The sequence below is a fragment of the Bactrocera dorsalis genome, chromosome 4, assembly GCF_023373825.1.
Source record: "Bactrocera dorsalis isolate Fly_Bdor chromosome 4, ASM2337382v1, whole genome shotgun sequence".
Lineage (NCBI taxonomy): Eukaryota > Metazoa > Arthropoda > Insecta > Diptera > Tephritidae > Bactrocera > Bactrocera dorsalis.
Genome location: NC_064306.1, coordinates 17,498,154 through 17,555,613, shown reverse-complemented (window position 1 = coordinate 17,555,613; position 57,460 = coordinate 17,498,154). Strand labels below are relative to the sequence as shown.

The 57,460-nt window shown below is 33.9% G+C and overlaps 1 protein-coding gene across 2 annotated transcripts; it reads left to right on the top strand.

The window, feature by feature from the left end:
* Positions 1-12,125: 12,125 nt before the first annotated feature.
* Positions 12,126-53,816, top strand: LOC105233114 (autophagy-related protein 9A). Of its 2 annotated transcripts, none has more exons than XM_011215076.4 (14): positions 12,126-12,290; positions 16,558-16,707; positions 38,748-38,925; positions 41,346-41,559; positions 42,524-42,648; positions 44,126-44,253; positions 44,940-45,124; positions 45,556-45,734; positions 45,795-45,926; positions 47,464-47,617; positions 47,693-48,145; positions 48,231-48,532; positions 48,619-48,718; positions 53,496-53,816. In XM_011215076.4, the coding sequence occupies exons 1-14, from the start codon at positions 12,287-12,289 to the stop codon at positions 53,619-53,621; spliced, it is 2,430 nt and encodes an 809-aa protein (XP_011213378.2). In that variant the 5' UTR covers positions 12,126-12,286; the 3' UTR covers positions 53,622-53,816. The 2 variants fall into 2 exon arrangements, with proteins under 2 accessions (XP_011213378.2, XP_029409199.2); XM_029553339.2 differs by lacking the exon at positions 12,126-12,290 and adding an exon at positions 12,493-12,512.
* Positions 53,817-57,460: the final 3,644 nt, after the last annotated feature.

Genomic DNA, 57,460 nt, shown 5'->3' with positions numbered 1-57,460 from the left:
CTCCTACGGCAGGTTGGAGGATGCGGTCATGTGTAGAAGTTCACGCAAATGAGGAAAGTTCTCTAATTGCCATTTACTTGGGAGTGGCCAGAAACGATTCATTTACATATGACTCAAGCAGCTCACGACTTCCGGTCTTTGACCAAGTATCCTCCGGGTAGCCTAAGAACATGCGTTTGAAAGCGAGCTAAAGTGAGAAGGCGAAACATCCCCTGCATAGGGTTGTGCGCTGGGTTTGGGACCCGCCACGTAAAAAAGCACCCCCAATGAAAACCAATAATCAGCCTTGGATGTCAGACCCCCCTTTTGATGACGACCATGGCAAACGAAATAAGGACTACGAATTGAGGGCATGCACCTGGAATGTCAGGTCCCTTAATTGGGAAGGCCCCCTGAAAATAAAGGTTGACATCACCGCCGTCCAAGAAATGCGATGGACGGGACAAGGACAGAAACGAGTAGGTGCTTGTGACATTTACTACAGTGGCCAAATAAAGGAGCGCAAGTTTGGTGTGGGAATCGTGGTGGGAGAGAGACTCCGTCACCGAGTACTATCATTCACTGCGGTGAATAAACGTCTAGCCACCATCCGCAGCAAAGCGAGGTTCTTCAACATATCGCTGATTTGTGCCCACGCCCCGACGAAAGAGAAGGACGATGTGACCACAAACGAACATCCCCAAATGGGTTGAGGCTGATCGACTTCGCCGGGGCCCGGAATATGGTTATCTGTTGTACTAGATTCCAGCATAAAAAGATTCATCAAGCTACCTGGCTGTCTCCGGATCGAAAAACTACCAACCAGAAGACACGTCTTCAGTGTTTTAGATGTGCGTGCGCTCCGAGGTCCTAACATCGACTCGGACCACTATCTTGTTGCAGCTAAGATTCGCACCCGCCTCTGTGCAGCAAAAACGCACGTCAACAAACACAAAGAAGGTTCGACGTCGAGAAGCTGCAATCACAGCAGACAGCCGAACGATTCTTTACTCGGCTTGCATTCCTGCTCTCTGAGTGCTCTCAACAACTCGGTATAAGGAAACTGTGGGACGGCATTTCAAACTCCTTACGTACAGCGGCAACCGAAACCATTGGTTTTCGAAAAATGCAAAAGAACAGCTGCTACGAAGAGGAGTGCCGTGTTGCAGCGGAGAGAAAACAGGCTGCCTACCTCGAAACGTTACGACCGACCACAACACGTGCGGGATGGGGTAGATATCGAGAGTTGAAGAGGGAAGCGAGACACATTTGTAGACAGAAAAAGAAAGAGGCCGAAATGCGTGAGTACGAACAGCTTGATAAGCTGGCAGACAGGGGTAATGCTCGAAAATTCTACGAAAAAATGCGGCGGCTTACAGAAGGCTTCAAGACCGGAGCATACTCTTGTAGAGCCACCAAAGGTGATCTAGCCACCGATGCCCAGAGCATACTTAGATTATGGAGGGAACACTTCTCCAGCCTGCTGAATGGCAGTGAACGCATGACACCAGGAGAAGGCGAACCCGATTCCCCAATCGATGGAGATGGAGCAGACGTTCCATTACCCGACCATGAAGAAGTTCGAATAGCAATTGCCCGCCTGAAGAACAACAAAGCGGCAGGTGCCGACGGATTGCCAGCCGAGCTATTCAAACACGGCGGCGAAGAACTGATAAGGAGCATGCATCAGCTGCTTTGTAAAATATGGTCGGACGATTGGAATCTAAGTGTGCTCTCCGTAAACCATAAAAAAAGGATACCCCATAATCTGCGTCAACTACCGTGGGATTAGCTTCCTCAACATCGCATATAAGGTTCTATCGAGCGTATTGTGTGAAAGATTAAAGCCCACCGTCAACAAACTGATTGGACCATATCAGTGTGGCTTTTGATCTACCAAATCAGCAACCGACCAGATATTCACCATGCGCCAAATCTTGGAAAAGACCCGTGAAAGAAGAATCGACACACACCACCTCTTCGTCGATTTCAAATCTGCTTTCGACAGCACCGAAAGGAGCTGCCTTTATGCCGCGATGTCTGAATTTTGTATCCCCGAAAAACTAATACGGCTGTGCAATTTGACGTTGAGCAACACCAAAAGCACCTCCAGCACGAAAAGCACACTTGCTGAATCCGGAATGCCCCACATAGACGAAAAACTGTAGACTAACACATTGAAGTAAATACCAAAGTTATATCTAGGTTCCAACCCTATTTTTATCAACGCCGTACGGTTGGCCACACAATGCAAAGCAATAGAAAAACAGTGTACGCTTCCGCATGTAGCATCCTGAAGATCAAAATTTTCACACGACTTCGCTTAGGACACTGTATCTTAACTCACCAACATATTCTGGAACGAAACATAACTTCTGGCTGCCGGCTATGCAACAGTTCAACAAATTTCGTAGAACACATATTGAACCTCTCCTTAGCTTTGTAACATACGACATAAATATTTAAAATCTCATTTTTAAGATTTAAAATATTTACAAAGGACCAATAAAGTTTACATACACCTACATAGTTCTATTACATTACGGCACGTTTATTTGTTATAAAATAAATAAATTTTGTGGTTCTTTTCTATCCATTTCAAAAGATGTATGTATATTTGACATTAAATTTAGCATATTAAAATAATTTTTTTTTAATCTAATAAGAGAAATTAATGCTAAAGCTTAAAATGGGCATAATTTATATCAAAAAGTTTTCGTACACTATAGTAAAAAAATGGATAAGCATATCTATCTGAACATTTTAAGAAAAGAAATTTAATTTTATGTGCGCTTAAATAGCGGCCACTTCTATTTATAACAGGATAACGACCCAAAACACCCGTCTCATCTTGTACATGAAGGGTTGTTATGGAATTAAAAATTACTCCATAGGTCCCGCAATTACCATACATTAATCCTATTTAAAATATCTGGAACTATTTTAAAATCGTATTCGAAAACATCAAATATTCTCAAAATAAGGCGAAAAAGCTGGATCATGGACTTAGTGGGTCAAAATATGCGGAAATACTCGTACATATTTTGACGTTAAATTATAGAGGAAAGTTGGTACGCAACTCTCAAGTAATTACTCAAGAAAAAAAAATACATTTCTCAAGTAATTTTGACAGCTGGTTACGCATTGTGAATGATCCATATTAGAAGAGCAAGAGAGAATAAACAAAGTAAACAAACTTTGTGCGTATTAAGTATGTATATATGTATGTGTATTTTTTTGTAAGTCTAGTTAGGCCATAAACCATCAATAGCCTAAATATTGCAGGAACACTCAAAAACGTAGAATCGTGGCCCGTGTCAACTGATACGACCTATCTTATGGGCGCGCAATGTAAGTGAATAGCGAAAAACGCTACTCCCTTCTCTCTTTGCCGTAGGAATCCACGGCATTTGGATTTTGCCGTAGAAACGTGTCAGCTGATTGCTCCCTCACAACACAGGGTTGCCAATCTCGATATACTGTAGTAATTATAAAAGTTGTCTTCAATATGTTTGAAATTTTCTCAAAATAACTCAAAATAAGAAGCGAATGCTATTATTTGTAAGTATATAAACTATTTTTAATAGTTAGTTTTCAGTTTATAAATATTTTATATTATAAAATATTGTAATTGAAAACATAGATATGTACGAAACTATATATGCGTACTGAGCAACATTGTTCAAATGAAAACAAACAAAGATGATTTCTGCGTTGTTACCACGGGCTCAACTTTTAACAAATTTTGCTCGCTAAAGGTTGGTACGCAGCTCTCAAGTAATTGCTCAAGAACAAAAATACATTATTTCTGAGGTAATTTTGACAGCTGGTTACGCATTGTGAATGATCCACATTAGAAGAGCAAGAGAGAATAAACAAAGTAAACAAATTTTGTGCGTATGTATGTATGTATGCATGTGTATGGTAACACAAATATTTTCATTGAGATTTAAGGAATGTTGTTGATGATTGGTTGGTTTTATACAACACTTCAAAATGGAACATACTTTATAATAATGATTTCAACTAATTTAGGATGAATTTGACGATTACTTCGAATTTCCTGCAAGAAACAATTGTTGATTTGATGTTTCTTCGCAAAACCAGGTTTGCCATATTCACATTTTATTGAAAAAAAGTATTAAAAATTAGTACTAGCTTTCTTAAGAGCTGCGTACTAGCACAAGTAACTTTGTCGCAGGAACGTTTCTGGACCGTTTCTTAAGCGTTTTTTTATATGAAGTTTTTACGTTTCTTGAGAGCTGCGTACTAAGCTTAAGGCAGGAAAATGAAGGAAGGGAGTAGCGCTTTTCGCCGTGCCTGCCATGGATAATATGATACGAGACTTTAGCATTGGCTCTCTTTTTCTGTCAAACGCGTTCCCTGATTATTTGACAGCGATAGAGATCAGGGAATTTTTGACAGTTGATTTCAGAAAAGGCGGGATGCCAGAAATAAACCGCTATTCTATTTCATAGAAGTGGTTGCATATTTGGAAAAGAAAATTTGTATGTGTTATGTGTATTAATGATTTTGCATTTTAATATTTATATATGCATTTTCAAAGTTAATAATTAAGTATTTTCGTATAATTTAGTGAAAATGCCAAAAGTGAGGAAGTGTGTGGTTGGATGCGAGGGCGGAGAGCATATTTTCAACTTTCCTTCTAAGGAAAAGGATAAAAACAGGTTAGTCCAAAAGTTAAAAACCACGAGTATTTGTATATAGTATTTTTTAAATTTAAACTTTGTGCATGATATTTTATAGAGTTAATATAGTAGTTCTTAAAAATATGTAATTTACTAATCTAAGTACATATTGTAATAATATATTTGTAATTAAATTCTACTACGTATGTTAAATAAAAATAAATATTTTATTGTATCACAATATTGATTGTAGTACTTGGTGTAGAAATAATTTAAAAAATTACAGTATTTTGGTAGGAAAATTATAATTAGAATAATATATGTACATATATATTACGTGTAGTATTTAAAAATAAATAATAGTTTAATAAGTAGAAAAGTATAATAGTTTAATATTTGCTTCAATTAAAATAACTATAAATAAGATTTTGGTTGTAAGGTTGTAAGATATTTAATTTGGCTCAATCGGTTGGGTGTAGGAGACACCAAAATTAAACATCTGTTTGCCTCTGATCGGCACTTTTCCTTAACTATGAAGTTGAGGAAAAAGCTAAGGCTTAATGCTGTTCCGGACACGCATTTTCCAAATGCACCGGAACCTAGTTTTAATTATAAAAATGTTTTCAGTTCCAATTCGATAAATGAAATGGGAACGGAAGATTTTTCTTTTCTAAATAATGATACCGAATCAGGATTGCTTGATAACGGTAATAATTTGATGCTATTAGCATCCGTGGCAAAAGAAGCCCAGGAGGAAGTAGGGTTTTGAGGGATAGCTAATTCCAGGGCAATAGGCAGTCAAACAAATTTAAGTTTAGTATCAGGAGCTCTTAGGGAACAAAAATTGGTGGAGGAGAATTTATGTTTGAAAAATAAATTAGAAAAAAAGGAAAGGGAAATTAATTACTTAAAATATCAGTTAGAAGATTTAGCAAAGAAATATAGAAGAGTAAAGAAGGAATTAAAGGAGAAAGAGGAAGGTTTTGATTTAATAGGCCACTTTAATAGTAATTTTCCTCCACAGATAAGCGCAATAGTATAAAAAATTTCAACCGAAATCCCAATGGTCGTAGATACAACAGCTATTTTAAAACACTGGCGTATACTTTTTGTCACCTTTAGCTTACAGACACCTTAAGCCAATCCTTGGGTTTCCGGATGAGAGAACTCTGGACGAGTTTGTTTCGGAATGGCCCCGCGATCCAGGATGTAATAGCAGTAGTATTAGATGTTTAGAGTTGAGAAGTCGGGGATTTAGTCGGGAACAAAAATTCGTGTCTATTTTGTGTGACGAAATGGCACTTAAGAGTCATATGCAACATTTACCTAAATTTGATAAAATTGTAGGAGTTGAGGATCACGGCGATGAAAATCGCACTTGTAGAATAGGTAATAGTGCGATGACTCTGATGGTCCAAGGTATTGGTGGAACACCTTGGTCTCACCCCCTATCGTATTTCATTGTCCATGGTTCCTGTAAAGGTGATGTAGCCAAAAAATACATTTTTGAGGCCATTACCCAGCTACAAAACATAGGTCTTAATCCATGCCATTTTGTTTGTGATCAGGGTTCTAACTTTCTCAATTTAGCTAGGGTCTTAGGGGTTTGCGAAGAGCGCCCATAGTTCAATGTAAATGGCAAAGGGGTGTTCTTTTTTAATGATTGTCCCCACCTTTTAAAAAAATACCAGAAATTGTCTCGAAAACTGTAAAAATAAAGTATCTTTTAAATCGCGTCCGATAAGTTGAACCGATATAGTGCACTTTTATAATAAAGATTCGCAAAATCACATTCGCTGTACATCGAAACTGTCTGATGCTCATATTGCGCCAAATAATTTTCAAAAAATGAGTGTCAAACTTGCTAGTCAAGTGTTCAGTGACACAGTCGCTTCCGGAATGTTATCGATTTATAGTTCCGGTCATTTGACTTGTCCCTCAAATAGTCATTGCAATACGGCAGAATATATTTTATTTATTAATAAATTATTTGATGTATTTAATAGTAGTAATTTTGAAGCTATTTTGCCCAACAAAAAAGTTTTTTCGGCAACATCCGAGCAGTTGCAATTTTTAGACGAGGCTCTTAAACCTTTAAAGACGATTAGGGTTAACGATGGCACCGGGGCTGACATCACTTCATCTTTCAACTACCTTAAGGGTAATATAAATAGTTTAAAACGATTGTGGCGATTTTTGTCATGCTCAGGTTTTCAACATGTACAGACGAGACGATTATGTCAGGACAACCTAGAAAATTATTTTGGACAAATCAGAAGGGGCGGTGGCAGATGTGTAAGGATAACACCTTATATGTTCTGCAATTTGTTTAAAAAATCATGGGGGTTGCGTTACGCCAACTTGGTAACCAACGGAAACTGCGAACCGACAGCTCCCAACGAAAGCTTTTCTCCTAACATTTCGAATGAAATAATAGAAAGTGTGTGTAATGACCGTTTAATGCAGGACTTATCGTGGCAAGAGTTCCAGCGACTTCCACGACCTGAACATTCGTTCAATAGGCTAGGATTAGACAGCAACTTCGAGGTAGATGATGTTGAGGTAGATTTTTTTAGAGACAATGCATTTGCATATGTTAGTGGCTATTTTTATTTAAAAATATTTAGGGCACACACTTGCTCTCTACCCTTAAATTATTTAGGAGATGAGTTTTCAGTCGAATATCTCTTTACGCAAGAAAGGCAAATTGACATATGCAATTTAATTAAGCCGCCTCAGGGATTTTTAGATTACTTAAAACAAATAGAAATAATTTTTATTAGGGAATTTGATTGCATTTGTCACAGGATATGCGTAGGGCAGTTATTATTCGATAAAATGAAGCATGTCAGCCCTTATAAATATTGTACTAAAAGCGACAGTAATGCTAATCTAGCATTATATATTAGGATTCGTATATTTTTCGCCCTTAAGTTTTTCAATAGGAACCTTAGTAGACCTAACTATAAAACAAAAATATTATGTGTTTCACATATGTAAGATTTTTAGAAAAAAATAGCTTCAAAATTGGCACATAAATATAATATTTTCGAGATAATTTTATATTCTAATTTTTCTTCGGCTTCTTGTTTCATCTTTTTAATTATATTTTGTTATTTAAAACTGGGTTCTGGGAAATTTTGGCATTGTGTATATGTATATTTATGTAAATATTATTTTAAGTTATATCAATTAAGTATATATATGTATTGAATACATATATCTTCAATTTGTGATATTTTTAAATGAATTGTTTTGTTTTTGTTTTTTATTACATTAATTTGTTACATTATAAATTGTTTTGTTTTTGTGTTCATTTATTATTTTAAATTGTTACATTAGTTATAAGAAATGTATTTATTTATCTACGTACATATTCGTACTATGTAGCATACATATTGTGATATTTTTTATGAATTGTTTTGGTTTCTGATGTTTATATATATTCTTTTAATTTCTTAACTATGTATTTATTTTTAATATGTACATATATATACATATATGTATATATTTTATGTTGTATATGGGTGATATAGGCCTACTGGGGAATTTTCCACTTGGACCAACGGCAGAACAACAAACACACGCAGAAAATTATTTGCAATGGCTGCAAAATATGTCAGACTAAAGCCCATGTTCATCTTCGTGCAATGACACACATAAAAATAATTGCAACAAAACTTTCATTTTACAAAAAGACATATTTTGCCATTAAATTGTGGAAAAAGGTAAGGATTCTGCAATGGGTGCTCTCTTGGCCTTGCATATTTCGGTATATGATTTTTGCATTCTGTGTCATCGTGCTATTCTGCAAGAGCAAGAGAATCCCCCTAATGTTCTACATGTATGTATGGTATATATGTAAGTAACACATTTACATGCTGGCAACTTGCCGTCTCATTTCTTTGTCTTCCTTCACTGGCGTAGAAATCACTTGCACGGTTATAGCCGAGATAATAAAAGCGTTCCAGTTGTTTTGTCTTTCCGGAATTTGGCTCCAATTCGAGATTCCAAGTGCAGTCAGGTCATTCTCTACCTGAACTTTCCAATGGAGAGGAAGACCTCTTCGTCTGCTTCCACCGGCATGTACTGAATCGAAACATTTAAAGCTGGAGTATCAAATGAAATTATCTACGATTTCAAAGTTATAACTCTCAACAGTGATGTGAAAGCCAAGACGAAAATCCGATGTATATTTGCTTGATGACAGGGGATATGCCATCTTTCCCTCCTTCTGGAGAAAACGGAACCAACGGCGGGGTTGTTCAAGTCAAAGATGTTATGTCATCGGCGTTCACCAACAGCTGTACATTCTTTTAGAAGATTCTACCTTCTCTATTTACTTCTGCAGCTCGTATTATTTTCTTCAGCAATTGGTTGAAGAAGTTACACGATAGAGAGTCTTCTTGTCTGAATCCTTGCTTGGTATCACACGGTTGGGAGAGATCCTTCCCGATCCAGTGGAGATTTTATGTTGCTCAGCATCGAAGGTGGCTTTAAAATCGACAGAGAGGTGAAGTGTGTCGAAATCTGGTCGATACTAAATTTTTCAGGTCTAGGGGTACACTACTAAGATCCAACAAGAGCATGGTCTTGAAACCTTCTGTTGATCGCCGCATCTTTTCGTAGAATTTTTGAGCATTACTCCTTTCTGTTTTTTTTCTAGATATGCATCTAGTTTTCCTCTTCAACTCTCGGTATCTATCTCATCTCCTTCTTGTAGTGGACGACCGCAACATTGCGAGACAGGCTGCCCGTTTTCTTTTTAAAGCGAATCTACAGTCCAAATCGCGGGCGCGTACTTTAGGTATTTTCTTGTTTGGTGTTACGAAATCTACATCATGCAGATTGTTCGTCAGGTTGCAGCGTGGTTCAAGTCAAAAGTGGCAAACTGCAGAACCGTTAGAAGATATAGCCCAGAATAATTTACAAAGAAATACGGTGCAGGTGATATTGGTGCTGTTGAACACACAAAGCAATTAACGGGCCAAAGATAGGTAGAATTTACAGTATTGTTCTTCAAATGAAAATTTTAAAAGTTTTTCGATATTTATTGTGGGAAAGCCGGATCTTATCATTATTGGAGAGTCATTAAAAGATCAAGATTTTAAAGAAAAGCGGAAAACAATCTGAAAAATTTATGTGCAATTACAAATTTAGTAACAAGTTGACTAAAAACGAACAATAATTTGTGAATTAAATATAGACAATACATAATGAAAAAATTTTTCTTTTATATCCAATTACTAAATGTTTCGGTAAGTGTCTTGAGTGTATGTCCCGTTTTGATTGTTTGGTTGTAAAACGTCAAGCAACTTTCGCCGAATTTTTTTTTCCATTTCTTGCATATACGGCACTGTGCAACGAGCAGTCCTATTCTTTCTTTAACTTGGCTAACTTATTCGACGTACTATTACTTCTTTTATCTCATTTTTACAAAACGTGCAGCCATATTAACTATATCATAACATCATAAGCTGAAGACAACCGTACCGTAATTCTTTGCTAATCATATATTCCAAAGCATTTTCATATGCGTTTTTCTCGAATGCAGGAACTCGTCCTTCGTCTTGTTATAGCATTTTAGCTATAAGAGGGATGGGTCTTTGTCCAAACTTTTCTTTTGCTGTTCATTAATATATATATCGTCACCTAAAATGCAAAATAACGTAACATCACTTTTCGTAAGTTTACAGGAGAAGCAAAAAACCGTATAAAAAGAAAACCACTTGAGATATTAAAACAAAATTTTCAAATATGAATTAACATGAAACTATAAGTATATTTTAGAAAAAAAAATAAAGAAAAAATTAAGCAATTTTTGTAGTAGGTGTTTTACGTTATTTTGAATTTTCATTTCTGAAACAAAATAACGTATAATCAATCAATGTTTAATTATTATTTATTAAATAACTAATTATTCAAAAGGTATAATATCATAAAAGTAATAACAGTCTGCTGGAATTAAAGCTTCTAGGTCCTGCAGACGTTGCCATTTCTTGTTGGTTATTGTTAAACTTTGTAAAAGCATAGACTGCTGAATTCCTAAAAAAGCACGGGTCTGATCACTTGGATCATGGAGTCGCTAAACCGAACTCTGGCGGCTCCTTCTCTACCCATATACCGAGGGAGTTGTGGGTGGGAAGAAGCCGTTGGAGAAAAGGGACAGTGAGCTTCTTCACGGATGGGTCAAAGGTGGAGGGGTCTGCTGTCAGGAGCTCTCTATCAACTCCAGTAGATTTACTACTCCGGAGTGCAGGCTCCTTCAGAGAAGTGACCATGGACTCAGATAGCAGGGCGGTGATTCCAGCCTTGAACTCATTAACAATGAAAGAATTCAGAGCTGATCGAAGACCTAACCTCGCTATCAATAGCATCGAGTGTCTTTGTGATAAGAATGATATGAGCGCCAGACCACAGCGGAATCGCAGGAAATATGAGCTAGCAAGAAGAGGCACCCTAGAACCGCTATCGGTAGAATGGGAGCGGATCTGTGCTTCCGTATCTTATTCTATTATTGAATAGCTGGGCGTCGCGAAAGCTTGGTCAGCGCTGGGCCACAATTTTTGCACACGCTGTCGTCATTGCCCTATTGGCTTCTACGCAGTAAAGCTGGGAATCCTACCAGACATCATCTGCAGAAGCTGTATGGAAGAAGATTAGGTGGAAACAACTCAACACTTCCTTCTTGGCTGTTTTGCGTTAGGGAGGTCAAGACTTAATCACTTGGGGGCGCATACCTTCAGATATCCCACCAAACTGGCGGGAAGCGTTTTGTTAATTTATAAGTTCGAACATAGGGGTTCTTCTTTTCTATGGCGTCACAAAGGGCTACATATGTATATGTATATAGTAGTCTACGTCCGATCAACCATGTAGCCTAAACTAACCAAAGCACATTGAACTTAATCACTAAAAATAACCATAAACAATAAATGAAGGCTAACTTCGATATAAAAACACAAACACTCTGATATATTTACATACATAAGTGATGATACGTTATTTTGTTTAACGAAATCAAGCACTTGATGATATGTTTTTTTTTTAATTTTTAATATAGCTTGGGTATTTTTGATCTCAGAAGCTTAAAATTAGTGACACATATGTAATATGATATGGTGAATCGTAATCAGTAAAAAACTCAATTTTGAATTTTTTGATGATACGTTATTTTGCATTTCAGGTGACGATATATATCATTTATTCTTTTGTTTAGTACGTAACTCCTTCTTTCCGTAAAGAACATTACTGACAGATGGTTCCTAACCAAATATTACCATTTTTCAACATGTTGCGCATAAGTGGTTAGGTGCTAACCATATATTTAGAGATAGGCCCGAAATGACTTTCTTTTTACTTTATGGAAAGCAGCCTTTCTAAAATTTTATGACATAATAGCAAAATCAGTTATTTTTGACCACTATGCGTGTGCTATGGTTGTTATATTAAAATTCGAGCGTTACGGTAACATTTTTTTAAATTTCGATATGGCAATTTCGGCAAATCAGCTGCGTTTAGTTTAACTTGTATAAACATAGTGAGTCTCTGTAAATATTAAGATAAAAATATTATAACTAAAGTCGCAAATGTTTGGACATATAAATATATTGTGAATTTGGTTTAAGAGTATTTATCTTTTTAAAATAAACAAAGCTATGGGTGAGTAAAGTAATTCCGCGACAGTAGTGCAATATAAAGCATTACTCTGCCAGAAAGAAAACTATTTTGGCAACAACGTAATAAAACATATTTACCTATCTGAACCTTTCAAAAGTTTGCGAAGAATTATGTTATAAGGTGTATATTAATAAGTATTAATAATAAACTTTGTAGAGCAATTGTCCACACAGTTTCTCGTGCGTTATTCAATATTTTCGTAAGGTAATATAGTCAAATCCATATGTAGTTATTGAATGTGTATACACATATGTATGTATGTATGTATGTATTATATGTATGTAGACATATTTTGTAAATACGTAAATATATTATTATATTTGAAACGAGTGTCACCTATTTAAAATGTGGCTTCCTTGATTTGCTGTTACAATATAAGGTCGATGATACTATACCGCTCTACATATATACATATGTATGTATATAAGCACATCGTATTTGGTTATATGTATATACATACATATGTACACATGTATATAGATACTAGTGTTTATACATATGTATACATACATATATAAGATAATGGAATACTGCGGTATGATGAGTTCCTTTTATACACATATATATGTACATATATATTTTTTGTCTCTAAATGATGTTAATTTTTAGTCTTCAAATATAAATAGTCTACTTAATTAAAGACACCTTACCACATTTAACTATTAACCCCTCGAAGGGGCCATCGTAATTATAGCATATCACTCGGATGTCAGGGGACATTCAAATATATTAGTAATTACGGCGAATTGAAATATTTTCGCGCAACTTTTTGAGACATGCATATTTCCCTAATGTTTTCTATTAAAATAGCTCAAGAAATCACATCAAAATGTTGTATAATTACTAAGAGATTTATACAAATAATGTTGGCGGGTTTTGTGTCAATCAAAAAAAAAATTATGTAAAAAATTACATATTCCAGATGTGGATCGAAGAAAACGAGACTTATAGTATGTTGTGCCAGGAAAACATCGGGTGGCAGGCGGCAAACAAATTATTATTGTCAAACATGCACCAACCAGCCCATAGTGTATATGTGGAGTACTTTAAAATGTATCATAGTGCGCAAAATTATAAATAAAAAATATTGATTTTCTTACAAATAAACATTACTCGATCTCAACCAATTAATATCAGTCCAATATCATTATAATACGTTACTTAGTTCTAAAATAAACAGAAGTTATACAAGGGTGGTTTGTAAATGTTTGTTCCTGCTGTAAAGTGGTGTGCCGACCAGCTGATAGCCAACGTCAGTGATGCGAAAGCAACCCAGCAGAAGCTACTTGCAGAGGAGATCATTATGCTCCTTAACTGGGAGTCCTTCGATAGGAGGCATCCTGTCGTGGTCCGGAGTGCAGTGTTATGACATGTTTGTGGCTTCCTCGTCTGCGTTTCGCTGCATCCAGGCTACCGTATTGGTGCGGCGTAGTTAGGGACAGGTTGACCGATTGCCTTGCACGTTGTCAACAACGCTTTTTTGTGTTTTTGCATGATTTTCCGGCTAGCGACTTAACGATTTTATTTTTTTCTGTGAGGAGTGGACAGAGGACACAGTTATGACTATACTCCTTCGTGCAGTTTGTGAATAAGGTCGCTATCGCTTTAGTGGGGCAGAGTGTTAGGTTCCGTGCAGCGAGGAAGAAAAAAACTCAAAAAGGTAGCCGTTTACGTTTGCAATCGTCGGTGTGCGATTTGATAGAAAGGGAGTTTCGAGATATAGAAGTTAAACTCCAACGAAGAGATGACGGAACCCTGCGGAACCCCATGTTTAATTTTTTTCAATTTTTTTATCTCGAAATAATACGAATGACTGCCGATTGCTCAGGTAGTTCATAGTTCACCTCTTCAACCCTGGAAGGAGCTTGAAAAGTATTTTTCAATCAAGATTATTATGAGCAGATGGTCTGATGAGATTGTTAGCAAAAGTCACCAGGTTATGCTGTTATTAGACAACCATTAGCTAATCTGATGTCAGTCGAGCTGCTACAGTCAACCATAGTTCAGGTGGAGGTTTCGTCATTCATAGTGCATAAGATTGAATGGTCTATCTGTTCCGCCAGCTCGATCCCAGCACAATCGTATGACAGGCAGTGGTGCCAAAGATCGTAGTCCGTGTTAAAGTCGCCAAGTACCAGTCGGATAGCTTGTAGGGCAACAAGTAACTGGCATAATGTATATACTACATATACATATATTTCGAGTTCGATGTCGCTTGACCGGGTACCTATCCCTGACATTCTATTGTAGATGTCGCCGTCGATAAGATGATATTGCACGGTGTGGTGCAAAATGAAGGCTAAACCAGTATCACGCTCGCGACTTTTACATACAACGTTGAAACCTGCACATGTCAGGAGTTCTGAGCGGCTATTCAGCTTGGTTACTAGGACCGCTGCTATCGATATGCTTTCCCGGCTCATAAATTCAACTACCTCTTTGATCTTGCTCGTTAGTCTGTTTGCAAGGTGCAAGGAACCAGGAGTTGCCGTGTGGCCTTCTTATCGGAGAGGGATGAAGGTTATTGGGGGTTCTTCAGACTGGGGGCTGTACAACGTAATTGCTCCTTGGAAACGTAGAGATTTTTTGTTAGCGGCTAGGCTGGAGTGACCGGGCATAGCCCGAACTGGGTGACGCATTGGTGCGTTGGCAGCATAAGGCCACATAACGTGCGGAGCACTCCCTATAACATATTACCGACACCCCGGCAGCCTGGCCTAATTAACCGGAACGGTCAACTGGAGTGTAGGTGAGACACCTAGCGAGAAATCCTAAATTTTGAGAATTTTTTTTCATTTCTTATTCTTTCAAATATTTTATGATTTCTTTTATATATTGTACAATAAAAATATATACAGGGTGGCTGATGAATTTTGCTACATTAAGAAACTCAAATAATTTTTTTTCACTGTATGGAATTCATTTTTCTTTTATTCATGTTAAAGCTCATTCAATTTTATTAAATATAGCTTAATTAGTTTTAAAAATAATGGAATTTAAATGCCCTCCCCCCTGCTCGTTGATGCATGTGCGGCATCTTACTAAAAAGTTGTTCATTACTGCTTGGAGAGTTGAGACAGGAATAACCGCAATTGTTTCTCGAATGGATTGCCTTAGTTCATTCAAATTTGTTGGTTTTGCTTTGTAGACTTCCTGTTTGCAATAACCTCACAAGAAAAAGTCAGGTGCAGTAAGATCAGGCGACCTGGGTGGCCAACGGAATGTGGAGTTTCTGGATATCAGCTTATTGGGAAATTTTCGTCGCAATTCTGTCATAACAGGTTGGGCTATGTGAGGAACTGCACCATCTAGCTGAAACCACACAGAGTTGAAAGAAATTCTCATTCGGCGTAATACTGGATAGAAAAACTCTCTCAACATGCTCAAGTAACGGTCTCCAGTAACCGTAACAGTGTGACCGTTTTCTTCGAAGAAGTAGGGCCCGACAATGCAGCGTGATGAAACTGCACACCACACTGTGACACGAAGTGGATGCAATTCCGTCTCATGGAGTATCTGTGGGTTGGAAGCACTCAATATTCGACAATTTTGTTTGTTTATGTTGCCGTTTAAATCGAAATGGGCCTCGCCAGACATGAAAAGACAGTTCAACATGTTTCCATCCTCTTCCACCATTTGAAGCATCTTCTGGCAAAATTCCAAGCGAATCGGCAAGTCTGCAGCGTTCAGTTTGTTGGCCATTTGAATTTTATATGGGAATAAGTCCAAATCTTTGTGCATAATTGACTGTAATGACTGTCTGCTTACACCCATTTGAGCAGATAAGCTTCTTGTCGAAACACGTGGATTGTTTTGTATGGCAGCAGCTACAGCAACGATTATTTCCTCCGTTCGAACTGAAGGGTTTCGATGGTAAGGCCACCCTGTATATTGGATCCTAAACACATTAATTTTATTGTGTTTAAGTAACGTAAAACACAGAATGTAATTCATATTATCATAAATCATTCTTAATGACAAAAAAATTCGTGCAGGACACATTTCCTTTAGCGACAGGATCATTCGTGCTGTTTTGTTACTGTGACTGAACGGTAAAGCGTAAGCGTACATATGAAGATAACTTGCACAATTGCAGTAAACTACTAATAAGTGTATTTCATACTCAATTATATGTAGCAATTTTTAAATAAATAAGAAGAATAAGAAAATATTTTTTTACTCATATTATTATTGTTTTTTAATTATGTTTGATATTTCAATTTACAACATTCATTTTTTATGGTTTCAGAAATGGCTTTGAATGCGGATACCAATTATCAGTCTTTAAATGAAGGTAATCCTTTTAAAAAGGAAAGTGAAGACTTTCATAATCAAGATCATGACGATACACCAGGAGATAGTGGAATTATGATACATATGGTTCCCGAAACAAATAAAGGTAAAATTATTAATCTATTGGATATGAAGCTATTTATGCGTAGTAATCAATTGATGTACTGTAAATTAATAAAGTTTACATACACCTAGTTCTATAAAATTACGACACGTTTATTTGATTTAAAATCAATAAATTTTCAGTTTTTTCTATCCATTTCAAAAGATGTATATTTAACATTAAATATAGCTAATCAAAATATTTTTTTTACACAAAAACAATTAAGCCTATAGCTTAAAATGCGCCTAATTATATCAAAAAATTTTACATACACTAATGATTACACTGGATCACAAATTTGAATTTGTTTTTTGTTCCACGGATCCCACTATCCAATTTGTATGTGAAATGGCTCGCTGATTTCGAAAATCGAGTTAATTTTTTTTTTTATGGATACGTTTTTGAGATATTTGCAATTTACCGTTATTCGACAAAAAAAAAGGTGTCTTCATTTAATCATGTATATCTCACTGACCAGTTGAGCAATCTTACTGCAAATTATAGAAAATAAAAGTGAATGAAATTTCCTAAAAATATTGTGTACTTCATTTTTCCAAAGGCCTTATAATTTCTGAGAAATTGATTAATAACTTCGTGTTTTTTAATTTTTTTTTTATGAAAAAATTAAAAAAAAAATTAACTTTGGCAAGGAAAAAATTTTAAAACAAAAGATATTTTTTAATTTTTTTTTTTTTTATATGATGTCCTGTTTCTTCATAAAAAACTAAGCTACCAACGAACAAAATCCGTGGATAAATAGGAATGTTGTACATGATCAAAGAAATATATCCAAGTCGCGCAAAGTCAATGTATTCGTATATGCGTATGTAGTGTGTAAAGTAGGGGTGGGATTGTTTTCGAATATCATTAGAATAAACTAATAACGCTATTCATTTAAAAAAAGTCAAATAATACTTTCAGAACAGTAATACTCAAATACTATTGTAGTAGGTAGTTTGCACCGTAAGTTAGGTTCGAAACCCCTGTAGTCATGTGTGTAGGTATACAGGCAGATTTTCGAAGGGTAATTAGTTGCGGAAAATTCCTAATGCAAATAAATTTAATTCAAACATGCATACCTATATGCACACACACATATGTATCTTGGTAAATCCATTATTTTTTTCAAGGCCAACATAGCAGGTAGTATTTTCTTTTCCCGGCTCGTTAATATGAAGGAACTTTTGTTTAGGTAGGTTTTGCCTTTTTTTATTTTTTCGCGATCAAGCTATATATAAGGATAAATGCCCCTTGAAAGTTCATAATATCTGTAAGGCTCGCCGGTTCCAGTTTATAATTACAATATAAGAAACCGTGAGCTATTTTTAAAAATAATAATATGTTAAGGTGACATATTATAGAAATCGTCACGAACCATTTGCCAAACACTATACGAAGGAAGACAATGTATGCTATTGCAAAGACATTCCAGGGTTATTCAAAGAGTTTGGTCAACCATATGATTCCGAGGAGTGGCGATTGTTCATAGACAGCAATAAACTGAGCTTGAAGGCCGTATTACTGCATAATGGCAACAAAAAGCCCTCGATCCCGATCGCGCATGCAGTAAACACGAAGGAAACATACGAGGTAATGGAGAAATTGTTAAAATTCATCAAATATGAAGAGCATGATTGGAAAATATGTGCCGATCTTAAAGTCGTTGGAATGTTATGCGGTCTACAAAGTGGCTACACAAAACACTGCTGCTTTCTCTGCAAATGGGATAGCCGAGCTCGTAAAGACCACTATTGCATTAAGGATTGGCCGGAAAGAGTTGAATTTACAATTGGTGTGGATAATATCAAATACATCCCACTTGTAAAGAAGGAAAAAATCATTCTTCCGCCATTGCAACATCAAGCTAGGCCTCATTAAAAATTTTGTTAAGGCGTTGGACAAAGAAGGCAAAGCATTCAATTATTTGCAAAATTTTTTCCCAAATATTTCCCAGGCCAAGATAAAGGAAGGTATATTTGTTGGACCCCAAATAAAAAAGTTGATAAATAATGACCAATTCAAAGGACTATTGTCACCAGTTGAGGCAGCAGCGTGGGATTCCTTCGAAATGATCGTTTCTTCAGTGACGAGCATGGCGAAAGGTTTCACCAGCAAATGAAATTAATTGAGAATCAATACCAAGATTTCTGGGACGTCGCGACGTCGGTATGATGGGTGACTACTGTTGGTTTCTCATAAGAGAAACCGATCCTAAACTAAATAAACGACAAAACAAAACACATAATCATTTCGACTATAATGTAAGAACATCAACTTAAGACAAAAATAACACATTGTTTTAATATATATTACTAATATATAAATAAATGAGTTTATAAAAAATAAAAACGACATGAAAATTGACTTTTTACTTAACAGAAACAGCGCCCACCCCTACTTTACACACTACATACGCATATACGAATACATTGACTTTGCGCGACTTGGATATATTTCTTTGATCATGTACAACTTTCCTATTTATCCATGGATTTTGTTCGTTGGTAGTTTAGTTTTTTATAAAGAAACAGGACTTCATATAATATAAAAAAAAATTTAAAAATATCTTTTGTTTTAAAATTTTTTCCTTGCCAAAGTTTATTTTTTTTTAATTTTTTCATAAAAAAATTTAAAAACACGAAGTTATTAATCAATTTCTCAGAAATTATAAGGCCTATGGAAAAATGAAGTAGACAATATTTTTAGGAAATTTCATTCACTTTTATTTTCTATAATTTGCAGTAAGATTGCTCAACTGGTCAGTGAGATATACATGATTAAATGAAGACACCTTTTTTTTTTTGTCGAATAACGGTAAATTGCAAATATCTCAAAAACGTATCCATAAAAAAAAAATTAACTCGATTTTCGAAATCAGCGAGCCATTTCACATACAAATTGGATAGTGGCGTTCATGGAACATTTTTGCTGTAAAACCAGTGTTATCATTTCATTAATTTTGTTGCAATTATTGCCCCCAGGTGTCGACGCATGTTCCCCACTCAATGTTTAGTATTATTTCCGGATATTTTGACCCCCTAAGTCCATAAGGCAGTTTTTAGGCACTCTTTTGATGAATTTGGATGTTTTCGAATACGGTTTTCTAATAAGTTCCAGATATTTTGAATAGGATTAATGTCTGGTGATTGCGGGGCATATGGAGTTATTTTCAATTCCATAACAACCCTTCACGTACAAAATACGATGTGTAATCAATGAAAACCAGATTCGGTGCTTTGTATACTTTCCGTATAACCCAATTCAAAATATAGAAAGTGTACATTTTTCACTACATAAATCGAACATCAGTGAAGATATCAGAGTAAATTTTTGCATAAACAGTGTTCTTAAGATTTTGACTCCCTAAGATTCTGGAGCCGTTTTAATTTCTAAGGCAACTTTTTATTAAAATTTTTTCTGCCGTGTAAATAAGCTCTAAAATGGTTTGCTTATTGTTGTTTAATACCGAAATTGGAAAAAAAAAATTTAAATTTTGGTTTTTAATTTCGAAATCAGAATTCATTCAAAATTATTAAAATATTTTTTACTTTCAAAGTTGGAGTAATAATTAAAAAATTAACCAAATCAAAAGCTGAAATGTAATGGTGAACAACTTCCTTACTTTTGAGGAAAGTTCAAGTCAGTTCGGGTATAACCGAATATTTCATACTTTTTCAACTTCAAGGATTAAAACTGGGGAAATAGCTTCAGTTGCGTAAGGTGTGTAAGTTATATGGGGTAGAGCAAGTTTCACCAAAAAGTAGTTTTGTGTATGTTCGAGTCTCTTCAATCACACACGAGTTACATATATAAATACCCAACAAAAAACATTAAAAATGATAAATTTGCTAAGTTTTTAACAAAACAAAATCACTTTGTTCCAAATATTTCTTAGAACCTGAATAACTTATTAAGCTAGGGGGTTATTAACTTTAGTCAGCATTTAAGTAAATATGATTTGTAAGCAAATGCATACTTTATTGGAAAACATATGTAATAAGTAAAATAAGTAATTTACCTTGAACTTGAATCTTTATAATTAATAAATTGAAAATTCAGTCTGATTTAACCATCTGAACCAACTGGGATACACTTAAAATATCGAAATTCAAAATGACGACACATCAAAATACCGACAAAATTTAAATATGCAGCTAAATCAAAATAACGACAAATCAAAACACCGACAAATCAAAGAAACTCCGTAAAAATATGTTTGAAAAATATTTACAAAATCAAGTTCTATAGCCAAGGACTTGGAAGAAGTTCAACATAAAAGAACTGGGCCCACCCAGGTGTTGGTCCGGCTGAGGGTAATTTTTTTGAAGCGCGGCCGATAGCCGCCAACGCAAAAAGTAGTTCAACGCAAAAGAACTGGGCACACCCAGGTGTTGGTCCGACCGAGGGTAATTTTTTTTAAGCGCGACCGAAAGCCGCCAACGCAAAAAGGAGCTTAACGCAAAAGAACTGAACACACCCAGGTGTTGGTCCGACCTAGGGTTATTTTTTTTAAGCGCGGCGAAAGCCGCCAACGCAAAAGAACTGAGCACGCCCAGGTGTCGGTATTATGAGTTGACGGTGTTTTGATTTTTCGATATTTTGATTTGTCGGTGTTTTGATTTGTCGGTATTTTGATTTGTCGGTGTTTTGATTTGTCGGTGTTTTGATTTGCCGGCATTTTGATTGTCGGAATTATAAATTTCGAGATTTTGATTGTCGGCATTACGTTATACACCCGAACCAACTGGTACTACCTCTTTAGGTTTTAATTCGGTTATAACTTTTTAAAAACGCTCGAACTCGAACTTGAAATAAAATTGACGCAGTAGGTGGGATCTTTAAAAAGTGTAAAACAATAATAATAAGGACCCAGTGATACGAACCGTGTTCAGAAAAGAAGAAATAAATAGTCGTCACCGTCACCAAACAATAATAAAATAATAATAGCAACAAATTTTTTTTTAACTGTTTACCGAAATTGGCACACCGAATGTGTAGTGAACAAAAGTAACAGCTGTTTAAAAATGAGTGAAAATAATGAAGAAATTCGCTATATTTTGAAATTTTTATATGAAAAAGGGAAGAATGCCACACAAGCCACCAATAAAATTTGTGAAGTTTACAGATACGATGCTGTATCAGTTCGTGTAGAACAACAATGGTACGCTCGCTTTCGTTCTGGAAATTTCGATTTAGACTGATGAAAGTTTTATAGCCCTGACAGACGACAGCGCTAATATGCATTAGCGGGCTTAATTTACATTTATTTGCGCATTTGACCCATGTTAATGCAAGTTTGTAATGCACAAGAATTTCGCGCATTTGGTGGAATTTACCAAATTTGAGTAGGCAACACTGCTCAAAAATGGCCGATTTTTGCTATTTTTTAACAGATGTCGCACTGTTGCTATCCATTTTTCCAACATTCTTAACTTTTTTGCACACTTTTGCCTCCTTTGCGTTTACAGCATCAGAGGTAAGCAGTTTTATATTACTAATTAAATTATGTGCAAGTATATTAACAAAAAACAAATTTGAATATTATTAGATGGCAGAAAATAAACAACGTACAATTTGCTATCCATTTTTCCAATATTCTTAACTTTTTCGCACACTTTTTCTGCATTACAATCAATTATTGCTTTTAATTTCACTCTATTATATTTTGACGACGTAGTTAAAAATAAACGAATTTTTCTTTAAATTTATATTGATTTTCCAAAAATACCAAAATTTATATTAATAATTTTCCTTTACTTCACTTTTTTTTTTTTTTTTTTGTAATAAATAAACAAATTTCACTATCAGCTGTCTAAATTCACAAGTCTGTCACCATAAAATTTCAATGTGCTTTAGCGTTGCTTAAGGCGCATTAATTTTGCTCGTCTGTCAGGGCTATTACACTGATGGAATAATGTGTCTAGTGGAAAAATGACAAAAAGTGATTGACCAAAATGGTACATATTTGTTTATTTAATTATTAGTATAAATAAAAAAAATAAGTTGAAGTCTGATTAGAAATTCTAAAAGACTTCTTCGACTACCCAATATATAAAAATATATACATTTAAAAATAAATACAAGGATTATTAAAATGGACACCACAGTGCAGCGAACACTTAAATCTACAAAAACATCGAAAACGGCAAGAAAAAGTCGACAGAGCATATACGACCAGAAGAGAAACATGGAGGAGCAGACTCAGATGGCAGCTGTGGATTTTGTAGAGGAACTTGACCACAGGGAGCAACAAATAGAATAAATGCGGCAAGCCTACCTTTAATTGAGAACTAAAACGGAAGAAAGTAATGGCAGCAGGTATGCCTTGCTGGGAACCGTTAACGGTCTGCCAATTTTTACGAGAACAGGAGTAACTCTTTCCTCAGTAGCACTGAGTACCTACTATCAACTATCCATAACAGCGACCTGCAGAAAGAACTAACCAGAACATATCGAACAATTCAAGGAGAGGCAAAAGATACAGTCATTAACATTCCACATCTAGATAATTGGCAGCTTATTAATGAAACTCTAAAGCTAAGATATAGACGGGACGTGGAGCCGCACGATCTGTATAAAAGGATCGGGAACCTGAAGGTGAGTTCAGTTAATGAACTTACAGTTTAGTGTAGAGGTGACCACTACATTGACTTAAGCAATGTAAATACTTTAAAAGAAATGACACAATGCGTTTTGTTAGATAAAATTTATGAAGAAGAAAATTTTAATAATATAATGAAAATAATAAAAAGATTTGAGGATAGCAGCATTAGACCAGAATATAGAAAGTTCAAATCAAGAGGAGATAATCCGATAGTTAAATGGACTAATAAAAATCCTGATAGAGGACAGAGGTATAAAAATTTTAATTTTAATAATCAAGGTCCATCCAATCAAATAAATCAAAATGATAAACATAATATATCTAGCCGATATAAACAAAGCAATAATGGAAGATATAGTAATAATTATAGACCAACAAATTCGGGTAATTTCCAAAAACCACAAACGGCAGGAAACCCTAGACAAAATTTCGATCAATACCAACCGAATCAATTTACACAAAATTATAGTCAAATTCATAATAATCAATAAGGACAAAATCAAGGTGAACCAATGGAGATAGACAGTATTGAACACAGTTCAGAAAGCCCTCAATTGGCAGGACACCCATTGCCAAGATTGCTTATGCTCGGATAGGCAAAGCCAGGAAGGTTACTCAACAAACTGATGTTGATTAAGAAGAGGTTAATAACAGCATTTTTTTTAAATACTAAAATAAAAATTTATATTAAGGACAAAAGACATAGTTATGGAACTGATAAGGAGCATGGATCAGTTTCTTTGTATAATATGGTCGGACGAAAGCCCTGCCCAGTCCAGAAAAAGTCGTCGCACTCGCAACTAGACATCCACTGTTGACTTCGAATTTCGTCTATCTTGGAATCGGCATCAACACCAACAACAACGTCAGCCTCGAAATCCAACGCAGAATAACACTTGCCAACAGGTGCTACTCCGGATTAACTAGGCAATTGAAGTAAAGTCCTCTCTCGTCGAAGAAAAACCAAATTTTATAAGTCACACATTATTCCCGTTTTGCTGTATGGTGCAGAGGCATAGACGATGACAACATCTGATGAGTCGGCGTTACGAGTTTTCGGGAGAAAAGTAGTGTGAAAGATATATGGTAATTCGCGCATTGTCCACAGCAAATATCAAATTCGATGGAACGACATTGGCATAGTTTAGCGAATTAAAAGACAGCGGCTACGCTGGCTTGGTCATGTCCGAATGGATCAAAACACTCCTGCTCTGAAAGTATTCGACGCAGTACCCGCCGGGGGAAGCAGAGGAAGAGGAAGACCTCCCCTCCGTTGGAAAGACCAAGGGGAGAAGAACCTGGCTTCGCTTGGAATCTCCAAGTGGCGCCACCTTGCGAAAAGAAGAAACGACTGGCGCGATGTTGTTAACTCGGCTATAACCACGTAAGTGGCTTCTGCGCCAGTAAAGAAGAAGAATAATGCAAGAATAAGGTGGAAAGTCACACTACTTTGAGGGCGAAATTATTATTTAATGATGATGGTAGATTAACTAACACAACGAAAATTTAACACGAAATTAAAATCACAACGCAAAAACAGATTAATTCAAAATTGTATCACGAAATTGAGGTTAGAAAACAAATTAAGGAAATGGAAGAACAAGGAATAATCAAAAAAAAGTCGCTCAAGATATTCGAGTTCATTAATAGTAGTGCCGAAGAAAAAAGATAATTCAGGCGAAAAGAAATACAGAATTGTAACGGATTACAGAAAATTGAATGAAGTCACAATAGATGACAAACACCCTCTTCTAAACATTGGTTCCATTCTAGACAAATTAGGGTCAGTCCAGTATTTTACTACCTTTTATTTAGCGAAAGGATACCATCAAATTCTAGTAAAATCAGAAGGTAGGAAAAACAGCTTTTGTTACACCGCATGGTGTTTATGAATTTATAAGAATGCCCTTCGGACTAAAGAATGCTCCAGTCACATTTCGACGGCTAATGAATGAAATCCTGAGCGACTTTAAACTAAACATGTGTATATCTAGACGATATATTAATTTTCAGGATGCCACTAAACGAACATATTAAGACAATAGGATAAATTTTTAAAGTTCTCGAGAGTAAAAATCTGAAAATTCAAATTGATAAATGTAATTTTTAGAATTTTTGGACACATTTTAACAAAGAATGGCATGAAGCCAAATCCTAATAAAATTAAAGTCATTGAAAATTTACAAATTCCAAAAAACAGAAAGACAAATTCAAAGTTGTTTATGAATTACTGGTTACTCTCGTAAATTTGTAAATATTACGCTAAAGTAGCTCAACCAATAATCAAATATTTGAAAAAAGGTATTAAAATTAATATTAAAGACCCAACCTATATCGAAGCCTTTGAAAACTTAAAAACACTAATAAGTACTCACCCAATATTACGCTATCCAGATTTTGAAAAATAATTTATATTAACAACAAACAGATGCATCCAATTATGCGATTGGTGCAGTATTGCCACCAGAAGGATATCCAGTGTGTTATGCTTCAAGAACTTTGAATAATCACGAAAGAAATTATTCCGCAACAGATAAGGAATTTCGGGCAATAATACTCGTATGGAGAACTAATTGATTTAGGGCATACTTTTATGGAAATAAATTCAAAATTTTAACTGTCCACCAACCGATACAATTTTTACATTCTAAGTGATATATCACCCCTACATCGAAAGATGGTTATTAAAACTTAGAGAGTACAAATTTGACAATGAATATTTAAAGGGTTTAGAAAATAAAGTAGCCGACTTTTTGAGTAGAGTGAAAGATAATGAGGATGTTATTTCAGAAAAATGAATGAAACGACTTCTAATAGTTCAATTTTTTCTGTAAACAATATAGAAGATGAAGAAACCTTAGCAACAGTGCATTCTGCAGAAGAATAGTTAGACAACCGTTTTTATATCAAAGAGGAAATTGTTAACAAATATAAGACGCAAATTATTTTAACAAACAACAAAACTGAAAAGTTAAAAATTATACACGGTAAAAGAATTATTTTCAGAAATTTCAGAGCCTCAATACAATATAGTACAGGAAAAATTAATTGAAATGTTTTCTAATGATAATTAGAATTTACAATGAGAGCACAAGATATTGAGACAGGAGTAGAAGCAGTCAAACAGATTTCTTTATATCACGTTAAGCGGCCCACTCACGACAAATTTGTTTGACAAATATGTTTGAAGACGGTTGAGCACTCACGACAAACCGATTTGACAAACTTTATTTCCATTGTGTGCTTCGCGGAGTTAACATGTCTGATTATAACGCGGATGATGTAATTGCGCTACTAGTAATACACCAGTGCATGAAGCGAAAAAAGCCAAATGCAAAAAAAAAAAATAATGAAGAAAGAATGGATGAAAGAGTGGTTATGTGAGAGATATAACCACTCACATGTAAAACTATTAAATTCAATGGAGCTGAATTTTTCCACGACTTATCTTTTTGGCATTTATTCTTATAATTTTCACTTTTGCATTGCCATAAGGCCGGTTCATTTTTAAATAATTCAATAAACTCTTCCAAAAAATGTTTGCTCACGCTTGCCATTTTTTTATCCGCTGATGTTTACTCTGCAAAAATTTCAAGCAACTGACCAAATGTTTGCAAACCACGCCACTCACGACAAACGAATCCACAAATCGGTTGTTAGTTTTTGAAATTTGTCGCAAACCTTCAATCCGTTTGACAACATGCCCACTCACGACAAAAACCACCTCAAACTCAAACAGATTTGTCAAACAAATTTGTCGTGAGTGGGCCGCTTTAGGGAAAGCTTTCAGTCAGGTATTCAGGAAACATATAAAAATAAAATATATTATCCAAAATTAACACAACTGATTCAAATAGTAATTAATCAATGTGAAATATGTCCGGAAGTAAAGTACGATAGAAATCCTATTGAACCAAAATTTAAATTTTCGGAGACTTTCAAAAATTAATGACATTTTACATATACATAGATACATATGTAATGAAAGGGCACCATTTTCTGTCAGTAAACTCAAAGCAGCTTACTCATTACATTATAGCAACCATATAACCGTTATTGAGCAGCTAGAAGATCATTTTGCTATTTTTAGGAAAACCCAGAAAGCAGACAATGAATTCAAAACCTTAAGAATAAAAGAATTCTTAGATAACGAAAATGTTGAGAGTCACCTTACAAAACTAAATAGCCACACAGGTAATTCAGATGTTGATAGATTCCATAATACCAAAAAATATAGTATTTTACATAAATTGAACAAAGAATTACTACAAGAAGTATAACGATAGACACCAAATCAAGTAAAACATAAGGAAGTAGATGAAGAAATAGTAATAAATAATTTAATAATAGCAAAAAATAAAGTTACAAATAAATTGAATGAAAAAAGAGAAAGTTATGAAGAAACGAGAAAAGAAGGATTTATAAAAAACTATAAAGCTGTTAGACATAAGGAACAACCCCGATATAAGAAAGAAAAGTTATACAAAATATTCATCCTTCTAATATTAAAAAACCACTAAAATTTTCAGATGTTCTAATGGTAATGATAATGATATGGACACCATTGGTTGAAGGACTTTTGACAACAGTTAGGATTTATAGACATTGAAATTAGGACACAAGAAATAGTCAAAGACCCAGAATTAGTAATACATTTTATAAACATAGAAGAAATGGAAAATATAATAAACGATATGACGGACAACATTATTCTAATCAATACAGATAATAAATTCATATTACAAGTAGAACTGTTAAAAACAATCGTTCTAGACGTCCTACGACCCCTTCAACTAATGAAAATATTAAAAAAGTGAAGGATATGGTGCTTGCAATACTCTGGCCCCTTAAATTGGCAACCCATGCTTCGTAAATTTTTTGTTTAATGTTCTCTTTTAACACTGATATTGCAGCAGTATATATCATCTTTATAGATATATATATATATGTATATACATACATATATATATAAAGATAGCACAGTGATGGTTAACTGCAAAGGTGAAGTTTCTTGAACACAGTTTCAAAATTTGTGTAAGGACAACAAGACTAAAAAAATCGGTTTACATATAATGTTAACGTGTAGTAATCGTTCACTTTGTTTGTTATGAATTTCAAACTAATTGTCAATTATGGATTTAATCATTCCATAGTGAGAATATGGAATGTGTGTGAAGTGGATAAAAGATGCTGCAAATTAATTGTTTTAATGTTTCGCATGTTTTTTGCGGTGAGCTCTTTTATGTTAACGAGTTGGTGTAGCGGCTTATGGGCTGTAAAGGCGTTCACGTGACGTCCTTCGAAGATGTACTAAAAATATTTTACGACTTCGAATATTGTATGTAGTTCACGATCATATTAGGTTGTCAAAAAAGTCTTGCGGTATTTTCGCTAGTTGGCGCTGAAAGCGCGTAGTTCTAGTTTTATTCGTCGCATCAGGTCATGCTATATCTTTTCACGCGCTAACACGTGTTTGATTGATTGTCGTTTCTTTTAAGTCGTTCGTGAGTTATAGCGTCGCAAAAATGGAGCAAAATAAAGAGAAAATACGGCATATTTTACAGTACTACTACGATAAAGGCAAAAATGCATCTCAAGCCGCCAATAAAATTTGTGCAGTTCCCATTTCCACCGCACAACGATTTTTTCACCGTTTTCGTTCTGGCCTGTCGTCGAAAATTGCGATAAAATCGCTGAATTGGTCGAAAGAGGCCGGCATAGTAGCAGCCGTAGCATCGGTCAAGAGCTGGGCATGAGTCATCAAAAATTCATTTCAATTTCAATAAAAAAAAAAAAAATCAATAATAACACCGCAAGACTTTTTTGACGACCCAATATGTAGATAATTTCTGTATTGATAGTGGAACATTTTTACTAAAGAATGCTAATGGTTGCCAAGTGTATTTAACATGTTGCTGTAGGACAGCGCTTATGCTATATTCGGAAGCGTCTGTAAAAATGGTCCATTGTGTGTTTGTGTATGGATGTACCAGAAATGTTGTATAAGCAAGTTCTTGTTTTGCTTTCTTAATCGGTTATTGAAGTTTTTCGGTGCAGATTAGATTTTGTGGGATTAATGACTAATCACTAGTTTTGAAAGGGTTTGTTTGAAGTACATATATGGTGGAAAGCGTTGTTTTTATTCCATATTGTTACGCCATCTGGTATATTGCATTTTCTTTAATTGTTCGAATTGAAATCGTGTCCGTTATGGGAGCAATTAGAGCGGTTGATGTTAATACACCGGCGTGAAGACATCTTACATTGAGGTCGACTAATAAGCCAAAGTGACTCAAGAAGTCAGCCCCAAAAATTGGTTTCGTGACGTCGGCGATGATAAATTGCCATAAAAAATCACAGCGACGCCCTAGATTGAGAGACAATAACCGTTTTTCGTATATTCGGATGATGGATCCGTTTGCTGCTTGTAGCGTATGACCAATTTTTGGTGTTGCATTTGTCGACCACTCTTTTGAGAAAAGCGATAAATCGGAATCTGTGTCCACTAGATATTGAGTACGAAAGGTTCGATCACTAATGTAAGCATAAGTGATTCTCTAGAATGTTTCCCGAAAATGTTCAACCTGATTTGCACTGAATAGCGTTTATACCGTATTTCGAGTTGTAGTACCAAAGCCCGTTAGAGCTCAGCTTACGTTGTTGGGACTGATTACGTGACCTTGCCTTGTTTATATGCTGTCGTGTGTTCGATCTATATTCCCGTTTGGTAATAATGGCTGCTAATTGTTTGGTTATTGCCTGCACCATTAGTGTTATTAGTATTTATGGAGACAGATAAAACTTAGATACCTTGGAGGATCTCACTAGCCCATAAGTTTTCCAGCTTTGTATTCGTTTGCAATGCTATAATGGCACGGGTGTTCTTTGGTAAAGCGGACAATCATTTAGCCTTAAGTACATCTTTGTCGACGCTTGGAACCAGTGCTTTAAGATGGCGCAGCAGGTGTGATGGCGTGCGATCGTCAATCTTGGAGCTTCGCTTCCTTCGACTTACAAAACCGGCTAATTATTGCATTTTGAGTGAAAAAGGCTGATATTCAATCATAAACTATGAACTTCTGCCGCATGTCGCCGATGGAAACCGCGTGATAAAATTTGTCAAGACCTCTTACCACACCTGGAATCCTAAACTGTGCTTCGATTTGTGAAATCCTGCTTTACCGCTTTTATTTAAATTATAACAGACAATACATAAATTATATCGAAAATGGATGAAAAAAAACAAATGAACCCCGATTTCACCGCTAGCGAGTCGGAGCACCTATTGGAACTGGTGGAAATCCCATCCGATTCCATATTTTTCACAAAAAAAAATTTATTTCTTATTATTCTTCTTTTGACAAATAACTGAATATTCAAAACAAAAATCTGCTGTTACTTAAGCACTGCTTAAGTCTCACATTTTCAGTACTAAGGCATAACTTAAGTATGAACTGTAAAAAACTATTTTCCTGTTTTATCTTAAGCACAACTTATGTATGGACTGTGGAAGCGGGCGCTAGTGTTCTTTTATTTAAGGGGCTATACCAGTGTGACACTTTCAAAAAAAAATGTTTTATTTGCTTTTTCGATAGCTTATATTTCCATAAATATGCTGTGAAATCGGGAAGGTTATAGTTTTTGAATGACAGCGTTCTAAACAGCGACCGCTTGGAGGTACAAACATATATAAGTAAAACTTTACACGCGTTTTTCTCGAAACGACATTTTTCAAAATTGCTGACATCATAACTCAACGAGAAATTGACCGATCGAGTTCAAATTAAAACTGAGTATTTCTGAATACATTTACTATACAATGACCTAAGATTTGGTTGGTACGAGTGGTTGAAAATTGTTAATTTGGCATTAAAAAAAACGACCATTTTTTCCTATAAAAAACGATTTTTTTTTTTTCAAAATGGCGCCATTTTGTTCATTTTTGATATTTTTCAAAGATCTTAGGTTATTGTATAGGGAAAATCTTTAAGTTTAATAAATTTTTCAAATTTTTTTTTTGTTTAGGCCACTCATTCGGCCGGAATCATGCTAGCAGTTGGGACACTTTTTTTTTTGGCACCTCCGAAGACAGCCCGTAATTTCGTTATTTTTCAACATTTTTGTAAAAAAAAAAATCTTAAAATATATTGTAGCTGAAAATATACCTTATTACGTTCAAAGAAGTTCAAAATATTCAATCGCGTACTTTCTCTTAAAGAAATTCACGAAAATCACCTAATTTGTCATGCGTTACACTGGTATAACCCCTTAAGCTTTAGAAGCTTCAAAAAATCGATTTTTTTACTTAAATCTCTTTAAAAATAATCTAAGAATATGTCCCCAAAATTATAGATAGGAATTCGAAATTCGAGAGTCGAGCAGATATATTAGCGTTTGGGCAGAAAGCGAAAACTTTGACGCGTGATTTCTCGGTTCTTCATGTCTACGATTTTTCTTAATTGACGGGCAGGATAGAAAAAAAACTAAACGTTATATAGAATTGGGGTAAAGTTTATTATCTTTGGGATTAAGTTATCTTCTATTTAAACTAAAAAAACTTAGTAAAGTCAAGTTTGACCACTTTTTTTAATTTTTAAAACATGTGTAAAATTTTACACTTTTTTTTTTGAATTTTTTTTAGTTTAACTAGAAGATAAATTATTAAAAAATATGAATTTTTTGTTTCCGATAGAAATTGTGACCTCTATCCTATCCGCTGTCCGACAAATGCACATGCGCGAATGTATCGGGCCATGGGTTCCCAAAGGCAGAATGTCAAAGATTTCGTATCCAAAAAAGTTTTGAAGGATATATAACTATAAACCCTAGAAATTTCGTTGTAATCATTTATTTCTTTCCCTCCCAAAAAAATACTTAAAAGAATCGATTTTTTGAAGCCTTCAAAGCAGGCTCCCCCCTTAAGCCGCGTGGTGTAATATGAGTATGCGTGTTACAAAGGTGGCAGTTAGGCCTTAGTTACGTCGGGCGTAAAAAGTCGGGTATGTTGTAATTGTCGCTAATGTGATTTTAACGTCGGGGTCACCAATGTAATGGTTAGGTTGTTAATAAATGAAACACTATTCAACCACCTACTTAATTAAATTATCTTTAATCACTTACGAGTAAATCAAATACATTATAAAGAAGCTAATATGATATGATTAATATTGTAACGGGCAAATAAGTTGATCTATTACAATTGCTAATCCCTACATATACTTATAAACTCTTGAACTCAGTCCTTAGCGGTCAATACTTGTTTTTATACTTAAAAGTTTGGTTCTAACAAAAATCGAGTATTCAGTCGAGGGTACACGAAACTTATATATTCGTTGTAGCTCTCTAAGGTTTAAGGATTTTATTCATCTACACATCTTGCTTAGTGTGGTGAGGTTCTCAGGTGTGGTGTATTGTACTAGGGTGTGCCAGTTTTTCCCCGAATATAATAGGGTAGCGGGAGGTTAAGCTCATTTAAACAAAAGCAATCTTAAAAGGAAAATATGTACGAAAACAAAAACATCACAAACAAAATAAAATATACTCAACAGTTCACTCGTCAAAACTGTACATTTAAGTTTGAGAGTAACTAAAAAAATTTTTGGAATATCCATGATTGATCTAAGTCAAATTTCTCGACGCTGGGAAGCAAATTTTCTAATAAAATGTTTAGATATTCTAATTTGTTCATTGTGCTATCAATAAACAGTAGCATTCCCATTCCACTTGGCGCCATGCACGCCCAAACCATCGCGGAACCACCACCATCCTTTACAGTGGATGTAATATTTTTCTGTTCAAACATCTAATTTTCTGTTCTAGAAATTTGAGTGTTTTTCCCCGAAAACTTCAAGGCAGAAAATATTGTATTATTCCAGTACGATTTGTTCTTAGTGTTATGTTTTTCCGCAAATTCCAATCTTTTGGCTCTGTGTAAAAAGATGTAATTTTTTCGTCGGTACCTGTCCATACAGACCATTAGCATTCCGCTCCGTTGACCGTTCTGACAATCAAAGTTTTATCTCAAAATTCACCAAATTGTGTTCATTATCATTATTATTTTTTTTTTTACTGTATTATAATCATTTTTTTGCTTCATGAAATTGATCACTACAATCACCGACAATACTGAAAGATTTAGACACATAGGAGACGGTACGCCATCTGAACATATTTAACATATCCTTGGATATGGAGCAAATATGTTCCACTTTACTGTAAAACTAACTAACATTGAGCCTCGAATTAAGTAAGTACAGTTAGCCACCTTTCTACCAATTTTTCGAACCATAATTTATAAAGCTCGCGAGTACCGAATATGTGAATCTCAGGTCATAATGGACCCAAAAGTAATGTATCAATGGATGAAATCGGGTCAATACTACCTCTAGTCCCTATATACCTAATAAAAATTTTTTCGAACTTCTGGTAATTATACCCTGAACAGAGTAAATTAAGTTTGCCACGATGATTGTAACACCCAAAAAGAAACGTTGAAAACCCTAAAAAATTTACATATATAAATGATCAACATGACGAGCTGAATCGATTTAAGTCAGACCGCTTGTTTGTGTATATGCGAAATAGTTCCTCAGTTTTTGAGATATTTCAAATTAATTTTACATCCGTGTTATTCTCACCAAAAACTTTCTAATTTTTTCGGCTTTGGACCACTATAACTGGGATACAAAGCTTTTTCTTTTGACACTATATCTTCAAACAATTTGACATGCATTATCATGCCTAATATCATGTTCCGACCGACATTTAATCACGGGATTTAGGCTGTTGAAAAGATTATCTCAGTAATCTACTAGATTTAGCAACATTTCGACAGTTATTAATTGCGTCACCGAAAAGATTTTGATCCATCTGTTTGTCAGTAGAAAAATTTATTACATTGTCACAGCTGATTAAGACACTACAAAGAGACATTTTGAGGTAAAGTCTCAATTTGTGACTAGTTACTATTCACTAAACAGTCTCTAGCGTTAGTCTCTAAACATTGCCTCAAATTTGAGACCTGATAGTTAGCAGGTCACAAAACTAAAAAGAACTATCGTCTGCCATTTTGAGTATACTGAATAGAGATCATCATAGATATTAATCGATTGTCGTTTTTTTATATTTTGTAAGCAAATCAAACAGAAAAAGGTTAAAACTAAATAAATTTTACAGAAATTTCGTTAATATTGTGAAACAAAGTCAAAATATATTTATATTTTTATTGGTAATTATGTTTTTTGACTATGTTATAGAAAATTTAATATTTGTTATCGAAATATTTATTTTCATTCAAGTGTAAAAACATCTCGGAATAATGAAATGTAATAGATTTTGTGATTGTCACTTACAGAATAGCAAAATCGACTCAAGTCTCAAAAATTGTCTTTAACTTAAAATCTCAAACTTAGAGACATGAGACTATATCACAGTACAGAATCGCACGGTAAATGTTATCTAACCACTTACAATTTTTGGTCGAATCATGGAATAAGACAATTATAGAATAATCGAAGAAATTGGTCAGATTGGATCACCATAGACTATAGTTTCCTTACAAACTGAACAAGCGGAATTAAATGCTTTGAAATACTTTTAAGGTGCAATCTCCGAAGAAATTGTTTAGATCAGGCTGTTATAGCATATAGCTGGCATACAACCTGAACGATCGAAATCAAGTGCTTGTACGGAAATTTTTTTTTAATTTGACGAGATATCTTCACGAAATTGGCATGTTTTTCTGACGAAAGCACCATTGCAATCTTTGAAGAAATTGATAAATTGTTAAAATAAAGTGAAGAGTTTTCGGTAAAACCAATTTTTTTTATTTTTCTTGTTTTATCCCAAAATATGATAATATACGTTCAATGCTTCCCCAGTCACCTACATACGTACCTACTTTCCAACTTCAGTCCAGTCAATGTCAATGTGGTTATCTTATGCTGGTCAATACGTGTAATATTTTAATGAAACGAAATTAACGAAATAATCATTTCTTTACTAGCTAGCTGAGATTTTCTCACATACATTTAATTTGCAATCATTGCTTTGTTGTTAGTTCAGTAGAAACACAGTTTGTCCGTCCGTCTGTCTGTGCAACCTGTAACTTGAGTAAAAATTGAGATATCTGGCTGAAACTTGGAGCCTTCTTGATACCGTAAGAAGGTTTGTAGCATAAATAGATAATTGCCACGCCCACAAACGCAAAAAATCAAAAACCTGTAAATTGCCATAACTAAGCTCCGTAATAAAATAAAGTACATGACATTTGCTACAACAAATCTGCTATAAGGTGTAATGTATCTCCCAAACCATTTGAAGTTATAAAACCAAACCAAGTTGGCACTGAATAATCTTTTTGAAAACTCTTACGATAGTATGAAAATAGGTAAAATCGGATGATAACCCCTCCCATTCCTTATATATCTGTTATGTTAAAAACTACTTAAAGTGCGATAAATTAATAAGTAAAGGTAACTGGCTTTCCTATGTCACAGTGTGGAAAAGGGCGAAATTGGACTACAAACACGCTTACTTCCCATATAACATATCTTTAAATTTCATCTGATTCTTTCACTTCCAGTATACAAATAAAGCACCAGTGAATATATCGGTATAAAACCAACAAACTTGGCTTTTTAGATATGCCATCTCAAATCTAAATATTGTCAAAATCTGGCCATAACTGTTCAAGCCCCCAGTTAAAGAAGATTTTTTATATTAAATTTTGCCTGCAACCTACGAGAATATAAAATGTTTAGATAAACCCGAACGTAGCTTTGCCTTACTTATTCTATTCCTATGTAATTTACATAATCTTTCGAACAATTTACGCCAAACCAATAACCTTGCTCAGACACTATGAGAATGGATGAAATCGGATTATAACCACTTCCTTTCCCTACTTAACGGTTATACCAAAAACTAGTAAAAGTGCGCTAACTCACTGAATAAATGCAGGCAAAATGTTAGGCAAGTCCCGCTTTAGGCGAAATCTAATATCTCAGTAACTACATAACAAATTTCAATCAAATTTGGTGTATGATGATACCCAACCATATACATAACATAAGGATTTTCAAACATCTTTAAGCTTCAAACTAGATATAATCGAAATAAAATTTTGTAAAATGTTAATTATTTAATAATTTCAAACAATATATCGGTTAATATGCTAGATTTCTTCGCGAAATTAAGTGAAAGTATACTACTGTGATCACAATGAAAGGTGCAATACACTTATGCCAACGAATTTTCCAGTCATCATAGCACTTCTGGGATAGCTTTTATATCCTCAATTGAGTCAAAACTCCTCGGAGTGGTCATGTGAATTTGCTGAATAGCCAGAAGTTACAAGAAGGCATGTAAATCAAGTGAATGCGGTGGGCCGATATTAGTTGAAAATGTGGCGAAATGAACCCGAATGCTGTATGAGATGGTACATTATCGCACTTCTTTGTCCAATAAATTCAGACATAGTAAAAATCGAAAAATTAACTTTTAGAGCCCCCTCGTATCTCAAATACTAATGAGTATTTTGACGTGAAATAGATGTCACTAACAGTACTACCAACTTACAGAGAAAAAAATGTACCGATTCGAAAAACACGCGAAGTACAAATTAAAATTTGATCACAGTATTATTATAATTTAATGCTGAAAATATGCGATATCGATCTACGAATAATCCCAGATCAATGCATCGGACAGTGCACAAATTACACCGCTCTGCAAGAAGACACATTATTTCCATGATGCTTTCAAGAGTCCAGATTCATGAAAATATTCAATGTACTCTTTTTTTTAAGATAACTTAATATCAAATATTTTGATATATATCACCTTCGTAGTAATACTTAGCAATTTAGTTTTCCTATCATGATTACGGTTCTCCACACCTTTTCTACTAAAAATCAAACATGAAAATACTATAAGTAGGATTTACAAAATGTCATGCTTTAGTCAACAAAAATTTCGCTTTTGTTTCAAATGCATGGACTACTCAGAAACAATTATGATAAGAGAGTGAAACACCTATGGTACACCAAAGTTATTTTTTCACCATAAACGTAGTGAATTAATATGTGATCAAATTAGGAATGATGACAATTTTTGAAAGCGGTAATGAGCTATTTTTTCATGTTTTCGGATTTTTATAATGTATTATACAATGAATATAATAATGTCGAAATAGACGAGGGCAAATCTTTGAAAACCATTGATAGTTTCATGAACTATGTCCACAAATATATAAAAAATCTATCCTAACAAAACAACTGTAGATCAATGTTATCTTCACAAAATTACGTCGGGATATGTTCTCGAGTAGATTTTAGCAAGTTCAAATTTTAATCCCATCCTTTGATTGGTAATCCTCATATACCCCATACACCATATAAAATTTAGCAACTCTGGGTGAGTTTATATCATTTATTTCTTATTTGACTTAATTAACTTGATTTTAGTATAAATAATATTTTTAATAAGTGCGCTACAAAAGTTTTACATAAAACCAAAACGATTTGTGATATTTATGAAATTATTTATTCCTGTGGACGTACATTCGATACCATTAAGTGTGGAAATCAATTTCTTTTGCATGGGCACCACAGGCACGTTTGTAGAAGTCCAGACGCTGATCCCAATTATCGACGGTTTTCAAGCATAAATCGGCTGCAATTTCACGGTGTATATCGTCACCTGAAATACAAAATAACGTAAAAACATTTTCAAAATATTTCGGCGGAAGGAATGAAACACGTAATAAAATGAAATATAAGTGAAACAAAATTTAAATATTGGTTAAAACTGGGTTATATCTGATAGCAGAACCTTAAAATGTTGGACATATGTACTTATATGTATGTAATTTGAAGTAGTGGATCGTAATCAATCAAACACTCAATTTCGAATTTTTTGATGATACGTTATTTTGCATTTTAGGTGAGGATATGTACATATATACATCTGCGCATTAGTAAACTATTCGAATATAACTAGTAAAGGCAATTTTAATTTTTGTACTAACATAAATTACTTAATACACTGATTAAGTTAAAGATTTTCACAATTTCTACTTATATTTGCTCAGGTTAACAATAGAAGTTGGTATATTTACGAGTATTTTTAAAAGAAACAGTTTACTTTTCTTGGCTAAGAAAACGAGGAGCCTAGCTGGAATTCCGACTATCCGCTATATTTCAAATAACTAATAGTACACATTTATTTAAAAGAAAGAAAAAAGCTGCAACAGGCGCTCGGTAGAACTATCTATGTTATCATAAATGGAAGAGAAAAATTCTGTTCGATTTAATTTAATTCTCCAAATAGAGAGAAATGAAGCTAGTAAAAATATAGAAAGTGTGTCATTGTTTTTATATTCCAAAAAATATGTTCTAATAAGAAAATATTACATCTAACGTTTTATTTTTATTTTCAGCTCGATGGAATCATATTGAAGATTTGGACTCATTTTTTACTCGCATGTATAATTACCATCAAAAGCATGGATTCTCAGTTATAGCCTTAGATGAGATTTTTCAGTTGTGCAAGTTTGCCTTCGTAGTGTGGTTACTAACTTTTACAATATACTGTATCAACTATCAAGTATTATTTGGGTAATTCCGATATAATTAATACTTTTATTATATTCCTGCAACATGTTGCAAATCGAAAAACCGTTTTGTATTCTATAATATACATATGTATAGTATATGGACCAGGATGATCAATATGTCCGTTTGTCTATTCGTCATTTAATTTGCAACATCTTGGAACATACATGCCGTAAGCTACACAAAATGGTCTCATAAATAAAAATTTATGTAAAAATATACATTTTTAAGCTTATGCTATCAAATATAACTAAACTTTTATTTTTTTTCAATTATAAGTATACTATTTTAAATGGTTTTTCCTCTTCTTGTAAACTTATGTGAAGGGATGTTATGTTGTTTTGCATTTCAGTTCCTTGTCAGTGTGAGATTTTTCGTTTTTGGGTGGAATCGAAGCATTGATCGGGACATTGTTTTGCCTATAACATTGATTGCTAAGTTTTTTTAAATCAGCCCCTAAAACAAGATGAAGATGAAGGTGGTTGCGTTTCTTACTGCCCGGATACATATAATAATTAATTAATTAATAATAATAATATAAACAGTAAGGGACAAAAGTTTCACGAATATTTGTAATTTTAGTTTGCTTGTTTTTTCATCAATTTGACATCCGTCTGGCAATATTTTTAATTACATTCTTAGGCGTTGCATTAGTTATCATCTGGTAACTCTTTTTTTTAATAACGGGACTTTTTTATTCTTTGAATCGAAGCAAATAGAAATAGTGTGTAAAATTTAGTTTTAATGTTTTTAATTATTTAAAACCAAGGCAGAAAATAACAATTATTGCATAATTTTTTAATAACAAAATCATTATGAAAAAAGGGTCGAAAGGGTATGATGCAGTAATTTTGAATGCAGTTTTTTTTTTTGAAGACTGCACAAATATATAAGTCAAAAACTTTTAAAATTTCATTTTATTTTTTATAAAATAAGAGTTATTTTATCAAGAAAAAATATAAATTTTCTCTGGGAATAATTAATAAAATGAGAAAACAAAATAATTAAACAAAAAAATTATGAACACTTCAGCATTGATGATAGGAAGAAATTTACTTGGTCCGATAAAACCAATATAAGTCGAATAGGATCAGCTGGGGATCATGGACATGGAATTTGGAGGTGGATCACTGATGGTTTCGGAATATTTTTGCGGAAAAGAGCTGGGAGTATTTCAGAAGATCGACGATATAATGCGTACTACAGATTATATTGATATTCTGGAGGACTCATAACTCCAAAGTCTAAATATATTCGAACTTGAACGTGGACAAGAAAACATTATCATGCAAGATAAGGATTCAAAACATGCCCAAAAAATTACAAAATTGAGCTCCCTACATCTGAACTCCATTAAGCCCCTTTGGGCCACTTTAAAAATAAAAATTTTAGCCAAAAGCAAAGCTCCAAGTCTAAACATGAGTTGGGGTAGCGGACCCCCCTAGCATGGCTAAATATAAGACAAATTTGAAGAATCTCATGAACTGGCATAATACTGTTGTTGAGGATATAATGAGTAAAAAAATTGCGTGGTGGTCATACAAAATATTAACGTGTTATTAACCACACTTTATTGACAATAGACAAATGTGTTCACACTTACATTTTATTTAAAATTGAATATTTTTAATTAATTAAGTTTAAACTGAGTACCTTTTGAAAAAAATGTTTATTGTGTATTGTCTAATAAAATGTCTAACATTTAAGAGAAAAATTAGTATTTTCGTGAACAGTTTTGTCTTTTACAGTAGTTCCTTTTTGGAAGGTTAAAGTCGATACCAAAAAAATTGCCCCATAAGATAATTTACTTCATAGGCTCGAAATTTTTTCAACTATTTAATTCAGCATGTTGCAAGGGTACCTAATGCTCGGCTGCGCCCGATCCTCTTGCTTATTTTTCTGATTAAAATACATTGATCTAAATAAATACATTACGTTACTTCCCAAAGTCTACAACAACTATTTAACATTTATATGTTATGTGATATTTAAAACATTGTTTAAATATGGAAATGATACCTCATTTTTTGGAATATTTCCGGATGAAAAACTAAAACATATAACAAATTAAAATATATCACCTTGTGTATTTTCTTCAATTTAATTAAAATTAAGATAATTTAAATATAACAATCTTCTAATATTCGAACAAACTTATGTATATAGCCAATTCTGCTAATTATAATTCGTCGCGTATCACAAATTAAATGCCGAATTTTAACAAAACATTTCTTAGTGGCGGTATAATAAATTAAAAATACAAATTAGATAAAACCTAATGGATAACAACAGTTCACCGGACAAAATAGTAATCATTAAAATATCAAAAATTGTCATAAAATTGCGAATTTTCTGTAAATTGTTTCTAAAATATAAACCTTTGCAAAATTAAAATATTAAATATATATGTGTTTTTTTTTCAGAGACTCTCCACCACCAAGTAACCATACCAAAGTTACTTTAAGAGACGTTGTTATTCCAACAAGGCAATGCATAGCCAACTTTAATGGTTTTACATATTTGTTATTCCTTTTAGCAATACTTTATTTCGTTGTTCATTTTTTGCGAGTTGTTTCTTTAATAACTCAATATATGGATATGAAAAAATTCTATCAAAGCGCTCTCCACATTGACGAAGTATGTGAATAGTAATATTTGAATACAGATATGTTAGTTCTAATGATAATGTAGTTAAAATTGTTCATAGTTTATATTTTAATTTATTTACTATTTAATAGTAAATAATGTATAATAATGTTTAGACATGATAGAAGAGTATTTTCCTACAGCTATGGACACATAAATCGTACAAAATATGATTTTATATAAATGCTAGAACTGTTTCATTTATAGTTGATTAAAATGTAAAAATGTTCCATTCAATTTGGTGATGCTGTACTAAAGTTGTACAGTACTGCCCAAATATTCCGTTATGTTTTACTTTTGTTTACCATTATCAATAATGCGTAGTCAATGCTGATTTTGAGAGGACACATAAATGGCACAGATTACTTTGCAGAAGTAGTACTAAAAGTGTTTTAGTGAAAGCCTTGACTTAAAACCAATTGAAACCCTATGCAATGAAGTCAAGGCTAAAATTTCAAAGGTTAATGGTAAAAATATGGACGATCTCTTGTCTGCCGTTAAAAGAGCTTGGTATGCTATACCTAAAGCTAAGTGTCAGAATATCGTAGAAAGTATGGTACGCAGGTGTAAAGCAGTCATTAAAAATAAAGGTTACAGTACAAAATATTAACAATAAAAATGTCTGTATGATACAAAATTTATAAAATTGCAATATGAACTAAACTGTCCATCTTTTTTTAGGCTTTTTTTAGGCTTTGCCATTTATGTGTCCACCTCATTATACCAAAGTTTTTGCATTTTGATCATTATTTTTTTAACAATGAATTGTAACTGTTATTGAAGATAAAGAATGTACCTTTTAAAAAACCCCAAACACTTGTTATTTATAAAAAAAAAAACATTTATGATACTGTAACACAAGAAATAAGCTATAAAAAATGTGCCATTTATATGTCCATAGCTGTATATATACAATAACCTTATATTTCATGCTACAAAAATTATATTTGTACAGAAAGAAATAGATAACACAACGTGGCATGAAGTAAAAATGAAGATAAGAGAAGTCCAGTCTGAGCAGCATATGTGTATTGATAAAGAGCAATTGACGGAATTGGATATATATCATCGAATTTTAAGGTATGTATTTTTTATTTGGAAAATTTGCTCATACATGACAGACATACCCAAGAATCATAGGATGACTATACTTGTTTGTCTGCATTTCATGTAAAAATGTATTACCAATCAATTTGTCCTAAGTAAAAGCATAACAAGATATATTATACAGAGCTTAGCGTCAAACTTTACATCACGGCTTTACTAAATGAGAATATGATTTTTGTTTTGTTTGTTAGGTTGATTTTAATATTTATTTTAAGAAACAAGACAAAATGTAGTAAAGAAGCTATGTAACTTATATTATAAGCTAAATTACGAATTGTGATAGTACAAGGTGCGTTCCAAAGACAACAGGACTTTTTGAATCTAGCGCCTCCTGGTGGCGCCATCTATTTGTCGACGGGAGCGTTAGAATCTGCCATCTTTATCGATTGTCCAGTGAGAATTTCATGGCATTTTATCGATTGGAAGTGAAGATGTTTGTGTTATCGGTGCGAAAATGAGCTTCGAACAAAGAGCCAACATTAAATTTTGTTTTAAAATTAGGAAGAATTTTACCGAAACGTTTCAATTGATGGAGTTTATGGCGATGGTTGCCTATCTCGTAGCAGAGTGCACGAGTGATTTCAACGTTTTCAAAGTGGTCGTGAGGATATAAATGACGATCGATCAATATGTGGGCCAATCAAAATCCGTGATCACCACAAATTCCATCGAAACTGTGCGTGAATTCATCAAAATCAGCCGAAATCATCATTGAAATTCATGGAAAGTGAATTGAACATATCCAAAACATCGATTTATCACATTTTGACCGAACATTTGGGATTACGAAAGGTGTGTGCACGGTTTGTTCCGCACAAATTGACTGACGACTAAACATTGCTCAGAATCGTCTCATCGATCGACGCTTGTGACCGATTATTTGACACAGTTTACCCATTCACCACTCCCCGTATTCACCTGGTATGGCACCGTGTGACTTTTTCCTTTTCGGAAAAATGCATTTTCCCATGAAAGGAAAGCGTTATACAGACGTAGCGGTCATTCAAAAGGCTTGCACCGGCATTCTGGCCAAGGAGCTAAAGCACTGCTTTTGGATCGTGCTGTGCTTTATTGAAGCAGAAAGAGACTATTTTGAATGAAATAAATTGATTTTGCCGAAAAAACCATTTGTTCTGTCTTTTTTTTAAGTCCTGTTAACTTTGGAAAGCATTTTGTATAACATATTCGGCCGCACTCAAAAAATTGTTTTATCCCTTAAAAACTTTGCATTTTTATATTGATTATATTGGGTCTACTTTTTTTATTGATTATAGAATAATAATTTATTCTAATAATCATACTAAACTTACAATTTTGATTTTTGTCAGATGAAATAAAATTTAAATGTTTACTTTTACTTGAATGGAGATTATTAACGTATATTAATTATTTGTCTACCGTAAAGCAGCCAAATAACGACATTAATGTCGTATTATTTTTTCTATTGCAGATTTAAAAACTATATGGTAGCTCTTATGAACAAAAACCTTTTACCTGTAAAATTTAATATACCACTGCTTGGAGAATATGTGACGTTGAGTCGTGGACTTTTGTTTAATATACATTTTATACTATTCAGTAAGTTAAAAAGGATTTTTTTAATGGGTCTATAACTATATTCATGAGGTTTGCTACTGACCGTGCGATTTAAAAGTGATTTGCAGACGTAATGCGTTCTGAACGACCAAAAAAGTTTGAAGATGAGGAACTAGAAACATTACTCAATGAAAATTGTTGGCAAAGATCAGAGGAGGTTTAAATTTATATGGGAGTCATTTAAGCAGCCATTTCTAAGCGTTTAAAAACAGCCGGATATATTTCAAAGCAAGGAAATTGTGTGCTATAACATTTCAATTTCGATGTCGTTTTTGCATGAGATTAACCATAAACGAGATTCAATAATTTTCCATACGCTCCGTCTCTTGTTGCAAAAACGTTCAAAAACTATTTAGAGAGCAGTAGCAAGGAAGCTTTGCATCATCCGCCTTATAGCCATATCCTGTCTACTCTGACTATCAGAACAGGGGTTGGCCTTATTCATTTTTGCAGTACTTCTGGGGTGAAATAAACCAATTAGCAAGAAGATGAGAACACGTTATAGCTTCAAATTTAATTATTTTAATAAAAGTAAAAATTTTGGAAAAAACGTACGTTTATAGTTGTGGACCCGCATTCTAATAAATATGAAGTATCGTTTTCTGCACACTAACTACGAAAATATGAGAAAATGTCTTTCAGTTAAATTTTATAATTTCTATTTATAGAAGGACCTGGTTCACCATTTCAGAATAATTGGCAACTTCGAGATGACTTCAACTTTCGTACCAATCAAGTCGAATTAGCTCAACGATTGTCAAAACTTATTATGTGGGTAGCAGTAGCTAATTTAATATTGGCTCCAGTTATTTTTGTGTGGCAGTGCTTATATTTCCTATTCTCATACGCTAATGTAAGTATTATATAGTACATGCATATCTGTATACATCTTAGATTATCGAATTAACGACTTACTACTTACTGACCCAAACAGAGCTAGATCGCTTAAATAACAGCCTGTTGCTGGAAGTGTTGCTTAACGACCATAACTATTCCATTTTGGAAATGATAGATTTACGCAATAAACTAAAAATGATATCGTTGCTTCTTTTAAATAATGCTATGACAATAACTTAACAATTTTAAATACCATATCTCAAATTACTATGGTACAATAACACAGAAGCTGGTTCTGAATAAAAAGAAGTTTAACCAGCAAAACCTATAGCTTTTATTTTGACTACTTTGGACAAAATAAAAATTATACGTATTGGAATTATTTACCCTACATTTTAATATTCAAAGATAATTAATAACATATATAAATTAATTTTCTTTCTACAGATTTTAAGAAAAGAACCAGGGACATTAGGAATGCGAACATGGTCTAATTATGGTCGCTTATACTTGCGACACTTTAATGAATTAGAACATGAATTAGATGCACGTTTAAATCGTGCTTATGAATATGCAGATAGATATCTAAGCTCGTTCTCTTCACCGTTAATGGCCGTTGTTGCAAGGTCGGTTTATGCATAAAGATAACAACAGTACAAATATAATACTAAATAAATACATTTCAGGAATATACTTTTCATATCCGGAGGAATATTGGTATTAATTTTAACATTAGGTATATATGACGAATTTGTTTTCCAAGTGGAGCACGTATTAACGATTATAACTATCCTCTCTGTTATTGGATTGATATGCAGGTAAATTTAATTAATATCATCATACAAAAAATTTATTAATTATACATAAAAATAAATTTACCGTTAGCAGCTTTAAAATTTTAGCATTTTAAAAAAGTCTAAATGTGGCAATGAGACAACAATATAATATATTCATTCAAACATGATTTTTAAAAGAAATTTTAAGAAGTAATCATATATTATAATTAATTATTCCCTACCACTTTATGCACCGAAAAATGTTTCTCTTTCAAATTTTAAATTTTATTTATATTCAATTCTCTGTGACCAAGTATTTTGTATAGATGACCGCAAGTGCTATAGAATTTTAAATTTATTTAAAGCAAGTAAGGAGAACTAAGTTCTTTCAGGTGTTGGCGGAACTTTTTATTAAAAAGATTTGTGTAAGAATACAGAATGCATTATTTGAAGAAACCAAATGTATTACAATCAAATTTGGTATTTAATTATTTTATTTTAATTACCAAAGTCTAAACCAATAGTCATATTCAGCGTTATAAATTGCGTTATTTCTTAGAAAAACTGAGTAACATCGAATTCGATACGGAAAGAATCTTTAATTGAAAATTTGTATGGCATGTACAAATGAATAAACAATATTATTGATAAACTAATTCGTTTTCATTTCATTTTTGTTTATGTTAGAACGTATAAATGAACTGATATAACAGATAATATAAACGCTTTGAGAAAATCCCTTAATTATGTAGTTCAAAGTAATTTTTCTTGGTGTGTTTTTGTTTCTGTCTCAAAGTATCCATTTTAATATTATTTAGTGCTTAACACTTAGTGTTTTTGCACAGAAATACTTACAAATGTCAAAATTTTATTTTTGATGAAATTTTAATGATTTCAATGTAATTTGTTTCGATGATTACACCTAGGTATTGATCCGTTTTACCTATTATTATCTTATTTGTAAAATTTAATGTTACTGACGTATTTATTTAGCACAAAAAAATTTAGTTAGTTTTCTACATAACCGTTCTATTACAAGTGGGTGTGGTTGTAATCTGATTTCACCGAACCCTTCAGGGCGGGGCTATGCATGCTTTTGAAAATTTTTCAGTTCACAAGTGTCCCTCACTACTACGATCCCCGTGTCAAATTGCATTTAGTTAGTATCATAATTTGGAATGCTTTATATGTTTTCATTTAATACCGTCTTGTGGGCGTGTGAATGATCCGATATTCAATTAAACCGTCCTTGGGTATCAATTAACAGACATGTGTAGCAAGTTTCATGATATGAGATATCTCGAGTTTTACTCCATTTGCAGCTTGCACGGACAGACGGACGGACACACAGTTACTAGGCTTTATTACTTCTGACATCCTAATAATTTATAAATAACTAACTCCATCTATCGATCTCGATTAATATTAGAAGATACTCACAGTTAGATGAAGAAAACTATTTTAATTTGTAGCAATGTGCTGCGAGAATTTATTATTCCTACTGGACATTACAATTTTCATAAAATTTCAAATTACACTTAAATTTATATTATCAACAAAATATACATTTTAAATTCAGAAATATGATTCCGGACGAAAATTTAATATGGTGCCCAGAACAATTGATGACCGCAATATTAGCGCATGTACATTATCTACCATCTAATTGGAAGAATAGAGCGCATACAGTGGCTGTAAGAAAAGAATTTGAAAATTTGTTTCAATTTAAAGCGGTAAGTTTTTTAATAAAGTTCAAATATGAATAAAAATAATTGGACATACTTTATTTTCAACATTTACATTTGTAGGGTTACTTGTTAAATGAAATTGTTAGTCCGCTTGTAACTCCATTTATATTAATGTTTGTATTCCGTCCAAAATCACTGGAACTGGTAAAATTCTTTAGAAGTTTTACAGTAAGTGTAAAGGGTGTTGGAAATGTATGCTCATTTGCTCAATTGGATGTTAGAAAACATGGCAACCCTGATTGGCAACTTCCTAAGCCTAATACAAAACAAAAAGTAAACGTTGATGATAGTACGACGAAGAGCGTAGTGGACAACGGTAAAACGGAACTTTCATTAATCCGATTTACATTAACCAACCCAGAATGGAAAGCCCCACCAGATGCCGTAAATTTTTTGAACGATATTAGAGAACATGCTGCGGAAGAACTGAGAAACGCACTGATAAACGATACAGATAGCAAAACAAGTCCTATAACTGAAAGTTTAATTACATTTGGCACAATCGATGCAGAGGTTTGTAACAATATTATAATTTAATATAAACTTCTATTTCTTAAATATATATGCACATATATACTTATATGTTTTATATTTTCAGTATTCTTCTTTGGCTACATCTGTGTTTAATGCACATAATGTTCAAAGGGCGGAATTATTAACATCGTCGATTAAACATTCTATGAATCAAAACAAATACTATGATAGAAAACATCAACCCACTCCGAATATTCCTCAAACTAGTGGTTTTGAACAAATGCTTCAACAAAGCTTTGGTGAACAAGAAGGAAATATGTTGAGGATACAAACTTCTTGCGACAATTCTTTGGAAAATATGCGCAAATTGCGTATTAGCAAAGTAGAGGGACGGCTGCAGGGACCGTCAGAAGCACTATTGTATAAGTAAGTGTAGTAAAGTCACTTTTCCGCCATAACTGTACCAAGTGTAGAATATAATATATAATTCCACTGGCTTCTTTTTATTACAGTCTATATGGAATCGACTCAAAAATATCAAACCCAATTGATATTACAGTTGCAGATATGTCCCTAAGTACACTGTATTTACACAACTTACACAAGCATAATGTAAGTAAAAAGTATTTACGTAAAAGCCTATTAATTAATTTATACAAAGATTCAATAACAAATACTGACAATAATACAGTTAAGTGGAAAATATTAATAAGGACGGTGATCTACAATGTTACAGTTGATGTTGATTGATTAGTTTAATACATATATATATTTTTTTTGAAAACTCATGGTTGTGTAAAACTGATCGGACAGAGCATACTGGAATTGAGTTCCATGAATTCAGAATATGTTGTCAAAGCTCGTCTTTTTTACTTAAGCACTTTCTTCTTATGGACTGTATTCCACAAATGACATTTAGATCCAGGGACTGGGCAGGCCACTCATTGTATCGATGTTGTTAAGCCTAAACCTCTCTTTTGTAGACTTAGCCGTGCGTTTTGGATCGCTACTTTTCTCAAACACCAATTTTAGTGGCATATTATCTTCAATGTACTGTCGCGTACATTCTTAACGTATTGCATCTTAATGGGTTGCCTCCATGGTGCCCTACATCATATGAATCGGACCCAAACCGATATCAAAACTATTATGTTTCCGCCACATGTTGAACGGTTTTTATTCGTGCATTTATAGTTGTAGACAGCATTTTTCGGTTTATACTACATGAATACCTCGATCAGAATTAAATACATTTTATTTTATTTCGTCAGATCAGAAAATCACATGTTAGTGAACAAACCTTACCATTTGAATTCAAATCACATTTCATTTGTTTTAAGAAATAAACAGAGTTTTCTGCACACAAGAAATTATATTTGATTTAATAGAAAATGTTATTTCCTGTCACGTATTTCAATTTGGGAAATCCAATTGGGTCAACCATTTTTTTGCGGGGGTAATTTAAGTAAATTTGCTACTTCTCTGTACGAATTTCCCTGTTTGACTATATTTTTAATATGCGCTCCAGTATCTATAGTTGACTTTTGATTGAGAATATCGGCCAATGTGTGAGATATATATTTGACATTCAGCGATAATCTTTCTCTGACATTGGTATGTTTGTATGTCAAAAATTAATTGAATCGGGTCAATACTACACTCCATATGATTGGTGATTGTATGTGAGGAACCTCGATGACACCGTGGGAGTATTTTATTAGTCGGGAATTACATTTATTGTGTATCCAATAAAAGTCAAGAAAGTACCTAATTTTATTGCAATTCGTTCATAATTTCGTCGAAGAATAAATGTTTAATCTTTACCAATCTTTTTTTTTGCATTTTCTGTTCCTTATACCGTTAGAATTAATATAGAAGCCCACTTCACCATTGGAAGGTTTCAAAAAAAGCCCAAAAATTATAATACCTCTCGACGTTCGGAGCGCTCGGAGTGCACACCTCAAACTTTAAGCGCGTTTTTTTTTCAAAACACACTTTTTTAAACTGGCGGACATGATTCCGGTCGAACTACTCAACCGATTTGCTTAATTTTTTTTTAAATGTTCACAAAACGCCTGTCTATCGTCTCTATATCAGGGTTATTTTTTTCAACCGTAGCCAAAGACCGCCAACGCAGAAAGGAGTACTACGCGAAAGTAGCCCGATGTGATATAAACTTTATGATATTATTATATATAGTTTTAATTATTTGTGTATATTAAATAAAAATCACATATTATAAATATACAAAAAGTGTTCACAACTAAATTAACTAAAAATGTTGGAAAGTAATTTTAAAATAGTTAATACAGAAAAAAGAATTACGCGAAAAATACAAACAAAGGAAAATCGTTGAAAATCCTACATATTTGGTGTTTAAGATGTGGCAACGCCCGTTTCCCTCATAATTGTAAACAATCTAACTTTTCAACGATGAGTGCGCTATGTGATTTTTAAATTAATAAATATAGCTTAAATATAACAAAACAAAAGTGAATATGAACTTATTTCAATGTTTAGAGTATATATTTAAATATACAAACTGAAAAATGTGAAAAAATTTAGTGAAACAATGTGAAATACTAAGTGTTATTAAAACGAATTTTTTAATTTTTAATCGGGAATATTTAAAAAAATATAAGTTTTAGCAGCATTCCTCCTCTGGAGAAGCTCCCTATTCGTACATACCCCATTTATACCGATTCCTGTTTTTTATCCGTGTTTTTTACCCGACCGCCAAAGCATTCGAAATCGTGCCCAATGCACAATTATGTTGCGCTTCTATTTAACAAAATTTGGTAGAATTGAAGATGACAAGGGCGCCTAAACCCGGGGCTCCGTTAGGTGTTTGTTGTCAAGAATAATCTATCATGATAATAATATTATGGAATAGTTAAAATTGTAATCTACTTTTTTACATAGTATTCATGGATACATATGATGGGTATGTCGTTGCATTTTAAATTTGCATAGTTTTGTGCAATCTTGTTGTTGATTAAACTTTTTCTTTTTCAGTAACAACTATCAGTATAATCCCTATACATATGTATGTAAACAAAAATTACTGTAGCCAGTAGATCTGTGTCATTATTAAATGTTTTGACTTTTAACATAAAATGAACACATAGCCTGTGCCCATTCCTAAGTTCCAAACTATCTCTCCACCAATTTTCAGCCAAATATAAATATGTATGTACATATTATAAAAAATATACATACAAGGCCTCCGTTAGAGCCTACTGCTGGACTAAGGCAATACCTTTGCAAATTGTCACGTCTTTCCGTGCTGTGGTTTGGACGTTATGCGGGCACATAACAAAATAGCGTTTTATTTTTATAAATGTATAAGATTTCACTTTTCTGAGGTGTGCTGAAAACGTTGAACGTGTTTCACCACAGCTAACATCAGGAGATTCGAAGATAGCAAAATTGAGCATCCGTACATGAACATATTGACCTGTTTAATGATAAATTTCATAAAACCTTTCGAAATACATTCCCTTCTAGAAGGAAAAGTGACAACCCCGAAAACCCACAAAACACAGAAAAAATTGACAAAAGGGGCGATATAGCTCTTGTCGATTTACAATTTTTTAATTTTCCTTTTAAATGCTTTTGCGTGGTGAATTTTTTGAAAATCTGCGTCGATTTGTATGCATGCCCATACATAAAAATACCTATTTACAATGTTTTGTTGGCAAAACTTTTGGAGCGGCAAGGAAGCGGTGGCAATTGACGTTCGTTCGTTTGTATTTTTCGGCACTGCTCGGATTTTCTACCAAAAATACAATGTTGCGACACTATTGTCGCGTTAGTCCTTCGGCACATTGACTTTTTGACATGAAAACAAAAACCGTGGCACCGGAGATTTCGCACGAAACAATGAGTGTACATATTTACATACAAACAAATTTACACACATTATGCGTAGATCTCATTTTTTTAATTGCCTTTTTTGTCAGATCACGGGTGAGTCGTGTCAAGCTGTCATGTTATTTTTGTTTAGTATTGTTTGGCATTTCATCATAGAAAGACTTACTCCTGAACAACGTTTACAAATCGTTCAACTTTCACCCACCTTGAGAACCAGCATTCATTATTGGATAGCATTTGACCGAATAGCCCTCGGGCAGTTCGCAGTGTAAAAAATATAGCAGCCGTGGCTGTGGGTGCACACGAAGACCGTGGAGAGTAGAGAGAGCTCGACCTTCCCAAGCTACATCGCTACTCTTTAGGCTCTTCTAAGAAGATCCGACATTTTCAAGCCAAATTTTGTTAAACGATGGGCCCATTTCTGGTTCAATTGTAAACAAGCAAAATTGGCGCATTTGGGACAAAGAACAACCTGCAGAGATTCAAGAACTGTAATTTCCTCCTAAAAAACAACGGTTTGGTCGCGCCATGATAACAGATTATTTGATGCCTGAAATTGAATCTCATGATCTAAAGAGCGTGATCGACATGTATTTTCAGCAAGACGATTGGCCACAAAGTTCGTGTGATATCACACCGTTAGACTTTTTCCTTTGTAAAGTCTAAAGTATATGCGGACAAAACGATTCAGGCTTTGGACCATCACGCGTGTCATTCGCTAGTTACCAGTCGAAATGCTCGACTGGTCATCGAAAAATGGACTCCACGGATGGACCATCTGAGACGTAGCCGCGGTCACCAATCTTCAAAAAAAAATGCCAAGGAATGTACTTTCGAATCATAATAAACATTCCCAAACAAATTCGAAGTTTATTTGTTATTTTCTTTAAAATTAGCTACATATTTAGGTAATAATATAAACATGACTTTATTATACATATATTTGAAAACGTTTTATGGAATTCATTGGGAAATTGTTCTATTTGTACGTATGATATACCTATGTGCTTTGATATCAAATATATTAAAAATATCTATAAAGTGCTTGCAGAGTCGTTTGCGCATTGCAAATAAACGAATCTACATATAAGCGTACATTTCTAACATTGAAATTTTCTTACGTTTAATTTTGGTGAAATTCGGTAATATTTTTTTTGTGGTGACGAGTAACGCTTCGAAAAGCGGAACGTTTTGACAATCGGCATATCATGAACCTTCTATAAAAAATCTATATTCTCTGGCACTGACAAAAGAATCAACAGTTTGATAGGAGGTGCATAAAAAAGTTTGAGGTGCTTAAAATGTTTTTTTTAGATTCTTTTTAATTTTTCTTATATTATCTTTTTTTCCCAATGGTACACCCATTACGATTTTTTTCACTTTTTACAATTTCCAAAGAATTTTAATTAAATGAATGATACGTTTTGCTTCTGAGCTATTAACCAGTTCATACTTGTACATTCATTGTTTATTTATAATAACGTATTTTAACACCGAAACCTGTTTACTTTTCCAGACTGACCGTTCTATTCAAAGTACTGTGGAAGAGGGCCAGGAGGCAGGACCTACTACTTCAAAACGAGCAATTATTATCTCAAAAGCTGCAGAAGACACACCACTTCTCGGTAATGTACGTTCATAGCAGGAAGAACATTGGATCTAACAAATTAAATAAATAAGAAAATAGTAATATTAACAAAATTAATAATACATCCCTCAGATGTATGTTATGTACATATATATAGTTCTGTAAGTAATTTAAGTATCTCATATTCTGTACTTTAAATTGCAATAAATGGTGCATATTTTTTCAAATTAACAACGAATTTATACCAAAGTTTGTATCGTTTCAATGAAAGGGTGCCACTATCCACGTCTTTGACTAAAACATTCAAAAGTCGCGTACTTACATTTCACAGGTTTTTGGGAATTTGGTTCGTGAGTTAACATTTTAAGAGAAATGGGTTGTGGTAAAAAGCTGATTGTTCACAATTATTATGCTTTAAAAGAATTAGCGTGGAAAATCACATCTATATTGCAGGAGGCTACTGGTTTTACTTGCCTGCATATCTGCAATGGATACTATAACAGGATTTTACTCTGCGGAGGGCGAATAGCTAGTGTACTTAAAATCCCTGATAACAACACGAGTTTATATTTTCGGAAACATTGTTCTAAGTAGAATAGGTCCGTTCTATACTTATTTTTTCAAGTTGATTGTTATTGGCAATTTTAAAGAATCTCCAAAATTATTTACTATCAATTTATAAATACGCTGCTTTAGGTACAATTATTACAATTGTAATACTAGCTTAATAATATTGAGTGTTGGAAAGGTGAGATTTGAAGCTTCATCTAAACAAAAAAAATTAAATTCGGGGAAGTTAAAAAAAGTTACAACTGTTCAAAAATTAGTGAAAATAGTGAATAAATTCTCTATATTTTGAAATTTTTTGTATAGAAAAGGGAAGAATGCAAGCCACCAATGACACTTGTGAAGTTTAAGAAGACGATGCTGCATCAGTTCGTATAGCACAACAATGGTTCGCTCGCTTTCGTTCTGGAAATTTCGATTTACACTGATGGAATAATGTCTCTAGCTGAAAAATGGCAAAAATAAAACGACCATAATGATACATATTTGTTTATTTATTTATTATTTTAAATAAAAAAATAAGTTGAAGTTTGATCAGAAATACCAAGAGTTTTTCAACTACCCAAAAATAGAAAGAACGAAGCTCCTTTCAGATCAGTCGAAGACACAAAATAAAATGTCCAAAAAAATAAGTCAATTCGAGAGAACGACGTACAAAGACCAGTTAGTAAATAACGAGCTGTTGGAATTAAAAAGAAGTTGGCATTATTGGAAAGACATTCGAAGGAGGCGCACGAGCTCCATGCGCAAAAATTAGAGTTGCAGCTCACAAAAATTAAATTGCGGTCAGAAAAGTGTTTTCAGTAGTTTTTTTTACTTATTACTATTAAATAGCGATATTTTTCGGTTTCTACAACATAGTTTATATTTATTTTCAGGAAATGATTTTTTTTACATTTTAGTAACTTGAATTAAGGAGTGTTACAAAAATTTTTGCTGCCCCTGCTTCTTGTACTTTTCTGAGATATATTCGTCGTGTCAAGGGTTTGTTGCAAAAAATTTGTAAACTATAGGGCTCTTCACAAATCGTACTTTATTTTATGTTTTCTCATATTTATGTTTACAATTCCTCGTGCTTTAAATATATAGAAGGATAGCGCTATGTCAAAGTAACGGTTTAGCGTGGCTCCCCAGCGCGTTACCTGTGTAAACTGCGACGGTGATATTCGACTATGCTCTGGCGCTCTTACAGTCTACGACGACGATATTCTGCTGCGTATGTACGCACTCGTTGTAATGTGGCATAGCCGTACAAAACACCTGACCACAGGAAACTATGTTCACGACCGCAATGTTGAGGGTTGAGTCGATCAGAGGATCACCTATTACTCTGCTCACCCTTAACAGGCGGCATTCATAACTCAGTACACCAAGCCTAACTATATGATCGACTCGCTGCTGAGTCTGGCGTCGGACTTGTGTACGGTGGCACAGTTCTGTACTGACCGCCTGATGATCAGTCTGCTAACTTTCCGCTCAGCCCTGTGCTGCTTGCTAGTACATTCGCATAATTTTATTCTGGGATTGCGTGTGTTGCTAGAAGTGGTGTGGTTTTACCGTTGTGTATGAATGCTTGCTGTGTTCTCGTGTTGTACTTGCTTAACAGAGTGCGTCTTCATGCGTTGTATGAGCTAAATTCCATATGGATATATATGTACATATATTTAGTTCTCACAGGTTTCTATTTGAAACTGTGATATTTTAAAAAAATACTGAATATACACACATACAATAAATGTCTTATATTAAAGGGATGAAATATCGTTATACCGTTTTCATATTAACGACTTCAAGCTTGAATTGAGTAACATGTCTGCCGGTGATTAGCGGGCGTATAGTGAAGAAGCTTCCGCAATGCGGTACAACGTCATGAAAGATTTCTTCAGAGTATATCCAACATCGCCTTTAAGAATTATGTTCAATGTGTATTATCAATTTATTTTGTACCAAATATGGTAGCTAGTTTAACCTAAGATCCAAGTATTATAATGGAAGTTTTTTTGCAAAGGCACTTTTAAATCGCTCACCTTATAAATGAAAGTCAAAATTTACGCCAGCGTATCAAGCATGCACATACATACCGGATAGCGATTTTTCAATCACAAAGCTGAACATTGTCGTACAATAGTTCGTTTTAAAATATTATTTTATTTCACATTTTTACTTACATTTATCACGTTTAAGCTATCGTAGCCCTTTCGATTCAAATAAAGATGTTGAACTTTCTTTTTTGCTGAAATGATGCGAACATGAGCCCCATCGTTACAGCCAATGCACTATCGAGAATGATGACCAACACAGGCTGTGTGCGTTCCAGCCTGCGATTCTTAATAGCGAAAGCAATGAGTTCCGTAATACTGTACGCAGCACCAGTATGGATACGTGCAATGGATATAAAAACGTATGCTAAACAAATAACTGTAGTGCATAGGCTTTGTAAGTAGTAATAAGTGCTTTCCGGACTACATCAACCGACGCTGCTGAAGTATTTGCCAGCATGCCGCCCATTGAAATCCAGGGAGATGAACTCGAGCGTTTATATCATCTATCAGCGCCTAAAACAGTATCGGCAAGGACCGAGGAGAGGAACAAGACAAGAGCATTAAAATGTGGCAGAAGCGGTGGAATTCCTCATCCAACGGGCGTTGGACCCACCGACTTATATCGGTAATCCACTCATGGATAGACAGACGACATAAGGACCTAGACTTTCATCTGACCCAAATACTTAGTGGACATGGGTGCTTTAGAAGCTACCTCTTCAGAATCCACAATGAAATTAATCCGAACTGTCCGACGTGTACAAAGTATATAGAAGATTCTGAACATGTATTATTTTATTGCCCTAGATTTTCAAATATTGGATTGTCAAAAAAGTCTTGCGGTATTTTTATTGAATTTTTTTTTTTTTGAAATTGAACTGAATTTTTGATGACTCATGCCCAGCTCTTGACCGATGCTACGGCTGCTACTATGCCGGTCTCTTTCGTCCAATTCAGCGATGGAGCGTGGCGCATCTTCGACTACCTCTACACCAGAACGAAAACGTTGAAACCATCGTTGTTGGCGGAAATGGAAACTGTATCGGGTCCATAAACTGCACAAATTTTATTGGCGGCTTGAGATGTATTTTTGCCTTTATCGTAATATGCCGTATTTTTTCTTTATTTTGCTCCTTGTTTGCGACGCTATAACTCACGAACGACTTGAAAGAAACGACAATCAATCAAACACGTGTGAGCTTTCCAAAAAGGTATAGCATGACCCGATGCGACGAACAAAACTAGAACTACGCGCTTTCACAACCGCAAGACTTTTTTGACAAC

Coding starts and splice junctions, on each gene's coding strand:
- LOC105233114 (XM_011215076.4), top strand. Junction 42,649..44,125: donor ATATATCATCGAATTTTAAG/GTATGTATTTTT, acceptor TTTCTATTGCAG/ATTTAAAAACTATATGGTAG. Junction 44,254..44,939: donor TATACATTTTATACTATTCA/GTAAGTTAAAAA, acceptor TTCTATTTATAG/AAGGACCTGGTTCACCATTT.